Source organism: Neomonachus schauinslandi, chromosome 16 (assembly GCF_002201575.2).
Source record: "Neomonachus schauinslandi chromosome 16, ASM220157v2, whole genome shotgun sequence".
Classification (NCBI taxonomy): Eukaryota; Metazoa; Chordata; class Mammalia; order Carnivora; family Phocidae; genus Neomonachus; species Neomonachus schauinslandi.
In genome coordinates this window covers 6,402,928-6,473,306 of record NC_058418.1, presented here as the reverse complement: position 1 = coordinate 6,473,306, position 70,379 = coordinate 6,402,928, and the positions used below count along the sequence as shown (strand labels likewise).

Sequence of the window (70,379 nt, the reverse complement as noted above, 5' to 3'; positions counted from 1 at the left end):
GACCACGGGAAGGGGCAGAATACAGGCCACCGAGGCTGGACTCTGGCTGGGTGGCTCTAAGGTCCCAGTCACGGGCAAGACCAAGGGTTCCTGATGGTGAGGGGATCAGCCTGGCTCAAAGCCGGGGAGAAGGAAGCCACAGCATCCCCAGAACATGACACAGAGAGAAAAAATGGGACCAGCGAGGTGGCTGGCAAGTGAAGCGACTCACCTGTACTTGTCCTGGTGAATACCAAAACCGACACAGGTGGGGACGGCCAGTAGGGGGACTGCGTTCAGCTTCTTCCACTTGTTCACTGCGGGAGGCAGGGGAGCGAGAGATCAGAGCACCCTGGTCCCAGGGCCCACGGCCCGTTCTCAGGGCAGAATCAGAGAGTGCCTGAGCCCAGGCCAGACTGTCAGGCTCCTGGTCAGAGATGCCACCTCTGTGGGTGGGTGACAGTGGGGTGGTGACAGGGGGTGCATCACTGACCTCTGACTGTAACCCACATCTGCAAGGGACAGGGGGTGAGCCCAGCCGAAAGCATATACAAATCTGGCATGCAAGGGACAAGGACAACAGAGTGACCTCTGAATTCACGTGTATCATTAGTAAGGTCAGGAAATGTCTCAACGGGTCATGGCATTAATCAGAGGTCTGCCCGTCTCCCAGGATCTCAGTTGGATGGTAGAGAGCCAGTGGTGTGCTGATAAAAGTTTAATGACTGGCTGTCCAGGGAAAAACAGCGCTGACTGCTCGTGTTTGCCGATTTTTGTGGTGTGAACACTTCCCACCATGGCCCATTTCAGGCCATGGATCTGAGATCACAGATTGTGGAGCTGGGAGAGACACCAGCACGCCATCATATGGTATTTTCGCCAAGCAGATACAATGGATGTGAGCAATGGATGAGGTCTGTGTTCCAGATGGCCTGCTGGCTGCTACGTACCTGGACAAACAATTAGGAAGTGAAGAGTTTTGAGGATCTGAATATTTACTATTGATCTTAACATAATGTATTTGATTGTAAGTTGATGTAGTTAATTTTAAATAATGAGTCTGTTTAGCGACTGCCTTGTGGTCCTGAAAATCGAACGCTTGGCTCTCCAGAGCTGGTACAGTTGGCCTCAGCCCGTGCTGTCTGTCTTCTGAGGCCTAAGGCCTGACGGGTGACGGGGCACATCTGGGCCTGTAATGTCATCCCCACCTTTCCCACCCCTTCAGGGGGAAGCTAGCTGTTCTGACCAAGCTAGTAGCCCCAACTCTCTCCCCCTTTTCCCATTTCCCTGCAGAATACCTTGCAAAGGCTTGGCGGCCCGCTGGAAGAAGTTCTGCTCGTTGAACAAGCGCCCATCCTTGGCATCCTAGTTGGGAATGGCAGGGGGAGAAGGCTGTCACAGCGGAAGTTCTTAGACAAGGTCGTCACTAGCCACGCATCATCCCAGGTTAATGCCAGCAACCGCCACCATGACCCCCACATCAGAACCAAATTCCCTAGGGTGCTGCATGTGAACACATGATCTCCCACTGCCCAGATTCCTCTTCTTTTATGCTAGGATCCGCAAGTTTTCCTAGGCATGTGGCCTTCAGCTAGAAACTACATTTCCCAGCCTCCCTTGCAGTGAAGAATGACCCTATGACCAACTTCTGCTCTATAGAGATGTAAGCAGATGAGATGTGGGCGGCTTTCGGATTATGCCCTCAAAGGGCTGGGCATGCTCTCCCTTTCCTCTTCTGTTCCAGTTGGCTGGAATGCAGAGGAGATGGCAGGAGCTGGGGCAGCCACCTCAGCCCGTGAAATGGAGGTTATACACGAGTGGTACAGCTGGCTTCTTAAGAGGACAGGGTTAAAGAGAGCTAGGTTCAAATCTCAGCTCTGCCATTCACTCCTTCTTTGTACAAAGCACCTATTATGTGCTGAGTATTCTACTGGCATTGGAGATACAGCAGTGAACAAAGCAACTTGCATGCTGCGTGCCCCTGGGCACATGATCAGGTCCCCATTTCCTCATCTGTTAAATGGGGGGAGCTAAAAGTAACTACCTCCCAGGCTTGCTTGTAGACTCAGCCCAGGGCTGGGCACAGAACAGGCTCTCTCTCTCTTTTTTAATTTTTTAAAATTTTATTATTCTTATGATTATTTTTTCAGAACAGGCTCTCAACAAGCAGGTGCCATTACTCATCTGCGAGCCTGGCTCCAGAGCCCACTCACGCAGCCCCGTCTAGGGCCATGGCGGTGGGGCACCAGGACTGGCTGCCCCGGTGTTTGGGAGGGGGGGAGTGAGAAAATCTGAATAAATGAAGGGAAGAAAATAAAAGTTACCCGTAAGTCCAGCTCTCAGGGATAATGATGAGGCTACTAACCAGGACGATACAGTCTTATTAGACTATGATGAGGGATGCGACTCGCCCGCCTGGCTGCTCTCTTTCTTGGTTGGTTGGTTTTCCCTTTGGGCCCCCCTCGAGTGCATGTTTCCTGTGTGCTAAGGTTGTGCATGATTTCACAGACTCCTCAAGTGCGGGGACCCCATCTGATTGCTTGTCTGATGGGCCCCATCACCCAGCACAGTGATATATAGTAGATGATCAAGAAATACACACTATGAGACAGATAGGCAAGTGGGGCACACAATGTGGATATTGGGGCTCCCTCGCCCAGATGAGGAAACTCGGCCCCAGGAGGGGAGAAGGCACTTGCCCAGACTGCACAGCCAGACAGCACCAGAACCAGGGCGCGGGGTGGACCTCGTGGCAGCTTCCGAGGCCCTCAGTGATAAAGAACCTGAGGCTGGAGGGAGATGTGCCGGGCCCAAGGTCCCACTGCCCCCCCGCAGGCCAAGGCAGGGCTCTGCAGCCTGTGCCAGCCCTCAGAGAGGCCCGGAGGTTGAAGGTGCCCAAGCCCCAGGCCCTCCCCCTTGGCACCGCCCCGGGGGATACTCACGAGTTTAAGCGAGAATGTCTGTTTCTGACTTGACTTGCAGGCGAAGGTGGAGATAGCCTCAGCTGTGGGTGGACAAAACGAGCCAAGTTATTATCTACAGGGAAGACAAGAGTCATGGTCCTCAAACTTCCTGGTAATGAGTGGCACTTCTGTTTCTCTGGTTCCCTTGGGGTCAAGTGTATTCTTGGCTTTCAAGACCCCTTCCTTCCTATTTTCTTTTTCTTTTTTTTTTTTTTAAAGATTTTATTTATTTATTTGACAGAGATAGAGGGAGAGCACAAGTAGGCAGAGCGGCAGGCAGAGGGAGAAGCAGGCTCCCCGCCGAGCAGGGAGCCCGATGCGGGACTCGATCCCGGGACTCCAGGATCATGACCTGAGCCGAAGGCAGCCGCTTAACCGACTGAGCCACCCGGGCGCCCCCCTTCCTATTTTCAAACAGGTTCTTGTTTTTTTTCTTTGTTGATATTCAGCTACATAAAAAAGGTTATTGACGAGAAGGCCCGACTGCTCTCCTTGGAAAGACTTGCTTACAAGGGTGGCCCTTGGCTGGTGTCTGGGACCCTGGGTCTGAGGAGGGATCCAGCATTCTCTAACAATAAGAGGGGCCCCCTGTGCCCAAACTATCATGCTGAACAGCTGCTTTCCTTCTGGGAGTCTAGAATTTTGGTACGTTCCAGGCATGGTGCGCCTATGTGGCCAGCTCTCAGTAAAAACCCTGGGTGCTGAGTCTCTCAGGAGTATCTCTGGTAGACATACTACACGTGCTGTCACACCTCCTTGCGCAGCCTGTGTGACTCCATGGGGAGAGGACTCCTGGAAGCTGGTGCTGGTCTCCCCCAGACTTCATGTGTCTTTCCCCCCATTGCCTGTGCTCTGTGTCCTTTTGCTGCAATGAATCGTGGCATGAGAACAGCTACGTGCTGAGGCTTGTGGATGGGTCCTCTCTGTGAATAACTGAGCCTGGGGGGTGGTCCTGGGGACCCCCAACACACCAGCTTTTTGCATTTGTCTACACATATGGAGAAGTACAGATGCAGATCCCCTGCGAGGAAGGGCTTGTTGCCCCAGCCCCGCCCACCCAGGGAGCGCCATCACAAGTAGCCTTCAGTCCCTCAGTGGTCCACTCAGCTGCAATCCCGGGGTGGCCCATATCCAACAGGTTTTCAAGGGGGATATAAAGGCCCAGCTGTGTTGGCCAGACACAGAACCATGCTGAAGGACCACTCCCACTCCAGAGTCCTGTGGGGCCGGCTGAGGCTATAGGGCTGGGCTGCACCCACCATCCACCTCCTTCTTCCCCTCTGCCTCATAAACACTCTGCACGTTCGTCCCATTCTGTTCAGTTACCAACCCCATGCTAAGTGTGGGCTTTACACAGATGGTTTCCGTTTAAGGTCTACTACGATGTTATTATTACTGCGCTCACTGTCGTCAACGCCACCTGCTGGAGTAGATGAGAGAGGCGGGTCAGAGAAGCCAAGGGACACACTGGGCCACCAACTCTCTGTGTGACTTCGCACGAGGTGCTAGACCTCTCTGGGCCTCTACTGCCACGTCTGTGAAATAGGAGTGATGAAGCCTGCCCCCGGGGTTGGACGCAAGGGTGCAGACGGGCCAGCAGGAACGATCACGGTAGGGGCTGAGTGCGCATCATAGCTAGCTTCTTCCTTCAAACGCACCACTCGATGAACCCACCAGCCAGAGCCGAGCACCAAGCCTGGCTCACAGGGAGTGCTCAATGTGTGGCAGCTCTCAAAATATCGTAAGTAGCACAAGGGCCCACCGCCACTGAGTGGCAGAGCTGGCTCCGCCTCGCTCATCCAAAGCCCATGAGCTGAAACACTATAGTCCATCCCCGCGGCTGAGTCCTCACTCCTTTCTCTCGTCTTTCCTACTCCTTAATCATCCAGGTTGGTGTTGTCTAGGATGCTGAGCTGACAGACAGGGAGGTGACAGTTACCCATCCTCACTCTCAAGAAGCACTGGTTGGAGCAGGGTTGGAGCCCAGGGTTTACAAATTCAGGGCCAAGGGTGACCTGAGTCCAGTCTATAAGAGGGAAATGTGTCAAGGGCTCAGATCTCAGGGTACAGAGGGGTGCTTTCCAGCTACGAGAAGCGGGCTTGGGGAGATCGTCAGCAGGTGTCTGGAGCTCACTGTGGCACCTCTCACGAATACTAACCCTGCTCAGAGTTCCCGCACGGGCGGGTGACAGGTACACGCCTGACGCTCAGAAGCAAGCAGGAAGAGCTGGTAACTTAAATACGATCCCCTGCACTACTCTGCAGATCATGAAGGGCTTTTCTCTTCCGCTCCTCTAACTGGCCCTCCTGCCAATAGCCCGGGGTGCTAGCTAGGCCATTCCCGTTATAGAGGGGAGCCAACGGAGGCCCAGGAGGGGCAGTGCGCTTGGCCAATGGCTCCTGCAGGGCCTGGCTTTCAACCCAGAGCTCCAGACTCTGTGACCTAGGGAGACCCCTGTCTCATGCACATCTGATACATGGAAAGTCCCTACGTGCTCCCAATGCTGCAAGGGCGTAGCAGGCGAGCAGGTGGAAGCCCCTGACTGCCAGAAGATGAGCGATTTTGAACCTGGAGCGAGAAAGCTGCTCTGGGATCCATCATGACCAGAACAGCGACAGGAAGCACTTTACTGTGCTTGCTGCTTTCCTGTGCATTGGTCCACCCATGTAGCTTTCCCAACAACGACCCTGCGAGGTCAGTACTATTTTTTTTTTAAGATTTTATTTATTTATTCATGAGAGACAGAGAGAGAGAGAGAGAGAGAGAGAAGCAGGAGAAGCAGGCTCCCAAGGAGCAGGGAGCCCGACGCGGGACTCGATCCCAGGACCCCGGGATCACGACCTGAGCTGAAGGCAGCCGCTTAACCGACTGAGCCACCCAGGCGCCCAACACGTTTTTTTTTTTTTTTAAAGATTTTATTTATTTATTTGAGAGAGAATGAGATAGAGAGAGAGCATGAGAGGGGGAGGGTCAGAGGGAGAAGAAGACTCCCCGCTGAGCAGGGAGCCCGACGCGGGACTCGATCCCGGGACTCCAGGATCGTGACCTGAGCCGAAGGCAGTCGCTTAACCGACTGAGCCACCCAGGCGCCCTCAAATAAATAAATCTTTAAAAAAATAAAATAAAATCACAGCGCTTCCACCTGACGGTTAGCAACTGATGGAGTCTCCCCATAGCTGGAGGCATGTTTGGGATGGCCTGACTCAGTGGGTCTCAGTCACTCTCAGTGGGCATCCGACAGTGCCTGGAGATAGTTTCGGTTGTCACAATAGGGGGAGGGGAGGGGTGTTACTGGTGTCCAGTGGTTTTTCTAGTGGTGTCTAGCGGTTCTCCCAAACTGTTCTGGGGAGATAGGGAGGATGACATCATAACTCAGGAGCTGACAAGGAAAAGAGTGCCAACTCACAGGGCTGCACGAGTAAGGGAGTAAGATGAGCTGATTGGTGGGATGAACTGAGGACGGGGCACAGAGTGGGTCAACAGTGTCAGCGGCTGTGAAAAAAAAAAATCCCAATTCTGGCTGCTGTTGTTGTTTAACTGTTACTGTTTTTTGTGTTGTTTTTTTTTTTTTTAAAGATTTTATTTATTTGACAGAGAGAGAGATAGCGAGAGCAGGAACACAAGCAGGGGGAGTGGGAGAGGGAGAAGCAGGCCACCCGCAGAGCAGGGAGCCCGATGTGGGACTTGATCCTGGGACCCCAGGATCGTGACCTGAGCCGAAGGCAGACGCCCAGCGACTGAGCCACCCAGGCGCCCTAACTGTTACTGGTTTTAACTACAGAACATAAAACTGCACCACTTCTTGACTGGTGCAAGCTGGCAGAGGAGAAAGGCGATGTGCCCGGGGGTGACTCGGCCCTGGGACACATGCAAACGCGCTCCGCAGCCCTTACGAGCCCTGCTCCCCACCCCAACAGTGGCCCATGCCCATCTGGCACTTCCAAATCAAAGATTTCTGAGCAAAATCCAGATTTCTGGCCTTTCCTGCAAACTCGGAAGATCTCGGAGCCAGATCTCCGGCTGGTTATTGACATCTCCGGGACTCCTGTCCCTCCTCTAGGCCACGGGGACAGTGACAGTGCTGGTGTCCACCATGAGTTAGGAAGTACAAAGACAACACTCACGGCAGCACTAGTCTTCACGGCCCAAAGCGGGAACAATCCACACGTCCGCCAACCAACCGGTAAATGGGGAAACCGAACACGATACACATACACCAAGTATCGTTCAGCCACAAGGCGGAATGAAGTTCCGAAAGACGCTATGATGTGGACGGGCCTTGAAAACATCATGCTGGGGGAAAGAAGACAGATGCAAGATCTGAAACGTCCACAACAGAGAAACCCAGAGAGATAGAGGACAGTTAGCGGATGCCCGAGGCTGGGACGAGAGGGACGGGGAGCGAGTGCTTTGGTACAGGGCTTCCTTTCGGGGTGATGGGAATGTTCTGGAACGAGATACGAGTGATGGCTGCACAGCATCATGAATGGACTATATCCCACTGAACTGCAGACTTTAAAATCGTCAATTTCATGTTATGTGGCTTTTATCTCAATTAAAAAAACGACAAAACCTCCCACAAAGCACTTAGAGCACAGTGTGGCCTTGAATAAGCACTTGATAAACATTGGGTTGGTTAATACTAATACTTCCAGCACAGCTCTTTTTTTCTTCATTGTAACAAGGTGTCTGACTCGTTTTTTAATGTTTGAGGACACCAGCCTCTAAACCAGGTCCTGCCTCTTCCTCTCGGACCCCACATCTGGGCAGGCTGATAAGCAAGCCTGGGGGGTGGGGGTGGGGCTCCCTCCTTGGCTGCTGGTGGGAGATGCAAATCATGGGAGGCCCTGGCCCCAGAGCAGGAACCCTCACTCTGGCCCCACCCCTTAAACAAATAAAAACCCAAACCAGGCGCCTTTCCTTCCTCTCCTCAGTGGGGTGAAGAACTGCTTTCCCCCAGAAACCTCAATTATGCAAGCAATTAGTCACGCATATCCTCCATCACCACTCTCAACATTCAAACCAAATTTTAGGGGGAGGGGGTTCCACGCCGCCTCTGCAGGACAGACAGAACACTCATCATCATCCTTTTCAGCCACCCTGGGCCTGCACTCCCCCACGACGAAGGTGGAGGTGGGGAGTGCCTCTTTACACAGGGCACAGGCTTTCCAGTTGGCCACAGTCCCCACCATTCCCAATTGTTCGTTCTCGGACTCCTGCACACATTTACCCTACCTGCCCAGCCCCCGTGGGTGGGTAGCTCTGCAGTCCCAAGTCTACAAGAAAGCTGTCCAGAGGCAGGTCTGCAGCTGGGAGATGGCTTCCATTTCCATTCTCAAAAAGGTGTTCCCCTCCCCTTGCCCTGGCTCAAAGACACCCCGGCCGAGCCCAGTGTCTGCCGGCCTGCGGACAGTGTACCTTTATAGAGAATGCCCTGGTCGTCCCTGGTCTGGAGGGGTCCCAGCTTCCAGTGCCGCCCACTCTTGTCTGTCACCACCGTCCCTGTGGGCAGAGCCTCAAGTGAGGTAGTCACCCGGCTCCGCTTCAGTGTCTGCGGGCTTTGCTTGGTCGCCTGTGGGCTTCGCTTGGTTGCCTGTGGGCTTCTCTTGGTCGCCTGCGGGCTTCGCTTGGTTGCCTGTGGGCTTCGCTTGGTCGCCTGCGGGCTTCGCTTGGTCGCCTGCGGGCTTCGCTTGGTCGTCTGCGGGCTTCGCTTGGTCGCCTGTGGGCTGCTTTTGGGGGTTGGGGGTCTGCTCCAGGACCCTGCAGGAGGATGGTCAGAATAAAGAAAAAGCAGCATCCAGGAGAGAAAAGTTGGATGGGTAATAGGACAATGCTTGTCATACAGTTCATTTATTCATTTGCTCATTCAACACATGCTTCCTGGGACCTTTCATGAGTCAGGTCCTTGTGTGATAAAGCTGGAGATCCAGACATGACTCAGACCTGGGCCCTTCCCTTGGGAGCCCCTAATTTGGTCGGGGAGTCTGACCTGGACACAGCTGGTCAGAACTGAGTCTGAAACAGGGCAGTAAAGAGGAATATGAGAGACTGATAATGCCTTGAGAAGTCAAGAGAGGCTTCTAGGAGGAGGGGACATTTGAGTTGGATCTTGTTGGATGAGCAGAAGTTTACCAAGGGGAAAAAAGACATTCCAGACATTCAACCAAAGACATCCTGAAACAGGACCTGGCCTTGTGCTGAGTATAAAGAAGGTTCGGAAATTTGTTAGACAGAGACCCTGCCCTTGAGGGGCTCCCAGGCTGGCAAGAGAATGGGATGGCATGGTGAGGAGAGAGGTGTGGACACAAGAAACGATATTATCTACTCCATTCCTCCCCCCACCATCCACCCAAGGCACAGAACAGCAAGAGGCAGAGGGGTCTGGAGCATAACAAGGGATGGAGGGGAGGCACCGAGGGCTGTGACTTTAGATCCAAGGGCCCCCTACAAAGGAGATGGGCACATGGTCCTCAAGACTCCCATGCTTGCTGGCTGGCACCAAGCCTATGCAGATGAGTCTACCTGGTCTCCGCCCATGCAGGACTTTCAGTCCATCAAGTGAGGCAGAAAGGATGAGGGTCCAGGCGGGGTAGGGGATCCCTGAGCAGGGGAACAAAGCCCCAAACTGTCCAACAACCCACCTTTTCCCCATTGAGTCAGGCCAGATTGACCCCAACTCTCACCTTTGGATCTCACAGTACCTTTAGACCCAGAACTGTCACCAACCAAGCAGCAGGATGATGAGGGGGAGGTGACAGAGCTGGACCATTTCACTTTCTTGGAAGGGATTTCAGGACTGGCACTGCTCTGTCTCCTTGAGCCTAGAGGAAGGGAGATCGGATGTAGACTGGGATTACAAAGGCCTTTTCCAGGAACCTCTAAACCAAGAACCCTGAGGGCACATTTGACCACTCTCTTCCCTCTGACCCTAGAGTCAAGCCTTGCTTCTCCTGTCACCTAAATATCTAAGCAAACTGTCCCTTCATTTTAGTTATGTTTTTTTCCTCCTTGGGTCTTGGTGTCTCTTGTGTGTCTTTTATTGCTTTGTCATTCTGCTCTCTACTAGGCAATTTCTTCGAACCTATCTTCCACTTCACTAATTCTCCCTTCAGCTGTGTCTGGTTGGCAGTTAAACCATCCAGTGAGTTTCTGGTTGCCACAATGATGTTTGTTTTTATCATTGGAGGTTTGATTTGGTTCTTTTTCAAATTGATTTGGTTCCTTTTCAATTCTAACTTCTGCTTCTTCACTGTATTTTGAATTTCTTCTTTTATTTCTTTAAACATGTTAAATGTGTTTTGGACGTATTCTCATCTGTTAATTCTGAGGTCTCTGGTCATTGTGGGTGTGATTCTATAGTTTGTTGTTTGTCCTGACTGGCCTTCTCCTGGTGTCTTTTTTTTTTTTTTTAAGATTTTATTTATTCATTTGAGAGAGACAGTGAGCAAGCAAGAGAGCACAAGTGGCAGAGGGAGAGGGAGGGGCAGACTCCCTGCTGAGCAGAGAGCCTGATGTGGGGCTCAATCGCAGGACCCTGGGATCATGACCTGAGCTGAAGGCAGACGCCCAACCGACTGAGCCATCCAGGTGTCCTTCCTGGTGCCTTTTGATTGACTGGGAGCTCCTGCTCCTAAGAGAATTCTCTAAGGCAGAGGCAGAGGGAGAGAATCTCAAGCAGACTCTTTGCTGAGCATGGAGCCTGACTCGGGACTCCATCTCACGACCCTGAGATCATGACCTGAGCTGAAATCAAGAGTCGGATGCTTAACTGACTGAGCCACCCAGGCACCCCCTAAGGCCTGTCGTTAAAGGGTATTCCCCAAGAGAAGGTTTGCCTCTGTTGGAGAGGGGCACCCATACCTCATTGCTTTTACACTAACTTTCCCGCTTGGGTTTTTCTGGGGGCTACACATATTAGTACAAATTCTGGCCCCAAACTGGTGAGGATGTGAGTTCTTGGTTAGGAATTCTCAGAAAGGACATTCTTCCATCTTTCACTCACAACCAAGGCTGAGACAGACAAATGTCTTCACCAACTTTCTCTGTGGAACTTTTGTTGTTGTTGTTGTTCCAGTTTACCCACTGAGGAGTCCCGGATTTTAAGTTTTCCAATCTCACCTCTTGCACTGTTCAGGCCATAAGTTTTGTCTCTTATACTCCATTAAAACCCAGGCTCGAAACCACCAGTGCCTGGAGAACAGTCCAGGACCACCACCATCCATGGCACACACTCAGCCCCGTGGGTCTGTGTTTTCTTACTGTTTCTCGTTTCTGCGGAATTCACTCACTGAGTGATAGGACCCACTCAGCCCTGCTTTTCAAAACAGATACTTTATATTTTATCCAGCATTTTGTGGTGTGCTGAACTTTAAGGGGCTTTTGACGATCATTTAGTCTGCCATATTACTAAAAACAGAAGTCGTCTTTCAGTTGCTGCTAACTTAACTAGCATGGCTGGTTCCTGGACTGCTGGAATGAATGGCTTCCGAACTGGTTTCTCCTCTTTCTTTCTTCCTTTTTTTTTTTTTAGAGAGAGCGAGCATGCGAGTGCAAGTGTGGGGAGGGGCAGAGGGAGAGAGAGAATCTTAAGCAGGCTCTGCACCGAGTACGGAGCCCAACACGGGGCTCCATCTCACAACCCTGCCATCATGACCTGAGCCAAAATCAAGAGTGACACTTAACTGACTGAAGCACCCAGGCGCCCCCACTTCCCACGTTCCAGAGAGGTCTTTTCAAAATACAATCATATTGTATCTCTCACTTGGTAGAAACCCTCCACCGACTACATCAGTGATTATTAACCTTACCCACGGTCTACATAGCCCTGCCTGTCTACCCCCAGTCAAGATGTCTGTCTGTATTTTTCCAACATGCATGACTCCTCCCACCACATGGCCTTTGCCTTTACCATGCCCCAATGCCTGGAACTCTTGTGACTCCTTCCCCTCGACCCCATTCTTCACTTACCTAACTTTTATCATCCCTTGGTCTTGGCTTAAATGTTACCCACTGAGGGAGGCCTTCCTTGATCCCCCCAGAAACAAAGCTCCCTTATGTGGGTTCCACGGTCCATCCATTTCCCTTCTGTTATCATATGCTCTCCTGGTAGGTGCCTATTCAACGTCTGTTTGCCCTACTGGCTTCCAAAAGCTCTGAGAAACCAGACACCGGGTACGTGTCATGTGTGTTACTACCTCCCTGGGACAGACAGCACCTAAGTACACAGTAGGCGGTCCATGTATATTTGTTGCCTGATGACTGGGTGAATGAATAATGAACTGAGTCCTAGGTTGGCATTAAAGAAGGCTGTGGTTAAAACTCAGGCTCTGGGGGCACCACTGGTTAAGTGTCCAACTCTTGGCTTCGGGTCAGGTCATGATCTCAGGGTCGTGAAATCGAGTCCTGAGTCAGGCTTTGTGCTCAGCAAAGAGTCTGCTTGAGATTCTCTCCCCCTGCTCATGCTTGTGCGAGCTCTCTCTCTCCCTCTCTGAAATAAATAAATAAATCTTTAAAAAAAAGCCCTCAGGCTCTGAACTCAGTGAAGGTAAATACTGTTGGCAGCTGTCTGGAATGCAGATAAAATATTGGAGATGAAGAGCCATCTTGAAAACTCAAGGCAATAAGCATGGGGGGGGGAACCCATCTCCTCAGGATGGCTGAGTAGAAAGACAGGAGGACCCTGGGTCCCTTGTGGCATCACAGGGACACCATTCCTCCACTGGACTGGTCCCTGCAGACTTTTTTAGTATGAAAAAAATAAACCCATTCTTTTTTTTTTAAACTCTTGAGGAAGCATTTTTCTGTTACTTGCAGCCAAATGCAATCTCAAATGATAAAATGTCATGTATGCCGACTTCCTTCTGTGGCCTTCAGACAAGTAAACTCACTTTGATTTTACAATGCAGGACCTGTGGTTGGGCTTCCCATTGGCCAGGACCTACAGCTGATATTTCATTCATTCAGTCCATCAATCAGTGAGATTTCTCAGCACCCAACTCTGCCAGGTCTTGGGTGCCAAGCAAGACAGCAGTGAGAGGTGAAGGACGGACGGACCAGGAGGTGGCAGAAGTGGGCTGACTGGGCATCGATTTTGAAGGGAGAGTGGACAAGATTTGCCAGAGGGCTGAAGTTGTGGGGTGGAAGAGAAAGAGGACTGAAGGATAATGACTGCAGGGTCTGGTCTAAGAAACTGGATTACCACTCCACGACTCAAAGTCTACAGAAGAGACAGACAGGCAGGCGGCACTCACATCAGGAGCTCAGCTCTGGGCATGTGTGGAGATGCGTATGGGACACACAACAGGTGTTGCAGGCAATCTGATATGCACATATGAACCTGGATTTCAGGGGAGGAGTCCAGGCTGGAGACAGAAACGTGTGAGTTGTCAACTTGAAAACCACGAGGCCAATCAGATGCCAAGAAACTGAGTGTAGAACAGAGCCTGAGTCCTGGGCAGCTCCGGGATCAATGCAGGGTCAGACAGCCTGCAAAGGCGACTGTCCTCCCTCCCCAAATGCACGCGCGCACACACACACACGCACTCATCATCCCTCAGAGGCCTGGTTCTTACCTTGGCAGGATGATGTAATCGGTCTGACAAGGGTCTGGGGCCTTTCATGCTCAAAACATGGCTCAGACAAAGGTTTTCCGCAGTAGGGGCAGAATCTGAATGCTGCTTCCATACTTTTGCCACAGTCTGGACAGAAGGTGATCATGCTAGGAAACAATGGGTGGAGGGAGGGAACAGGAAGCTGAAAGCGAAACTGAATGCACCACCAGTGAGTCATCTGAGCTCCCCGAAGTGACGAGATTGCAAGAGGGAGGTAAGTTATCCCGTTGAAACAGACTCTCTTAGGAAGTGGCCACTTCGGAAATGAGTTCCTGCCCACCGCATCCGGCCTCTAGCCACGCATCTCTCCCTCGTGGCCCAGGGCGGGTAAAAAGCAGAAAAATGCAACGTGAAATTGCAGGTTTCACAGGAGACACGGGAATGCCTCGGAGTCCACGGAAGTCATGCAGGAGATTTGCTCCAGTCACGGGAGCACGGAGGGTCTCCCGCCATTATCCGTGATGTTCATTTTTTGAAACACACGATAGGGATCAGAGAGACAGCGAACGTTCGCCAATCAGCCACATGCTCCCCTACACTTCCCGGGCTCCCCCTGCCCCCACCCTGCAGTTAGATTGGGGCCACGTGACTAGTTCTGGCCAATGGCGTGTGAATGGAAGTCACTTCCAGCTGAGGCAGTTAAGAGCTGGACGGCCTCCTCCGTCCGCCTGTCCACAGCATGGAGGCCTCTGGGAGCCACATGCTCCGGGTGGCATAGCTGCAAGATGGAAGAGGGTGGCCTGGTCCACACTGGAATCTCATGATCAGCAAATGAACTTATGTTGCATGAAGCCACCAGGACTTTACAATCTGTTAAAGCTATACAGCCCGTCTTATCCTGACATACTTAGACACATTATCCTCTAGGCCTTGCGTGTCTCTGGAATATTTCCTAATACTTGTAAAAATCAAAACCAAAGTCACACACAGAGCCCATTACAAATGAGGACAGGGCAGGAGTATTCATTTGCTTGGACTGCCGTCCCTAAACACCACCCACTGGGTGGTTTCAATGACAGGAATTTATTTTCTCAGAGTTGTTTTTTCTTTTTTTTTAAAGATTTTATTTATTTGACAGAGAGAGACACAGCGAGAGAGGGAACACAAGCAGGGGGAGTGGGAGAGGGAGAAGCAGGCTTCCCACCGAGCAGGGAGCCCGATGCGGGGCTCGATCCCAGGACCCTGGGATCATGACCTGAGCCGCAGGCAGACGCTTAACTGAATGAGCCACCCAGGCGCCCCTATTTTCTGAGTTTTGGAGGCTAGAAGTCTGAGATCAAGGTGTGAGAATGGGGCGCCTGGGGGCTCGGTTGGCTAAACATCTGCCTTCAGCTCAGACATGATCCTGGGGTGCCGGGATTGAGCCCCGCATCCAGCTCCCTGCTCAGCGGGGAGTCTGCTTCACCCTCTCCCTCTGCCCCTCACCCCTGCTCATGCTCTCTCTCTCAAATAAATAAATAAATAAATAAAATCCATGGCAGTTTTAAGTGGCTTTGCTTTGTGTGGAATTTTCCCAAGTGCCAAGTGCCTTGGCTAAAGACGGCCTCTAGGATGGGGCAAGAGCCTAACTCAGTGACCCTGCCACGCCCATGATAACCTTCCTCCTGGGAGTGAAGTCTGAGAGCAGGAACATCGAGTAGATGGAACAGGAGCAAGCTGTGGGTGGTGAAAAGGCCTTAAGGGGCATGTCCCTGAGGGGATGGTACCTTTTATGGGGTCACAGTCTGGCCCTCAGATTCACTGGGCTGGCAAGTCCATCTTAACAGTATCCTGTAAGTGAATAAAAGTGGAGAGGTTGACTCAGGCCCACTTCACATATGAGTGGAAGATAATGGTTACTGTTTATTGATCATTGGCGACATAGCCAGCATGTGCTAAGTTCATTCATTCATTCATTCAGTAATCATTCACTGAACTCCTGATATGTGCTAACCACTGAGGATACAGCAGCGAAGGCAACAAACAGACTCTTGACCTGAGAAAGTTCACATTCTAGTGGCAGAAAAGGAAATTAATAAACAAATGAGCAACTGTTTAATAGGTCAGATGAAGGTAGTGCTATAGTCAACACTCAAGAAATATGGATGCAAGAAGGGAGTCTCAAAGTGAAGTCACCTGTCCAAGGTCACATGGCTAGGACTTAAACCCAAGGCTCCAACACTCAGGGGTCTTTATCATCCATTCACCCATTTATTTTATTTATTCAACAAATATTTACTGAACATCTGCTATGTGTTAAGAATTGCATCCCTCTGGGGCGCCTGGGTGGCTCAGTCGTTAAGCGTCTGCTTTCGGCTCAGGTCATGATCCCAGGGTCCTGGGTTCGAGCCCCACATCGGGCTCCCTGCTCAGCGGGAAGCCTGCTTCTCCCTCTCCCACTCCCCCTGCTTGTGTTCCCTCTCTCGCTGTGCCTCTCTCTGTCAAATAAATAAATAAAAATCTTTTTAAAAAATTAAAAAAAACAACTTTAAAAAAAAAATTGCGTCCCTCCTAGAATACCCTCAGCCACAGCACAGCAAAAGAGCTAAGGGCTGGACTCCACCTCCCCGCAGGAGGGACAGGTGTCCAGATGACCAGGATTCGCCTAGGCCCCGCCCTCCAAAGCAACCAGGGATGACATAGTGCCAAGGAGGGGCATCTGTCAAGCTCCCCACTAGCTCCGCCCACCTCCGTCGTAGTCACGACTACCAAGAGCCCACAGTGGCTTGCAGGGGTCGCAAGGGTAGGTCGCTTATCCCGGCGACCAGAAGTTTCTTTCATCGAGACCCCAGTCCCCGGGGACTCTGTCTCCCAGAAAGGATCGTGCTGGCGTCACAGGCACCGCAACTGGACTGTGGTTAGTGGATCGGGAGACCTCCTCCTGCTCCGCCTCACTTTCCCCTCACCTCTGAACTCTGTTAGCGGGATGGGGAGCCAGACGTCCGCGGCCAAATTCTCCGACCCTTCCCGGAGAGTAGGACTCACCTTCTTAGTTGTCCCGCGCAAACTTCCGGATGGCGGAACGCGCTGCGCGCGCATCCTCCACCCGAAGGGAGGACAGCGCCCGCGCAGGCGCTGCTGACCGCCAGGCCGCCCTCGGGTCGTGCCGGGGAGGGATTATTTCCTCATCGTTCATCCCAATTCCACCCTATTTTGGAAGACTCCTGGTTCTACTGCGCATGTGCCAATTTGGAGCCAATCGTAAGGAGGGATGAACTACGAGGCATCTCTCCGCCTATCAGAGAGAGGTCATATTATCATTTTCCCCCCTCAACTCCGCCCCTTACTTCCAAGCGTCTTTTCAGGAACTGCCTTCTCAACGCGTTTCCATGGCAACCCTCTGTCGCCTTCAGGCCGGAGTGCGCTGATTAGATTGTCGTTCAACAGGGTAAAAACTGGACTACAATACCCACACGCCACCTGGTCCCGATTTTGTTTCTGCTCTATTTCCCAGAGTGCTCAGCGGAACCTGTAAGGCCGAGGAAGCGGGTGGAGATAGGAAGACAAGGGGCGGAGCCCGCACAGTCTTCTGGGAAACGGAGTCCTCGAGCTGGCGCGGAGTCTCCTGGGTGGAGTAGTTTGAGGAGATTCACGCGACGCCGGAAGTGGTTACGAGGCGCGAGTGAGAGGAGTTGGGTCAGCGTCTCCTTCCCGGCGGGAGTTGCGTCTGTTAATCCGGCGGACTGCAGTCTTCAGGTGAGGAGACGCCGAGGCTGGCGTCGCTGAGTACTCCGGGGGCTTGGGGGCCTCGTCCTTCCTGAGGGGTGACGGAATGCTCACGGGGCGATTTCGGCAAAGGGCGCGCCGTCTTGGGCGGTAGGTGTCTAGGTGAGGTCTTGAAGGCTGTCTTGTTTAGAGCCTGTTCTGGGCCGGGCTTTCGCTGAAACGGTTTCCAGTCCTCACCGGAGCCCTTGAGAGGAGCGGTTAGATTTTATTTTGAGTGAGGACTCTGAGGCCGAAGGAGGGGTTGAGTTGCTCGAAGTTGAAGCGAGGCAAATCTCGAGGGATGAATGAATGGGAGGACTTCTTCAGGAGGTCGAAGTATTTCACCTTCGAGCGCCTCCTGTGTGCCAGCTGCCGCGCTGTTCTCGGATTTCCTTCTGTCATCTCCGCAGCAGCGCTAAGTGCAGCTCCTCGCTTTTATCGGCTCCCTTGGCAGCATCTCGGGAATCACATTATTTTCAGAGTTTAGAAAGTTAAAAGGGTGCGTATTTCATAGTTAGTCAACACCCCAGAGGGATCTGGGGCAATTCTTGGAAATTGATGATTTCTGCCGGGAAAGGCGTGAATCTTCACACTATACGCATCCTGTGGCGATTCGGGTTCAGTTTTGCTGTCAGTTTATGAATAAAGTTCTGGTTTTCAGAGCTTTTTTGGTTTTTAGAATGAACAGATGCGGGACTGTGGATCTGTTTCATTTGTCCCATTTTGTACATGTGGAAACCAGGCACAGAGAGCGTGAATGATCTAGATCTAGCCATGGCCCCACACTAAGAAGCAGCAAGACTTCCCAACTCCAGGGCCCACGATTTTTCAGTCCTGTAATTGTTTGGCTCAAGTTATTCTGACAGGCTGGGTGACCTTGAGCTTCACAGTCGGGCTCCAGTTTTTTCTGTCCCATGGCTCAGAGTGTGTGAGATATGGACAGAACGTGATGTGAAAACTGTAGACGGAGGTCTCAAGCTCAGATGTCTCTGAGAGTCAGGCAGATAAGTTAAAGGAGAGAACCTGTCTGGAGGAGGGCTGTGGGGCATCAGGGAGCACTTGCCCCATCTAAGGGGGGTCGCTTTAAGTAGAAACCAACTGACAGATCAGCGGGCCAAATCTAGGATTTTTTGGACACTGGAAATATAATTTCTAAGCGAAATAAGTTTGAGGCTACTTAAAATAATTTTCTTTCAAAACCTCCTGTCTGCCAACACTGTGGGAAAAACAAAAACAAAAACAAGAAAACACCACATCTGTGGACCAAATTATACTCAAGTTGAGGCTTAACCTCCGTCATGTGAGGAAAATCACTGATGAGTAAATGTTAGCACTTACAAGTCTGCCACATTGCCTAATCTGCCATCAAAATCTGGAAAGCCCCGAAGATCATATTTTTCCATAAATTTGGTGTCCAGACCTAACTGGATAACCTTTAATTATCCCACCTAGAGTGAATATTTATACCCGTCACTCTAGAAATATCGACGTGTTCAATTACAAAATGCTGCTTGTCCCACACTACACTGTGATTTTATTTTTTATATTTATTTATTTATTTATTTTTTAGATTTTATTTATTTGACAGAGAGAGCGAGAGAAGGAACACAAGCAGGGGGAGTGGGAGAGGGAGAAGCAGACTTCCCGCTGAGCAGGGAGCCCGATGCGGGGCTCGATCCCAGGACCCTGGGATCATGACCTGAGCCGAAGGCAGATGCTTAACCGACTGAGCCACTCAGGTGCCCCTACACTGTGATTTTAAAGAAATATATTGTATATATGGTATATCACCTTCCAAAAAATCTGAAAATTTCTGAACTTCAAAGCACATCTGGCTCCAGAGGCTTAAGACTTGTGGACCCATCATTATGACAATCCTGCTGCTTTGTGATAGGGGTATTTTCATCACTCCATAGATATGTGCCGATTAGGAAGTTCACAGGGCTACCGATGTGTAAATAGCCCTATGGTACAGTGTTTTGTATATTATGGGTCATGAAAATAGCTCAGTGGGCAGTGGCCATAATCTTTTTTTTCTTTTTTTTTTTAAATGAAGTAAAATAGAAGAGACCAGAATAGAAAAGATCCTGGTACATTCTATTTTTTAAGATTCAGTATTATTTCATGAAGCTTTTGTTTAGTTATGTGTGTGAACGAGTAGTAACAGTATATATTGTGGGTCATGGTTTAAAAAAAAAAATGTTGGAGAAATCTTGCTGTTGTAGAAATAGCAGGTTTTGGAGGCCAACTCACCTGGGTGAGATCCTAGAGATGACAGATCAGAAATCCCAGAAAGGTCATCCCAGGGTTTCAATTAGACATTGTGTTCTGCCAAAAAAACGTGTAAAAGGTATCTACTGTGCTGGGCCTGAGACACAGCAGTGAGCAAGAGGGAAGGTCCCACCACCTTAATGGGCACCTCTCCCAAACATGTTATCTACTGACTGTAACAAGTGCCAGGAGCAGTTATGAAGTTGCTTTGTAGGTTCTGATGCACAGTGGAAAGGAGGGGCTGGGGTAGTTTCAGTAAATACAAAGTTGTTGTGATTCCTGCAGGGAGCCTCAGGTTCAGCCTGATCCTCCTTCCCCCCCCCCAAAGGCAGACGCCCAACTGACTGAGCCACCCAGACGCCCCCAGCCTGATCCTCCTACTTCGGGACATTTTGGGGGTTCATCCAGCATGGCCAGGGAGTCAACCCTTGGAGGAAGGGAGACTTTGCCCCAGCTCCCTTGTCCCCCCTGCAGCCCTGCCAGTGGGGAACATGGAGGGGAAGGAGAGGGAGCTTAAACGAGACCTCCAGCTGCTGGGCCGTAGTTGGCTGTGACTGAGGTGAGTTGAGGGCCCCTCTGTCCTAATCAGTCATCCCCAAAGCCTGCACAGCTGGCCTGCCTTTATTCTGGGCTCATTGTCCTCTGGTGGCCCCCAAGTGATCCTCTCTTTATACTGTCACTCCCCTGTGCAGTACCCTTCCAGGAATCCTTGCTGCTTATAGGATAAAATCCACATTTCTCAGCACAATCCTGCATGATCTGAGTCCCACCACCTTCCACGGCATCTTCTCTGTCTCCCTAAGTAACCAAAACTCCTTTCTTGGCCTGATGGTAAAATGTTACACTGTACTTTCCAGATTCCCAGCCTTTGCTCAGGCTCCATCCTCTGCCAGAATACCCTACCCGCCATCTCTGGCTGGTAAGTCTTACACAGGCTTCAGGACACAGCTCAGTACCCCCCACATTCTCTGAGCAGTCAGCTCTTCCTGGCTCTGCTGTCCCATAGCGCCCCCTGCTGCCTCCACCATAGCACAGATCCACCTGGATGTGGTTGTTCCTGCCCCTGTCTGTCAGCCCCACCAGACAAGGTGCTCCTTGGGGATGGGTACTGATTGGGACTCACCTCTGGGCCCCCAGGGAACAGCACAGGCCTGGTACACAGGAGTTCTTGAGGTGTTGCTTGAATGATGAAAGAAAACCTTCCTCTACCTGGTAATACCTGCTTATCCTTAATGATCCAACTTGAATATCTCACCCGACCAGGCAGCTTTCCCTGACTCCAAGGCAATGTTTTCACGCCCTTTCCTGGCCACAGCCCTGGATACCGCCCTCTGTCACAGCCCTATCTCCTTATGCTATCAGCATCCCTGAATGTCCCCTCTAGGCCAAGGACAGGGTCTGACACCTCTGTGCCTCCAGCATCCTCAGAGGGGTCTGGCACACAGGAGAAATGACTGTTGAATGAATGAATGCATGGTCTGACCTTGTCACTGGCCAGTATAAAACTCTCTGTGGCTCCCCAGTGCCCCACGAATCAAGTCCAGGGTCTTCCCACACCCTCCACCACTATTTCCAGGGGTGCTGCTGTCCAGCAAAGTCGAGGAGTCCAGGAAAGGAAGCTTCTTGGGACTCTCTAATCTGGCTCCTGGTGAGAAAACCTCTTTGGCTAATCCCTTCCGACAGGGTATAGACAGCAACAGTTTCAACTACAAATAACAGAACACTCAACTCAACCCAGTTTAAACTGTCAGTAGATTCTGTAGGGCACATAACCGAAAAGGCCAGCGGGGGTGCTGGCTTGATCTGCCAGCTCACCCAGTGTGACCAAGACCCAGTTTATTGTCCCCATCTCTCAGCCCCACTACCTCTTGGCTCCAGCCTTGTCCCGAAACAGCTGTCAGAACTGCACGCCCCCACGTGCCTCCTACAGGTAGGCTTTGTTCTAGGCGCTGTATCAACACACTAGGGAACCAGCTGATGTGGTCCCTGCTGTCATGTAGCTCCCATGTTACCGGGGGGGTAAGAGCGTGTCTGCTTGGGAGGGCTGCTGTAACAAAGTGCCTTGAATGACAGAAATGTATTGTCTTAGTTCTGGAGGCTAGAAATCTGAAGTCAGGGTGTCCGCAGGGCCCCTTCCTTTTGGAGGCTGTGGGGGAGAATCCCTTCCAGGCCTCTTGCAGCTTCTAGAGGGGCCTGTGTTCCTTGACTCATGGTCACATCCCTCTCACCTCTGCTTCCTTCATCACCTTGCCTTCTCCCTCCTTTGACTTCCTCTGCCTCTTATAAGGATATTGGTCATGACAATTAGGGCTCACCTTGATCATCCGGGAGAACCTCCCCATCTCAGGATCCTTAACGTGTCACACCTGTGAAGTCCCCTTTGCCGTACAAGGTAACAGTTGTGGGTTCTGGTGATTAGAACATGGATGTCTCTGGGGGACCATTATGTCTAAGGTCTAAAAGGGTATCTCAAACTTACCTTGCACCAGACCAAACTCAGACTCTGCCCGGAAACCTGCTTCTCCCACGTCTCCGGAAGCTACAGCTCTATCCTTCTGGTTGCTCAGGCTAAATTTTTTTTTTTTTTAAAGATTTTATTTATTTATTTGAGAGAGAGAGAGAATGAGAGACAGAGAGCTCGAGACGGAAGAGGGTCAGAGGGAGAAGCAGACCCCCCGCTGAGCAGGGAGCCCGATGCGGGACTCAATCCCGGGACTCCAGGATCATGACCTGAGCTGAAGGCAGTCGCTTAACCAACTGAGCCACCCAGGTGCCCCACTCAGGCTAAAATTTTAGAGACGTCTGGGCTCCTCTCTGTCTTTCACCACTACATTTGATCTCTTAGGAAATGTTGTCAGCACCATCATCAAAATGTCTACATCTCGGGCGCCTGGGTGGCTCAGTTGGTTAAGCGACTGCCTTTGGCTCAGGTCATGATCCTGGAGTCCCTGGATCGAGTCCCGCATCGGGCTCCCTGTTCGGCAGGGAGTCTGCTTCTCCCTCTGACCCTCCCCCCTCTCATGTGCTCTCTCTCTCTCATTCTCTCTGGCTCAAATAAATAAATAAAATCTTTAAAAAAAAAATGTCTACATCTTGTCCTGTCACCCCACTCTCCATCCCTGTCTCATTTCTCGTCTGGATCATGGAATTCATCTTTTTGCTCATCTCCCTGCCTCTGCCCTTCCACCTTTTATCTTTTTCCAGGAGGAGGATCCTGTTTAGAATATGCTTAATTGATACGCTTAATTTTTGAGAAATCTTTCTGTTGTATTTTTTTTTTTTTAAGTAGGCTCCATGTCCAGTGCGGAGCCCAGCACGGGGCCTGAACTCATGACCCTGAAATCAAGATCTGAGTTGAGATCAGGAGTCGGACGCTCAACCAACTGAGCCACCGAGGTGCCCCGAAATCTTCGTTGTAAAATAAAGCACAAATGCAGAAACCCATGCACGTCAAATGAATGACTTAATGAAGGCAAACACCAGCCAGGTCAAGAGTGAGACCTTGGCCATCCTGGAGGCCCTTTGTGGGCTGCATTCCAGCCCTCTCACGTACCCATAAATAACCTGATTTTTGTAGTCATCACTTCTTTTTTTAGAGAAGTGAGGGGGGAGAGGCAGAGGGAGAGACAGTCTCAAGCAGACTCCATGCCCAGCATGAAGCCTGATGCTGGACTCCATGCCACAACCCTGAGATCATGACCTGAGCAGAAATCAAGAGCTGGACACCCAACCGACTGAGCCACCCAGGTGCCCCTTCCTTCTGGTTTTTTGAACAATAGTTTTATCACCCAAGTGCATGTCCCTGTTGCCCCGTCTCTTTTTTTAATGCCTTTTTTTAGGGGTTTCTTAACATACAGGTTCCTCCTCTATCCCGTTCTGTCTTAATAGCTTGTCCATTGAAGAACCAGGGCTGTTTGACCTGTAGAATTTTTCCCAGTCTGTTTTGTTTTTTTTTTTGCTGGTTACTTACTTTTGGTGCTATTCAGCACGCTCCCAGTTGGTGGCTGGATTCAGAGGCTTGATCAGCCTCAGCCAGTCCTTTTGTCAGAACTTGGAGGGGTGCCTGAGTGGCTCAGTTGGTTAAGTGTCTGCCTTCGGCTTGGGTCATGATCCCGGGGTCCTGGGATTGGGCCCCACGTTGGGCTCCCTGCTCAGCGGGGAGACTGCTTCTCCCTCTCCCGCTCCCCCTGCTTGTGCTCTCCCCCTCTGTCAAAAAATAAATAAAATCGTTAAAAAAAATGATTGAATAACTTAAAAAAAAAAGAACTCGGGGAGGCCCAGAGTGTCCGGTTCTCTCTTTTTGTGATCCTGGCAGGAATTGATACTTACTGCCTTCTCATCTCAGCATTCCTCAGGGCTTGCAAGATGGTGGTGCTCTAATTCGTTCCTTTTCATTAGTTGGAATACTCTTATAAAAAGATATCTCCTTGGGGTTCCTGGGTGGCTCAGTTGGTTAAGTGTCTGACTCTTGGTTTCGGCTCAGGTCATGATCTCAGGGTTTTGAGATTGAGCCCTGCGTTGGGCTCTGCACTGAGCGTGGAGCCTGTTGAGATTCTATCGCCCTCTCCCTCGGCCCCTCCCCTGCTGCATGCACTCTCTCACTCTCTAAAAAAAAAAAAAGATACCTCCTTTCATCTTCTATTTGGTAACCCACTGGTACAGTTCATATAGCAGAGGTGGGATAAATGCTTGATTCTTTCCTCTTATTTACCAATTTTCAGTATAAGATCAGTTCCTTCCTATCATCCTTTGAAGATGAGCATTTTTTTTAACATACCCACGTGTGTGTGTTGACTGTTATTAAGAGTTTTACAAAGCATTTTCCACAAATATCAATATGACACACCCAGACTAACTTCCATAAGAACTAGACTCTTCTCTTCTCTGCCATGTGCCTGGCATGAGGCAGGCTCAGAGCAGGTGCTCGGTGGTCCCTGGACGATGGGTTGTGCTGTGGAGACGGTCCTCGGCTCACTGCGTCCCCACAGCAGCAGTATTTTAGAGATGAGGAAACAGGGCCTTAGAGACAGGGAATAACAAGGTCCTGTGGTTAATAAATAGCAGAACCAGAATTTGATTTGGGGGTCTGACAGACTACAGAGTCATGCCTCTAACTAGTTGGCTTCCTAGGGTCACACAGACAGGGGGCTCTCGCTCCTTTGCCCCCACTTAGCGAGTGTGTGACTCGGGGCAGGTGAATTTGATTCTCTGGGCTTCAGTCTTACCTTCTGTAAATTGTGGACAATCCTGCTTTCAAGGAGTTGGTGAGTGAGGACTCCTGGCTGAGACTTGTGATGGGGATGGAGAGGTGTGGAACTGTCCTTTGGTCCCTTTGGTTGGGTCCTTTCTACGTGGTAGGAGGACTCAGTCGCTTCTTGGAGCAGCGACTCATGCCATGGGTTTCATTAGTCCCATCTTACTAATGGGGTGGGAATCAGGGTTCAGAAGGGGCATGTGACTTACTTGCCAGTGGTCATCCACAGGGAAGGTAGCGGGGCCAAGTGCCAAGCCCAACTAGAGACTCAGGTTCCGTTCTTAGGTAAAACATGCCTGTAGGGGCACCTGGGTGGTGCATTCGGTTACATGTCTGACTCTTGGTTTTGGCTCAGGTCATGATCTCACGGTCATGGGATCGAGCCCTGCATCAGGCTCTGCTCTCAGCATGGAGTTTGCTTGAGAGTCTTACCCCCTCTCCCTCTCTCTCTCTCAAATGAATGAATAAATCTTTAAAAAAAAACCCATGCCTGTGTGTGCATTGATAGCAGTCTGGAGAGAGCACACCAGAGAGCCATGGGTCCTCCTGGAGACGGGGTGCTTGGGGTAAGGCTGGCACTTTTTTTTTTTTAAAGATTTTATTTATTTGAGAGAGTGAGAGAGGGGTGAGAGACAGAGGGAGAAGCAGACTCCCTGCTGAGCAGCGAGCCCGATGTGGGGCTCAATCCCAGGACCCCGGGATCATGACCTGAGCCAAAGGCAGATGCTTAACCAACTGAGCCACCCAGGTGCCTCCCCGACCCTTTTTTAAGTAAGTTCCACACCCAGCGTGGAGCCCAACACAGAGCTTGAAATCATGACCTTGAGATCAAGACCTGAGCTGAGATTAAGAGTAAGATGCTTAACCAGCTGAGCCACCCAGGCGCCCCAAGGCTGGCCCTTTATTATCAATACTTTTCGAGTATTTGAGGGTTTATTCTAAGTACGTATTCACTAGGAAGTTTTCAAATTAAGAAAGATGATGTCACTTACAGTTGGACATTTGGGTGCCTCAGGCCGTCATGCAGCCCAAAATGGACCCAGCACCACCTATGAGGGCTCTTGCTTCCCCTCAGAAGTCGTACTGAATCTAATCAGGCCGCTTACCAAGCAGTTTCTGGGAGATGCGGTGAGCCGAGGAGCAGCCAGATGACAGCGAGAGGAATCGCCACGTCTACAATGTGGGACCTTCAGTCGGGATGGTGGAGAATGAAGAGGGCAGAGGGTACAGCTGTAGATTAAAAACCTTCAGAGCCATGTCAGCCCAATGCAGGGCATGGGCCACTTTGGCTTCTGATACAAACAAGCCAGCCAGAAAAACATACCATTGAACCCACAGTGGTCAAATCATAGACAGAAAGCAGATTGGTGATGCCAGGGGCTGGGCTGGGGCTGGGGGTGGGGAGATGGTGGTCAAAGGGGACAGAGTTTCAGTTCTGCAAGGTGAAGAGAGTTCTGGTGATGGCTGCATAATGTGAATGCGTTTAATGCCACTGGATGAAGTGGCATTTTTTTTTTACAATTAAAAAGGAAAAAACCACCATTGAGATGTCAGACAAATCTGCATTCAGACTTTGAATATGGTCTAGGTATTCAGTGATTAAGGAGTTCTGTTGTAAATATTGAAGTATTCACAGGGGAAATCAGATGCTGCCTGGGATTCATTTTGAAATATTTTGTCCCCCCTGCAAAAAAACTAATGAACAAAATAGACCAATGTTAACGGGTTGAGGTCAGGCAATGGGTACATGGCGGTCTGTTACATGCAAATCTCTACTTCTGTATATGTCTGAAAATGTCCATAGTAACTTAAAATCTTGAATGAACACTCAAAAGCAAGAGCCACAGTAAATAGATTTTAGCAACAGGCAGACGTGGATTTAAGTCCTGCCTGTGTGACCTTGAGGGGACCTCACGTCCACTCTCCAAGATTCCATATCTCGCCTATAAAATATGGGGATGCCCAGTCTCTTATGTCTCAGGGCTCCCAGGAGATGATTTTTGTCAAAGGCCTGGTATGTTGAGAGCACGGAGGTGCTCAGAGTAAGCCATTGGGTCCTTCCCTGACCCCAGTCCCGATGTCACTGACAGCATGTCACATTTCAGGAATTTGTGCCCCTCGGGGATGCAGCCATGGACTTCACATTGGAGGACTGGGAGCATCTGGAGCTGGACCAGGGGGACCTGTTCTGGGACACAGCGCTGGACAACTACCAGAACCTATTCCTGCTGAGTGAGTGTCCACTCTAGCCCCGGGGTCCTGGTCACTGCCCTGCTCAGTGGCTCCTGTCCCCCAGGATAAACTCGGCTCCTGAGCGCCAGAGAACCAGCATGACGTGGCCCAACAGTGCTCAGCTGGCCAGTTCTGGCCACAAACCCCCCTCCAGGGACATTGGCAATGCCCTTGCTGATTATCAGCACTTGGGAGTGGGGGGTATGCGCCTGGCATCTCGTGGGTAGAGCCCAGGCTTGCTGCCACATGTCCTGGAATGCAAGGACAGCCCCTACAGCCGAGGATTATCCAACCCCAAATGTCAGAAGGGCCAAGGCTGAGAAACCCTGATCACCCCCACCTGCTGCTCTGGCCTCGTCAGCACTTTCCTCTTCGTCGTTGTAGAGCTGACAGGCAGAGTCCTTGCATCTGCCTTCCCCTCTGCTAGAAGACTCGTCCCCTCCCTGCCCCCAGGACGGCCTGTGAGCAAGTCCTCCTCTGTCTCCTGCTCTGCTCACCCACCACCCCCGCACTTGCTAACTGCTCATTTGATGCTCTGTCTCCTGCAGCTGGGACGGGTGCCCCCTGAGGGCGGGGACTGTCCACCCATGCTGCTCACGGGTATATCCCCAGTGTCTGGAACAGTCTGTACCTGCCGTGGGGACTCACTGAGCGGCGGCTCAGTAAATGCAGGAGCAGTTGAGTCAGGAGCCGGGTCTCAGGCTGGGTCAGTGCTGAGAACTGCCCTTTAATCCTACCGTCCCCCACGAGGAAGTCTGACTCCCTGTTTTGTGGGCCCTTCTGAAATCGAGGTCTACAGAGGGGAAGTCACCATCTCAGCTATGCTGAGGTCCCCACAAGCACCCTGTGTTTGGTGGTGCATGAGGAGGACTCGCAGGACTCAGCATGTAGTACTCCCGGCCACGACATATTACAGAGAAAAGACCCAGCATGGGCAGCAAAGGGGAAACGAGAGCCAGCTTCCAGAGCCCTCTGCCTGTGGAGTCCCACAGGATGCATACCGAGTGACAACACATGTGAAATGTCTACCAGGGATGCTCGTTAAAGAGACTCAGTGCCCATAATTTTTATTGGGGGCTGGTCACAGAGGCGCGCTCTGCCTGGAATGTACCAGAATTCTAGACTCCCAGCAGGAAAGCAGGTGTTCAGCATGACCCTTGGGGCACAGCTCATCTTGGTTCGGGAAGTCTGCCATCCTCCTCAAATCCAGGTGCCCAGACACCAGCCAAGGGCCAGCCTTACAGATTTTCTCTCAACTCTGCCCAGTGTGTGCTACAGAAGCAGCTTGGCTCAGACCTCCGTGTCTTTTCTATTTTTAAACTATAGCCCACAATAAATGCATGTTTCCCTTGACTCCCCTGCACACGTGTATGTACACCCAAGCAGAGTATTAGCTTCCTATGGCTGCTCTTACTCATGCCACGAACACAGCAGCTTAAAACAATTCTTATAGTTCTGGAGGTCGGAAGTATGAAACGGGTCTGACGGGGCTAAAATCAGTGTGTTGGCAGGGCTCGATCCTTTTGGAGGCTCCAGGGAAGAGTGTTTCTTTGCCCCTTTTCGGCTTCTAGAGGCACCTGCTTTGCTTGGCTTACGGCCCTTTCATTTTCAAGCCAGAAGGGGCTTTTCCTCCACTGTAGCTCGGACCCCCGGTATTATGACTCTGCTCCCTTCCTCGAGCAGTTAGTTTGCAGAGGGCAGAGCGCGGGCCCGACTGGGCTGTGGGAACCCGGCATGCTCCATCCCAGGCCCGGCCTGTGGAGGCCTCAGGTGATGCGCGCTCCCTGGGTGAATGCGTGAGCCGTGGATGGCTGAGTAAGTACGAGCCTCTCCACCTGGCAAACCGCTCATTCCTCAAGAGCTGCTGCAAGTCCTTTGTATCCCCAGCCCCGGATGTCACAGCTCTGATCACCCTAGATTGTGACTGTCTGGGTCCCTCTCCTCCACTGGACTGGGAACCCAGCAGGGCAGGTGTCCCTGGAGTCGCCCAGTGCAGCGTCTGGCCCTGAGGAGCAGTACGCTGGATAAAGCATTGGCTAGGCAGGAGAGCCAGGAGGTTCCTGCTACGCAGCTGGCTGGTCCTCCATGTCCTAGTTGATGACAGTGCTCTTCTCTGCCTGCAGACCCCTCCAAACCCAAACTGACCTCCCATCCAGATGGCACTGAGGAGCTGAAGGTCCTGGTGAGAGAAAGCCCAGAATCGGCAGGCCCTGGTGAGTGGGCAGGGAGGGGAGGGCCGTGGGCCCGTGCCACGTGGCCCCTTGTGTGCCGTCCGTCTTTGGAACTTCGTCCAGATCCAGAATGTCTATCCAGACATCTTGACCCCGGACTGATGAGTGTCGCTCTGCCATGTGCTGGCTTCTGTCCGCTCATCCTGGCAGGTTGGGACACTCCCTCTGCCGGCCTGTCTCATCTCCATCTACATCAGTGTTCAGCATGCGGCTGTTCTGGTGCCTTTCCTCTGTCCCCTCTTCCATCTTTTCAGGCTGAGCAGGAGGTGGCCTTCCAGGCCCTGATTCAGTCTGTCCACCTTCCTGCCTTGTGCCTGTTGAGCCCTGCGAACCCCCGGTCTGTTTCACCCCTCTTTGCACAGGTCCGTCCCACAGGGCATAGCGGGGGGCTGCATCTGTGAATAACGCAAGCCCAGGCCTTAATGCAGCCAAGAGCATTTGTTCGGGTCTCTCCTAGGCCATGGTTCCTCCGGGCGGAGCAGGTTAGGCAGTGAGGGTATTAACCTGGTTGAGATGTCCCCAGTGGGAAAAGGCAGAGACAGGGGCCTTGCCTGGGGCACAGGAGGCTGTTCTCATGGTCAGATCATTAACATGAGAAGGGCCCCCGAATCAGAGATCACAGGGGGGTGGCCGCATGGCTCGGTCTCAGCCTCCACCACCCAGTCAGGGTGCAGCTCTGTTCTTGGCTCACTGCTTGTGAGCTCATGCATGTGGACCCTCTGTAGCCTCCTGTCGAGCACATCAGTGTTTGTGCATAGGTGACCAGCCCAGCACAGAATCCGGCCACCTCAACAACGTATGCTGTTTCCACGCACATGTAGCTGTGCCTTTACCAACCCAGTCTGTCCTCCGCTGGTAATAACGGTAGTGCGTTACTGTCATTTATCTCTCTTTCCCCATTGAACAGTGCCCTTCTCCCGGAAGCAGGCCATAGCTGATGGGGGTAATGGCAGAGAGCATCCGCTGAGAGGCTCCCCTTCCCAGTGGAGCCCCTGTGGCTGCCCAGTTCCCCGCTTAACTGTCCTGGAAATGGGCTCTCTGTTTCCTGTGATGCTAGTTCCAGCCAGGTCATGACTTCGGCCCCTGCTCCTTCATCACCTTGAGGACAGGCTGACTGAGGAGCCATCACCCGTTCTCCCTCTTGTCTGTGTTCTCACCCTGCAGCTCCAGACTTTTTTACCCTTGGGAACAGGAGACATCTGCACTTTCTCTCTCTTTCAGACACAGCTGAGGTCAAGAACTGTCTTCTGGCCCACGACTTCTTGGAAGAAGGACTCTCCCAGGAGATCGTGGAGACGTTTTCCAAGGATGGCCTCTGGAACTCCAGTTGGGGGAAAGCCTGTGTAGGTGAGAGTTGGTTAGATAGTATCCTAGGGGATCCAGAAAGTTTTCAGAGGTCTGACTTTGTTACCAACGAGGAAAGTCCCATAGAATGCAGGAGTCACGAACTCAAGAGAGACCTTGGTCCTGAGTCTCTCCTTTCCACAGGAGAGGATTCTGTGATTCACAGTCTTCCTGAAAAGAGCCTGGCACCAGCTACGTCTCCAGAACATGGGAGTGACTTTGGCTGTGACTTAGACCAGAGCCGGCAGGAGACTCTCCAGGAAGGGGAGAAACTGTATAAATGTAGTGAATGTGGGAAGAGCTTCAGCCAGAGTTACCACCTTATCCAGCACTGGATTATTCATACTAGAGAGAAACCCACTGTACATCAAGAGTACGAGGAATGTTTCAGCCAGAGTTCTTGCCTCTTTGTGCCTCCAATGACTCACACAGGCTACAAATCCTGTGTGTGTACCAAGTACGGGAAAACTTCCAGTCAGAATACACACCTTCTGTGGCATCAGAAAGTTCACATTGGAGAAAACCCATCTAAGAATCAAGATGGTGACCAGCCCTCAGGTCTCGTCTTACAGCCTGCTGAGCATCAGAAAACCCATACGGGGGGTCAGTCCTACAGATGTAGCGAGTGCGGCAAGAGTTTCAGCCTAACCTTTCATCTTACTCAGCATCAGAAGACCCATACCCGGAAATGCTATGAATGTTCCAAATGCAAGGCGACCTTCAACTTCCATAAATACCTCCTCCAACACCAGAAAATCCATGCTGCGAACACGCCCTCTGAGTGTCAGGAATGCGGGAAGACCTTCAGGCGGAGTTTGCTGCTTGTCGAACACCAGTCTGTTCACACTGGAGAAAAGCCTTACAAGTGTGATCAGTGTGGGAAACCCTTCAGGAATATCTCAACCCTAAAGATCCACCAGAGGGTTCACAGTGGAGAGAAGCCTTACAAATGCAGTGAGTGTGGGAAAGCCTTCTACCGGAACACTCACCTTAATGAACATCAGAGGATTCACACTGGCTACCGGCCCTATAAATGTCACAAATGCATCAAGAGTTTCAGCAGGCCCTCCCACCTGATTCGACACCAGTCCATCCATGCCACAGAAAAACCCTACAGCTGTGCCAAATGCAAGGAAACTTTCAGCCACAATGAACACCTTGTCCAACACCAGAAAATGCACAATGTGGAGACCCCGTATGAGTGTCAGGAGTGTGGTGAGCGCTTCATCTGCAGCTCCACCCTAACTTGCCACCAGACTGTTCACACCAGAGAAAAACAAGGACTTGGTGAGAGCAGGAGGATCCTGAATCAGGACTCAGAGCAGAGAGAGCAACCAGGAATCGGCGAGAAGCACTTTAAGTGTGATAAATGCGAGAAAACCTTTAGCCGCAGCAAATACCTGACTCAGCACGAGAGGGTTCACACCAGGGTGAAGCCCTTTGAGTGTAACCAGTGTGGAAAAGCCTTTGCCCAAAGTACACAGCTCATTCGCCACCAGAGCATCCACTCCGGGGCGCGGCGGTATGAATGTGGGGACTGTGGGAAGGCCTTCATCCACAGCACTTCCCTCACCAAACATCAGTCTGTCCACAAGAGCAAGCACCCCTTTAAATGTAATGAATGTGGAAAGACTTTCAGTGAAAGTGCACATCTCTCAGAACACTGGTTAATTCACACTGCAGAGAAACTCTTTCAGTGTAACAAATGTGACAAAGCTGTTGCCCACGGTAACTACCTTATTCAGCATCCGAGAGCTCATGCTAGAAAGAAGTCCTTTGAGTGTAATGAATGTGGAAAATCATTCCATCAGAGCTCGTGCCTTTCTAAGCATCAGAGAGATCACACAGGTGAGAAACCCCACAAATGCAGTGACTGTGGGAAAACCTTCAGCATGGGTGCTCAACTCATTCAACACCAGAGAGTTCACACCAGAGAAAAGCCTTATGTTTGTCAGGAATGTGGGAAAGCCTTCAGCCAGAGCTCATGCCTTTCTGCTCACCAGCGAGTTCATACCGGAGAAAAGCCTTATGTTTGTCAGGAATGCGGGAAAGCCTTCAGCCAGAGCTCGTGCCTTTCTGTTCACCAGAGAATTCACACTGGAGAAAAGCCTTATGTTTGTCAGGAATGCGGGAAAGCCTTCAGCCAGAGCTCGTGCCTTTCTGTTCACCAGAGAATTCATACTGGGGAGAAGCCTTACGTGTGTGCTGAATGTGGGAAAGCCTTTGCTCAGAAAGCAAATCTGATGCAGCATGAGAGAGTTCACACTGGGGAGAAGCCTTATGCCTGTAGGGTGTGTGGGAAAGCCTTTGGCCTCAGTGCCCATCTCAGTCAGCACCAGAGAGTTCACACCCAAGAGAAACTAGCAATGTCAACCTTGTCAGCCCTTTGCTGCAGGTCTCAGCAGACATCAGCAAGTTCACACTTACAGGTAACAAGGAGTTAAGTAGAAAGTAACAAGTAGCAATACTTCCTACTACTGGGTTGCAGCAAAGTCCCAGACATCTGAACATGGTTCACCTGAGTCCTAAAGTTGAAATCACATTGTAAGCTCCCTCTCCCCAAATAAATACATCTCTTTATCCATAAAGAGTGATTAGAAAATTTGTACCCGAGTTTCATGAAAACACAGTAGTTGAGAACATGGGAATTCAGAGGTAGACCCGAGCCAGTTGGCTGAGTTAAATCCCAGCTCTGACACGTGCTACCTGAGTGTTCTGGGGAGAGTCATGGGACCTCCTAGGGCCTCAGCATCCTCATCTGTAAAATGGGCACAAGACAATTACCTATCTCAGAGGGCTGTTGTGAGGATAAATAAATAGATGTAAAGAAGCACTTTGAACTGAGTGCCCAGCACATAGTAAGTACTCACCAAATGTGAGCTACAAATACTTAATGATATACAACAAATATATTAAAAAGAAGGGAAGAATTAGCAATCCTCTATTTACTGCAGTTAATGTTCTTGCTAATACTGTGTGGTGGCTTTCATTTTTTAAAAATATTTGAGAGAGGGAGCAGGAGCAGGGGTGAGGTGCAGAGGGAGAGAGAGAAGCAGGCTCCCCGTTGAGCAGGGAGCCCAACCCAGAACTCGATCCCAGGACCCTGAGATCATGACCTGAGCCAGGCAGATGCCCAACCAACTGAGCCACCCAGGTGCTCCTCATTTTTTTTTTTTTTTTTAAGATTTTAAGTAATATCTATACCCAACGTGGGGCTCAGACTGACCACTGAGACCAAGAGTCATATGCTCTTCTGACTGAGCCAGTTAGGCACCCTTGCATCACTTTTATTTATTTACTTTTTAGATAGTTTTTTTTTTTTCAAGATTTTATTTACTTTAGAGTGAGTGGGAGGGAGAGGAAGAGAGAATCTGAAGCAGATTCCACGCTAAGCGCAGAGCCTGATGCAGGGCTTGATCCCACAACCGTGAGATCACAACCCTAGCCAAAACCAAGAGTTGGATGCTCAATTGGCTGAGCCACACAGGTGCCCCACATAGCTTTCATTTTTAAAGGTTTCTCCAAAATGCCCCTGGCTAAATTTGGTTCCCAAAACCCAGCACCTTGCTATTTTCTTTAAAAAAAAAAGTCTAGTCGTTTCCTTCCCTCTGCTCCGTCGTACTTTCTTAATTAACCCACAGAAGCCAAGAAGAGCATGTAAACTAACACCAACTAGTTAGAACTTTCCACTCCTAACCTCCAAAACCTCCCACTCCAAAAGACACCCTCCCACATATACATGTCACCCCTTCCCATAATTTAAAGTTGGTTATACAGCATGAGGCCCAGTTTGCTGTGGGAGTTAATGGTACTGGAAGCAGTGGGATTCATCTGGGAAAGCTGCATTTTATATTTGCTACACAGTTCACAGATGTCCTTGATGGTGGAAATTGTAGTATACAGAAATGACAGCTAACGTATTCCTCATGTACTGTTTGTCCAAGCCAGCCACTCACCAGGCACTTTGTCAGGCTCCAGGGTAGGGAATACCAATGCAGTAAGCCCTGCTCTTGCCTGGAAACTTCTGGAATCAAAGGGAAGTGGATGGCCCTGTTTCCACAGAGAAGTACCATTCATTGACAAGTGACATGTTAAATTTCCTCATGTCACAGCAAGTTCTGGGACTGTGGCGGAGTGCTGGAGAGCCCAGGGAGGACACCATCCTGTTGGAGCCCTCAAGTCAACTGCTTAACCTTGGCCAGGCCTGTTCTACAGCTGAGACACCTTGTGGAACCACACGATCAGCTCCCTCTTGATGATACCTCCTCAGCTCTGGGTTTTTGTGTCTCACCCACTGAATGACCAGTGACATGTTTCCTGAAGCACAAACAGAATCTAATGAAGACACTGACACTTGTGATATCTTTCATGTTTTTGGTGCTACAAAAGCTTAGGAATATGTGCTCTGTGCTCTTGAGCTTTTTAAACCTTGCACCTTGAGTTCTGCTGGTTGGTTTTGTTGTTGTAACTAAGAACTGATTCGCTGACCACTGGGCCCACACCACAGTGGGGAACATACTGGTTTTCAAATGGCCAAAACATCGAACTCCCTGCACATGGTCCCCGCCCTCCGATCGCTGTGTAGTCTGTGCGACGGGCCTGTTCTCTACCAAAGGGGCAGAACAGAGGCAGGAACTTGAACTGATGAGTGTGTTCAACGAGAGTTTTGACACCAAAGAGAGAGGTCAGAGGCCCTGTGGAAAATTGGCAGCCATGGTGGGGGGCAGTCTCTGTAACTACTGACCTGTGTTGCTGTGGGGCAGTGCGGAAATGCCCTTCATGTGTGCGTTTTGGTTCTCTTAGGTTCTCTGATTAAAGTTTTGAGTCTATAAGCGTTGGTTGCTTCTTTCAGCCTGCTGCCATGTACCTGGCTAGATGCTGGGCACACGGAGGCCCCCAGGCCTGCCAAGTGCTCATGTTCTGGAGGAGGAGGGCTTCTCACAGTGAACACTGCCCCATGAGAGGGGATAGTTATGTCTGTTGTCCCAAAGTGTGGGTGGGGCATGGACACCAGGGAACCACACAGTTTTGCTGGTCCTCAGATACATCATCAGACCACACTTCGTTCTAGTGTGATCCTGACTGAGGAGGAAGCATCGACTGCATGTCGTTCACTCCTCTCTGGATACAAAGACACAGCAGGCCTCAGGCTCAGGCAGTCATTGTAGATAGAAATTAATACTATTTTCCTCTCGGTATTTATTTTAGTTCCTTCCCCCCACCCTTCTTCCTTTACTGACAAGAGAAACTAGTTTCCCACTCATGGCAGTAGTAGAAAATCCTCTTGAAAAATAAATCGATTTAGGGGCTCCTGGGTGGCTTAGTTGGTTAAGTGCCTGACTCTCGATTTTGGCTCAGGTCATGATCTCAGGGTCCTGAGATTGAGCCCCAAGTCAGGCTCCACGCTCAGCAGGGAGTCTGAGATGCTTTCTCCCCCTCTCCCTCTGCCCCATCCTCCACTTGTGCTTGCTCTCTCAAATAAATAAATCTTTATAAATTAAATCAGTTAGGGGTGCCTGGGTGGCTCAGTTAAGCATACGACTCTTGATTTCAGCTTAGGTCTTGATCTCAGGTTGTGAGTTTAGCGGGGAACACTGAGTTTGGCTAAGGCTCAAAGGATATCCTCCTGCCAAGGATAACTAAGCGTGTCAGGATGAGCCAGATTAATGCTGTGCCAACACAGTTAAGTGTCACATCTCAGTGGTTGAACACAAGTTTATTTTGCTCACTCATGCTACATGTCCACTGTGGGTTGGTGAGGGTGAGGTGGGGTGGGGAGGAGGTGGGGCTGTATCTCTATCCACCTGAGAAGTCAGGGTTCCCTTTTTGAGTCTGTTGATCCTTCTGGTCACCTCAATAAGGAAGTGGCTTTCGGGGCGCCTGGGTGGCTCAGCCGTTAGGCGTCTGCCTTCGGCTCGGGTCATGATCCCAGGGTCCTGGGATCGAGCCCCGCGTCCGGCTCCCTGCTCCGCAGGAGGCCTGCTTCTCCCTCTCTCTCTGTCAAAAAATAAATAAAATCTTTAAAAAAATAAGGAGGGCGCCTGGGTGGCTCAGTTGTTAAGCGTCCGCCTCCGGCTCAGGTCATGATCCCAGGGTCCTGGGATCGAGTCTCGCATCGGGCTCCCTGCTCGGCGGGAAGCCTGCTTCTCCCTCTCCCACTCCCCCTGCTTGTGTTCCTGCTCTCGCTATCTCTCTCTCTGTCAAATAAATAAATAAAATCTTTAAAAAAAAAAAATAAGGAAGTGGCTTTCACACCTGCATCTATCTCCCTGCCTCCTCTTTCAGGCAGAGCAGGACTCTGCGGCTGTGCACTTGGGGTGGACAATCTGAAGTTCCTTTATTTACTCCTACAGCAAACTTCCATTCATGGCATACGATACTGGTTGTCCACTCACAGTTGTGGGTGAAAGGCTTAAGGGGTGTTGATTGAAATCAATGGGTCAGGAGAATCTTGGTGCAGGTAGCTGGCATCTTAGGCAGAAAGAAGGTGGCTGCTCGGCAAACACCCAAGCAGGGGGCACGCGGACGCCTAATGTTGAGAAGATACTGCTCTAAGGAAACTACCTAGGAGCCTACTGTATAAAACATGAAAGTGGATGCACCCCGGCCAAAGGGGAAGGAGGAGCACCCCTGCCCCCACCATGGCCCCAGCCCCAGGGCACTACTGAACAGCCCACAAACCTCTCTTCTGGAGGCGCTTTCCAAAGCTGCCTGGAAACAAACATGGAGCCCTGTGACAATATCCCAGGTGAGGCAGATCCACTGAGATCTGAGCAAGCAGCGGAGATCTTGCAGTGGTCTCTGCCAAGGGGACTCCCTGGGAGGCTGGGAAGTGCAGCAGTCCCGAAGGAAGTGGTTCCCCACCTTGTGCCATCATGATCCAAATGACCACAACATCCCATGCACCTCATGTGCTGGGGTACGAGATAAAAGCTGTTGGCATTGCTAGTTACAGTGAACGTCTGTCACCTCTGAGATCCACCGTTCACCTCACCTTCTCTTGGGGAGAAGATTCACCTCACCTTCTCTTGGGGAGAAGATTCACCTTCTCTTCTCTTGGGGTCACATGTAGCTCTGTGTCCTCTACATTCCATCCCCCGTTCTAGGCAAAGAATATATGGCCTAGTTTGGCCAATCAGCACTCCCAACCCTGATCACTGTGATTGATTCAGAAATGGGCCTGACCTAAGCTGGGCCAAGCACAGCGAATCTCAGGACCTCTGCTAAGAATGCTGGAGCAAAGATGCTTTCTTGCTGGCCATGAGCAAAAAATGCACGGAGCTGTCGCTGGCACAGCCACCTAGACAGAGCTGCTAGGGACGGCAGTGGGTTAAACAGTGTCCAGAATTCACACTCATCCATACAGAATGTGGCCTTGTTTGGAAATAATTAAAGGCTTGAGGTGACCTTATACTGGGAATGCAACCACAGGCATCCTTACAAGAGGAAAGGCCACAGAGAGACACAGACACAGAGAAGAAGGTCATGTGAGGACGGAGACCGAGGTGGGGGTGATGTGGCCACAAGCCAAAGAACACCAGAAGCCACCAGAAGCTGGAAGAGGCAAGGAAGGATCCTCCCCTCAAGCCTTTGGAAGGAACACTGCCCTACGTACACCTTGATTTTGGACTTCTAGTTTCCAGAATTGACAGAATAAATCTCTGTTGTTTTAAGCCACCAAGTTTGTGGTACTTTGTTACCACAGCCCTAGGAAACTAAAACAGGGACTCGCTCTTAGATGAATCAACATTTCAGGAACTGAAGTAAGCAGACAGGACAAATCTGGTGAAACTGCTGAGCTCCTGGATCAAACCTTACCTGAGCACATTCACTTTGGACTTTGAAGTTGGCCAAAGCCCATGACTCCCCTATTTGTTTAAGCCAGGTGGAGGTGGGTTTTCTATTCACCCCAGCCAAAGAATTCCTGGCTGATAAACTGGTTTAATTCACCACTTCATCCCTCAGTCAGAAAAGCATGTTAATACATCAAGTGAGGGAGACGTTAATGAATCTATTCTCACTGAGGTTTTTAAACTGATTACTTGCAAGCTTTGGTGCCATTTTAACTATACAGAGAAGACCTCATAACTGAGCAGGACCCCCCAGCGGCTGAAAGGCATCATGGTTGAGATCGCTGGTCTCAGTCTAGACCCAAAAGGTTGCTTGAGTGCCCCCACTGGGTGGAGCCCCCTAAATGAAAACCATCTGAGGTTTGTGACAGTCACACTCTGAATGCACATGAAAGTGATCATGCATGACAGATGAATAAACAAAATGTGGCACATCCCTGTAGTCTCAGGGCTACACCGGGAAGTACCAGTGTCAACTGGGGGCAGGAAAAGGAGAGAAAAGCAAGGCCAGTTTTGAGGGCGGGGGTTTCCATAGGAAAGCCAAAGCAAGGAAGAGCACTGCTCAGGTCTGGCCAGTCTGGATGATTCCAGTGGGCTCTGAGGCACCAGGGCTGTCCCCACTTGCCTGGTACCTGGCCCTGGGATGACTTAGGGCAGGGGAAGTTGTGGCTTGGTGGTTGGGCGGTATTGGCTCCAGATGGGTTGGTTTGCAGCGGAGAGGCATGCCCTTCACTATCTCTGGGAATTGGCTGGCTCTGGGAGAGGCAGCCTCTGCTTAGACACATTAAAATATATACAAATAAGTATATTTACATACATAAATAAAATATACATACATAATACATATATACATAAAATATATACAAATAAAAATATATATAAAATATAAATATAGTATATCAATACATAATATATATTTATTACATATAATTGTATATAATATAATAATAAATATAATATAGCCCCAGTATATTATATATAAATATAATAATATAAAATAATATAAAATACGTATATTTTAAATATTTATTTGAGAGCGAGAACACGGGGGAGGAGCAGAGGGAGAGGGACAAGGAGACTCCACGCTGAGTGCAGAGCCTGACGTGCAGCTCAATGCCACGACCCTGAGATCATGACTGGAGCCGAAATCAAGAGTCAGATGCCTAACCGACTGAGCCACCCAGGTGCCTGGCCACTTATATATTTTTAAAACATCAGAGTATCATGTTACACAAAATTTAAAACAGGGTTAATACAGGGGGATCTTTCCCCACCTCTTCCAGCTTCTGACAGTCCCAGGTGTTCCCGGGCTTGTGGCTGTGTCACTGAGTGTCTGCCTCCCGCTTCTCACTTTCTCCCTGGATGGCTTCATATGGTCTCCCCCTGTGGGTGTTGAATCTGAATTTCCCTCTCCCTATGAGACTCCAGTTATACTGGATTGCCCCCCCCCCCCCACCTCCAATACGACCTCATCTTAACTAATTACATCCGCAACAACCCTATTCCCAAATACAGTCCCATGCTGAGATCCTGGAGGTTAGGACCTCAACACATATTTTTGGGGCGACACAATTCAACCCAGAGCACTGGTGATCATAATGAGTGAGAGCGAGAGGCCCATTATCTCCCACCTGAGAGACCAGTGTCTTTTCTGCCTGTTAGGAACGGAGGAACTGGACTGGTTTTTCTTTTTTTCTTTTCAATTGAGGTAAAGTGCACATAAAGATCAAAGTAACCAGCAACCCTTTAAAAGTAACAATTCAGGGCGCCTGGGTGGCTCAGATGGTTAAGCGTCTGCCTTCGGCTCAGGTCATGATCCCAGGGTCCTGGGATCGAGTCCCACATCGGGCTCCCTGCTCAGCAGGGAGCCTGCTTCTCCCTCTGCCTCTGCCTCTCTCTCTCTCTCATGAATAAATAAATAAAATCGTTAAAAAAAAATAAAAGTAACAACTCAGTGGCATCTAGTACACTCAGTGTTGTGTGACTATCACCACTATCTAGATCTGAGACATTTACATCACCCAAACAGTAGACCCCCTCCCCATTCAGCATTTACTACCCCCCATTCTCCACAGCCCTGCCCCCGGCAGCGACCAATCTGCTTTCTGTCTCTGAATTTACCTATTGTGGACTTTTCATATAAGTGGAATCATATGATAGGTGACTTTTTAATGTGGTTGCTGCTGAACACCTGCTTTCCTTCTGGGAGTCTCTAATTTTGGTGCATCCCGGGTTGAGGGCGTCTGCGGCACTAGCCCCCAGTACAAACTCTGGGCGATGACTGGGTCTCTGATGAATGTCCCTGGTAGAGAACATTCCACATGCGTTGTCACACCTTACTGCTGGCGGAATTGATGTGGCTTGTGTGGCTCCGTGGAGAGAGGACTCTGAAAGCTGGTGCTGGTCTCCCCTGGACTGCACCCCATACGCCTTATCCTTTTGCTGATTTTGATCTGCGTCATTTTACTGTAATGAGTCACGGCCCCTACATGGCCCCATGTAGTGAGTATGACTATAAACCGAGTCCTCTTCATGAATCATCAAACCGGGGATGGTCCCTAGGGACCCGCAGGCTTTACAAACACTTGTGGCATGAACACAATGTCCTTTCCACAGGACAGCGGACTTGCCAGGGTCACACTCTGAACAGGGCTTCAGAGCAGTTTCAGAAGACAAATCCCAGGTGAGCCACGCAGACAAGAAATGCTCTGAATGCTCCAAAGGTGAGCCAGCCTTCAGCCACCATTCGAATTTCACAAGACCTCAGAACACACACAGATGGACCCCATGGGTGTGACAACTATGGGAAACCCCTGGATCAAAGCTCACCCCAGCTGAACGTGGGCCCTCCCACCCGAGAGACAGATACTCATGCACTGATGTGGCAAGGCCCTCCCCGAGGGGAAAGCCTTTCTGACCAGCCTGGGGCAGGGACCATGGCAACAGACACACCCTCACCCCAGCCATCCTGCCATGTTTAATCTGTCACCTCAGGCAGTGCTGTCCTGATGCAGATGTCCCATCCATGCTGTCCAATTTGGTGGCCACCAGCACGTGTGGCTCGTGAACTCTGGGAACGTGGCTCCTCAGAAGGGTTGTCCCTTGGAGGTGACCCTATGGCCTCTGTCTCGGCAGGCCCAGTGGCCCAGGACTCTGCATTTCTAACAAGCTCCCAGAAGCTGCTGAGGCTGCCAGTCCTCTGGGGCATTCGGGTGACTTGCAGGAGCCCTTCCCGCTGTCATGGTGACTAGCGCACGAGTGGGTGGGAGCTGGAAATGCCAGGCCCTTCCAGGGGGGCAGGATGGCCCCAAGTAACAGAGAAACTTCCTGGGTCCCTCTCGACTTCCTGATGTCCTCGGAACATTCATGTGGAGGAAAAACTTACCCGAGCCGAGAATCCCATTCTGCCAACCATACAGACTCCCAAGTGTTTTTAATACAGTTTTAGTATCACTGAATGTCCCAGGGATCCAACTAGCGGGTAAATCAGAAGACAGTGTTTTGTTCGTCAGAATGTTTGCGATAACCTTTGCCCACTTAGTAAGGACGATGACATCCCCAATGGCTCTGCCAGGCCACCAACAGAGCAACATGGTAGCCCTGCGTCGGCTGATCTGTAATTACTGGCTCACTACCGATGCAATCACCCAGGCTGCGTGTCTTCTGTGTGCTCACTCCTGAGCTCTACGGAAATTACAAATTACAGCGATCAGTGCTTTTCCTCTTGTTTCTTCTCTGCTGTATTATAGTCCGCTATGGAATGGCACCGATTTTATTTTTATTTTTTTGAGATGAATTGTGGAGTTAGCTGATATTATTATAAATTTCATGTTGGGAAAGCAGAGGGGACATTTAAAAAAAAATGTGTTGGGACGCCTGGGTGGGTAAGTTGGTTAAAAGCGTCTGCCTTCGGCTCAGGCCACGATCTCAGGGTCCTGGGATTGAGTGTAGGGCTCCCTGCTCTGCGGGAGTCTGCTTCTCCCTCTCCACCCCGCTCATGCTCTCTCTCACTATCTCTGTCTCACTCTCCCAAATAAATAAAAAAAATCTTTAAAAAATGTGTTATAAAAAGGGGGTGCAGAGTGGAGAGCCATTGAGTTAGGTTACAAGTTTGGGCTCAGGATTCATAGGGCAGGCTCCCCAAGCCCTGGGCCTCAGTTTCCTCATCTGTTAAAAGGCGAAAGATTTATATGACCTGAAGAGAAACCAGAGTATTCCTCATCTGTTAAATGGGGATAGTATTGGCACTCACCTCACGAGGTTGGTGAGAAGATGAATGAAAATACAACCTGGCAAAATGCTTATTCCCCCCACGGCGGCCCTGCCAAGGATTCAACTCTGCCATCACCATCACCATCACTGTCATCATGTGGCCAGGATGATGATCGTCATAACCCCTTGGTGGCATCACCATTGAGGAGTCTTTGTGCCCTTCAGTGAGGGCTGTGTAGTGAGTGGTTCAGAGCCCAGGTTCTGGGGCCTGACGACTCAGGTTCAAAACCTTCTCTACAGGGCACCTGGGTGGCTCAGTTGGTTAAGCGACTGCCTTCGGCTCAGGTCATGATCCTGGAGTCCCGGGATCGAGTCCCGCATCGGGCTCCCTGCTCGGCGGGGAGTCTGTTTCTCCCTCTGACCCTCCCCCACCTCGTGCTCTCTCTTTCTCATTCTCTCTCTCAGATGGATAAATAAAATCTTTAAAAAAAAAAACAAAAAACCCTTCTCTACCGTCTACCTGAGGCGTATGTCCTCAGGCAAATCGCTGATCCTCTCTGAGACTCTCTCTCTACAGCCCACATGATGACTCGGTCCCCGTCACGCAACCAGTGTTCCCCGAGCGCAGGCTGTATGCCACACAGCAAAGGGGAACAAAAAAACCCTCAGTATAAAAATAATGACAATGCTAAACACCCAGGCCTGACCCCTGCACTCTTGAGGACACAAAAATAAGTGTAAATTTGTTATTCTGTTTGGGCCCCATGGCACTCACTCCTCCCAGGGTTACGTGATGCTTCTGTGACAGGCTGCTTGTGAAGAGTGTGGGGCAGGGCCTGGCCCCCAGACATGGCCCAACATGGGTCCGGCCCGCCCAGCAAGCTGGGAAGAGCTAGAGGTGCCCTGCATGTTTCTTCGAGATGCGTCCCCTGATTGTGTCAGGGAGCCCTCCTATGGTTTTGTCAGAAGAAATCATTAATATTCTCCTGGTCCTGAGATTGGCTACACAGTGGAGACTAAAATCTGCATGTTGTGGGGAGGCTGGGTGGCTCAGTCGGTTAAGCATCTGACTCTTGATTTCAGCTTAGGTTAGGATCTCAGGGTCGTGGGATCAAGCCCTGCGTCTGGCTCCATGCTGGGCGTGGAGCCTACTTGGGATTCTCTCTCTCCCTCTTCCTCTGCCCCTCCCCCACTCGTGCTCTCCCTCTGTAAAAAATTAAAAAAATAAAAACAAAATAAAATGTACATGTTGTGAACTCTAGGATGAAATGGACTCATTTCTGTGTCTCAGTTTTAGTTTCCTTTTCTACCTACTAGCTGTGTGACCACTGGTGAGTCGCTTGGCTCCTCTGTGCCTCAGTTTCCTCATCTGTGGAGTGGGGTGATACTACAGCCCTCCCCCATAGGGGTTGATGTGCAGTCCTTACACTTCAGTGAAGCTGGGCAATATATTCAGAAGGCACCCTGGATTTGGTCTGGACTATAAAAGTGTGAGCCAGGATGGCAGAGTTTTGTCTCAAGCAAAACTTTTGTGTGGTCCATTTGAGGCAGGTGGTTCAAGTGGCCTTTTATTGGGACCAGCTGTCCTTCTGTGCTGTGTGCCCCACAGTGGCTGGGGCTTCTGTCTCCTTCTCCACTGTGTCCCCTGTGCCCAGAACCCCAGGGCCCAACACACACTGGTCCCTGACTGCTGTGTCTCCTGTGGGCACTGGGTGTGGGATGTGCCCAGCTCACCTTGTGTGACTGGGCTGGGTGAACCCAACATTTGAGGGCCTTTCAGGCAAGATACACCTGAGCTCTGGACATCCACAGCCCACCAAGCTGCCCCTTCCTCCACAGGGCTCCCCTTTTAGGGAAGGGTAGAGCCCTGAGCTCACAGAACTGAGGGAAGGAAAGAAGGAAGACCAGCCTGGCCTGCAGTCCCAGGAATGCTCAGTGCCAGGCCCCCTTCCTCCATACCATGCATGCTGGACTCCCTTGGGCTCCAGTGTTCTCAAGGCTGTTGGAAGCTGCCAGGCTCTGCCAGGTGCCAATGAGTGCCTGGCCACGAGCCACCTCGGGTCTGAAGGGATAGGTGTAGGAGTTTACCACAGGACTGGGAGTCAGCCAATCTGCCCTCTGCCTACTTCCTGCCTGCAGACTTTAGGTGGGCAGCTTCACCTCTCCATGCCTCAGTTTTCTGCATCTATATAATGGATATGAAAACAACAAGATAACATGAGGATATCACCAAGCACACAGTATGTCAGGTTGTAAGTGCTCCTGAAATGTGTGGTTTCCATGTAGTTTCACAACATCCCTCTAAGGTAGGGATTGCTCAGCCTGTTTTGAGACAGAAACGAGATCTCAGAGAGTTGGGGGGACTTGTCCAAGGTCTGCCAGGAAGTAGCAAACCCAGCCATGCCCAGCCTTGAAATTCCATGCTCTTACCTGCTTCTTTTTTATTTTATTTTATTGTTTAGAGAGAGTGCAAGCGGCAAGGGTGGGGGAAAGGAAGAGGGAGAGAGAGAATCTCAAGCAGGTTCCATATGCAGCACTGAGCCCGATTTAGGGCTCGATCTCATGGCCCTGAGATCATGTCGAAATCAAGACTCAGACCTTCAGCCGACTGAGCCACTCAGGTGCCGCCTAACTGCTTCTTTAGGGCCAGTCAAGTATAACAAAGAAGGAATTTAAAGCCAGTGGATTTTTGACAAGGGTGCCACAATTCACTGGGAAAAGAACAATCTCTTCAACAAACAGTGCTGGGACAACTGGATAGCCATATGTAAAAGGGTCCTACCTCACACCATACACCAAAATTAACAACAAATCAAAACAATGATGATATATAACATTCACTGAGGACTTACCATGTGCCAGGGGCTTTCCATAAATCAAACTAGCCTCCAGAGCCGCACTATGAGACAGATACTGGTATCACTCCCACCTTATAATTGAGGAAACCTAGGGACAATGAGGTTAAGGAAACTTAACCCTGTTGCCCTGTTGGTCAGTGTGGAAGTGCTAGAGCCAGAATTTGAACCAGGATTTTGAACCTCCACACCTGGACTCCTAACTGCTATATGAAAGGGGAAGATTCTCATCTGTCCTTTAGCAAACAGCTGGTGACCCTGGGCGGGTGCCATCACCCCTGTGAGTCTCTGTTTCCTCATATACAACACGGCAATAACAATGTTGGGACTCCACCAGGAGGTCGTGAGGGGTAAATGCTGGTGAAATGTTTAGAGCTGTGCCTGGCTCCCAGGATGCATACGTATTAGCTGTTTCGGTGTGATTAATGATTTTTAGTAATTATTAGCATTAAAACTAAGCCCCTGTTTTTCAGCACTACCCTTGGCTCATAATAGGCACTCAACCCATTTTATTATCATAAATTTTAATGATTTATTTTGTAAGATGAGGCTTTATAAACTTGGAACCCTATTCTTAAGCTCGACCACAGAACACCACCTGGCGATTAATAAGTCACTGAAAAATGTATTACTCGTAAAACAGTAATGGTAGATTTTATTACTAAACAATTACTAATCACCTTCCTTAGAAAGTGAGTTAGAAACTGAAACTGAGCTAGTTCCACACCATTCAGTTCAGCCAGTGAATTCCTAAACCAAGGGCACGAGAAGATCAGTTAACAACCCTGGCCGAACCCCCACGCTCTCTGAACCTGTTTCTCCACTGGATTCAAGAACGAGCCGGGGCATGAGGATTCTCAGAACAAACGTCAGCATGTTCTGCCCAATCGGTTTCTTTGGTCGGGGTCCCGCCTCTTTTCTGGGCACAGCCACGCCCCCTGTGTTTACTCCAGCCAATCCTCGCGCGAGCCCCGCCCACCGCCCCACCACCGCCACCGCGTGCCCAGGACCCTGCGGCCCCATTGGCAGGAGCAGGCTTCTAGCGCCTCTCCAACCCCGTAAGTGGCCTAAGCCCTCGAGACCGCTTCCAGCTGCTCTTCTGGCCAAAGAGGGGAGGATACGATGAGTGTCGTTAACTCTCGGGGCCCCGAGTACCTGGCAGTTGTGTCCTGCACCTCGGGTCGGCCTCCCACGCGGAGCTCTCTCCACACAGGGAATCCCCACGATGGCGGCGGCGCTGCGTGCGCAGCCCCAGTGCTGTGCCTGCGTCTGCGCCTGCACCGACTCCCTGATGGACTACACTTCCCAGATCCCCGCGGGATTCGGGCTCCTCAGGGCAACCATCCTCCGTTGGTCAAGGAGGAAGGAAACTCGGAGCCTCGGGCGGTTTCGCCTGGGATACACCGATGTCAGAAGCTTCTTCTGGCTTTCGTAGGCGAAGTGGAGAAGCATCGCCAGCGTCCATCTCCAGGGCAACCGCCGGCTGGAATCGACGGGGCTTTCTCCATGGCAACTGCCTAAGCGCTGCCGCTAGGAGAAGACCCCTCATTGCAGGCGCTTTTAAGTAGCAGGGATGCTCAACAAAACAGCGTGCTCTGGTCTTAAGACTTAATGGGAAACGTATGTTATAGCACAAAGAAGGGAGGAAAACTAGGTAGGGTGGGAAAGAGTTGATGTGAGGAAGGTTTCTCAGAGGAGGGGATCTTTGAATAAGGTTTTGACGGATGAATAGGAGGTCACCAGGGAGAGAAGAAACGGAGGAAAAAATACCATCTTTACTTACCTATCTGGTCAAAATTTGAAGCTGTGAAGCTGTATGACATAGTCTTAGCGAGGGTGTGGGGAAACTACCATTCTTGTACCATGCAGGTAGGGAGGGGAATGACTTCAGCCTTGAAGTCAATCAGGCAATTGAGGACTATTTTCTGAGAACCTGCTATGTTCTAGGCAGTGCTCTAGGCGCTGGGGATATCGTGGTGAAGGACACACATGGACCCGGCCTTCAGGGAGTCGGAGCAGGCAGTACATAGGAGACATATAAAGGGAAATTACGATTTGTGCTATGAATTAAACAGGCAAGGGGCTGAGACAAATGAAAGGACACCTCTGTGATCATGAAATACAAATATTTGGGAACATACATGTGCAATAAAAGCCTAATAAATCTCATGGCAGCTAGAGGTTGCCCTACCTGTAGATTTCTTTCTTTTCTTCCTTCCTTCCTTCCTTCCTTTCTTTCTTTTCTTTCACAGAGAGAGACACAGCAAGAGAGGGAACACAAGCAAGGGGAGAGGGAGAAGCAGGCTTCCCGCTGAGCAGGGAGCCTGATGCGGGGCTCAATCCCAGGACCCTGGGATCATGACCTGAGCCGAAGGCAGACGCTTAACGACTGAGCCACCCAGGCGCCCCTGTAGATTTCTTTCTAGTGTTTGTGAGAATCTGAGTTGGGGTTTTCTTTAACTTGCCATTGAAGGCAGCCTGAAGTACCAGTATAAACAGGTTGAATGCCTTGCTTTTGGTCTTTTTGGCTACTTGAGTAAGTAAATCATCTCTCTTGTTTGAGCTATTTTGAGTTTTCTGTGACTTGAAACCCAAAACATCCTTCATAATAAAGTCATATTATTCTCCTTTGAAAAATAAGGAAACTGGATCAGACAGCAAGACAATGGCAAAGGCAAGATTCAAAATTAGCTTCTTTTAGACTAAAAAATCCAAGCATTCTACATTAGTATGTGAGTAGAAGAGTGAGGGTGAGTCTTTGAGAAGGAAGTGGATCAATTGTGCCAAGAAAGGTACAAACATGGTGGAATATATTAGAAGAAGGCATTTAAAGATGCTACCCTGCTGGCTTTGAACATGAAGGAAGGGGCCACAAGCCAAAGAATGCAGGTGGCCTCTACAGACTGAAAATTCATACCATAAGACATTTTTAAAAATGCAGATAGAATAAAAATTTAATTGTTAAAAAGTCATAAAAGTACTAGAATACAATATAGGATAATCTTGGGTGTGAGGAAGGCCTTTCTTAGCATGATAGTAGGTCCAAGAACTACAAAAGAAAATACAGATAGATTTGAATACCTAAAAATTTAAAAATTCTATGTAGCAAAATACATCATAAACAAAATTGAAAGAGCAATAACAAACCTGGAGAAAATATTAGTGGCGTATATACCAAGGGTTACTATGTGTAACACTTGCTCCTATAAATCAATACACAAAGGCAGCCCAATTAAAATTGGACAAAATACATAAATAAGCAGTCCAAAGAAAGCAAAACCTTAACAAACACATAAAAGGTCATTAATCTCACTATTGCTAGGACATTTTTACTTATTAGATGAGAAATATTTTTAAAATTTTTTTAAAGATTTATTTATTTGAGAGAGAGCAGAGTGAGAGAGAACACAGAGGGAGAGGGAGCACGGAGAGAGAAGGAGAAGCAGACTCCTCGCTGAGCAAGGAGTCCAATGCAGGACTCGATCCCAGGACTCTGAGATCACGACCTGAGCTGAAGGCAGACACAACCGACTGAGCCACCGAGGTGCCCCTAGAAATATTTTTAAAAGGCTAATACTGAGTAATTTTTGAAGGAAGTTGGGCAACAGAGAATAGGCATTCATATATACTTCCAGGAGTCATATAAATTGGTTCATCCTTTTTTGGAGGATTATTTAGCAATAAATATCAAAATTTAAACATGGACATCCTATGGTCCCACAAGTTTATTTCTAGAAATTCATCTTATGGAGATATCTTGCACAAGTGTCAAATGGTAAATATCCAGTGATGGAAAAGAAAAGATAAACAATCTCAATGTCCATTAATAGGGATTGGTTAAATAAATTCAAGAAACCCTAGCATGAAGTATTATGCAGTTTATAAATGAGGATACATATATATGTTTATATATAAACATGTTTGCATTATCATGGGAAAATATCCACATTATACCAAGTGAAAAAAGTCACTTCTAAAATCATTATGTGTGGGGGCACCTGGTTGGCTGTGGGTGGAGCATGTGACTCTTGATCTCGGAGTTGTGGGTTTGAGATTACTTAAAAAAATAAACATCTTAAATCATATGTGGGCATATACCATACAAATTGTATACTGTTTTTATGTGGATATATATGTATGTGGATATATACGTGTGTGTGTATATACACACACAACCAGTTTCATAAAAACAAAAAAGGAAGTTCATATTCACAGAAAAAAAGTCTAGGATCTTTGGAATGAAGATTTATAGAGAATAAATATGGCGAATTATTCACCATAAACGAGTATTTCTTCAACCACGAAAGGAGTCATATACTAAAAGAAATACCTGGGAAGACTTTAAACACGGTAATAGTTACCATGGGTGATGTTGGTGAGACACAGTCCCATCCTCTGTGGCCAGATTGCCAACGGACACAGAACTTCTTGGAAGCCATTGGCCCACGTCTCTGGGATCACTGAAACATTCTTCCTTTGACCCCATGACTTCCCTGCCCAGATTTCACTTGGAAACTGGTCGGATGCTCAGCCAAAAACTTCAGCAGAAGGGACGTTTATAAAAGTCAAGAACTGGAAACAACCAAAATGTCCAATAGGGGATTGGTGAATTCACTGGCTGAATTAACTATGCAACCCCCCCCCCAAACATCTGGTTGTTAAAGATGATTTAATGACATGGATAAATCATGATATTTAACGATAGGGGCTCATGATATAAAGTAAACTAGAAGTATGCTAAATTGCATATTCAGTATACCCCAAATTTATTTAAGCATCTATAATATTATGTATTGTTTTTAAAGTAGCAGAAGTGTATCCAAATGTTAACAGTTATCTCTGGGTGGCACTGAACTTCGGGTGAAATCTTCTGGATTTCTTGGGTCTTCTAAATTTTCTATAAGAAGCATGTATTGATTTTTATAATAATAAACATTATTTTAAGAAGGACACATTATACGTGAAATGTGTTCAATCTCCATAGATGTTCAGAGCATAGCTTCTGAGCCTGACTACCTGGGCTTGAATCTATACTCCACGAGCTCATAGCTGTGAGACTTTGGCCACTTCATCTCCCTGTGCTTTGGTGTCCTCACCTGTAAAATGGGACAATATAGCCCTGAAGAGGTGGGATTGTTGAAAGAACAAGAATTGAGACATACCGAGGGCTTGGGACAGAACTTGGCACACAGTTAAGTTACTGAAAATTCTAGTCATTTTATATGTTTGACATAGGAAAACATTATGGTAAATATAGTGCTGGTAAAAATAGTGTGGAACTGTGGTCCTCATGCCCAGCTTGTCCCAGGCAGACTGGGACCAGGCCATTTGGAAAGCAATTTGACAAGATGTTCCAGTAATCAGGAAAAGCATTAGAATCGTGCTCCTGCTATTTCCAACCTGGGAACATGACTTAGAGAAATAATCTCCTCAGAAGGACAGAGGAAGCAAGTATGGAAATGCTCATTCTAACATTTGTAATTGGGAAAATTGGTGAACCACCTGTGAAAATCAGGGGCTTAGAACAAAATCCACGTGGGGGAATGGATTTGCAAACTATTTTACACCCACCAGTGAAATATTATTAGCCTGAATAATGATGAGTATGAAGTGTATGTGATTACAAAAGACAACGCTCAGGGTATAATAGGGACAAATCAGAGAAAGCCAAAATTGTTTCTACGCTCTGATCACAGTGAAATAAAATAACATTTATTTTAAGATGATATTTGAAAGGGAATACAAAAAAATCAAAACAATAGGACTTCTGAGGGTGGCCATATTGCTTTTGTTTTAGGCTTAAAAATATGGATATGGAAGACAGAGTAAAACAAAACCAGAAAGAAATACACACAAAATGACAGGCTCTCCCTGGGCTGTGTGGTTATGGAGAATTGGTATTTTATTCCATACTTCTCGACACTTTCCAAATTATCCTTTATGATAAGTATATGTTATTTTACTTTAAAATATTTCCTGTTATAAAAGTATGTGCATTATTTTTATAATAAAATATAAATACTATTTTTTGTTTGTTTTTTGGTTTTTGGTGGTTTTTTAGAGAGGGAGAGAGAGAGAAACAGAAGGAGAGAGAGAATCTTAAGGGGCTCAATCTCATGACCCTGAGATCAAGACCTGAGCCGAAGTCAAGAGTGAGACACTTAACGGACTGAGCCACCCAGGCACTACCACTTCCCTTTTTTAATACTGTGTTTTTATGATGAAAATATGATGAAAGAAAAACTTCCCTTTGGGCATAAATAAAAACAGAAAATGATGCTTAAGAGGGAAACTCCTTTATAAAGCGTAAATCCTGGACATGGGAAAGACACAAAAAATAGGCTTTAAAAATGGCTGTAAATAGTGGAACATACTATGTTTAAGCCAACTGTGGATTTTGCCATGAAATTTGTAGCTTAGAGTTTTAAAGGATACTAAAATCTAGTGTTGGTGTTCAGCTACATAGACTTGTACTCTGAAGGGTTAATCTTCCCATTTTTTTTTTCCCTCGAATTTTCAAGCTCCAGTTTAATGAATGAGCGATAAATTTAAAAAGTTCACAGAGACCTTATTAAAGATATCAGATGATGTTATGTTCCATTTACACCACCCTCTGGGGATGCCATAAGACTGAAAAATAGGGGGGAAGATGAGATTTTAGCAGGGGAGCTCCTAAACTGATCAGAAGCTGTCCCAGCTGGTGATAAACTGCACCAGGTCCTTGTAGGAAATAGAGAAGCAACTCTCTCAATATATAGTGTTAGGGTTCCTCTCTGGGAGGAAGTTACTGGTGCTGATGAAGGCTACACCGAACCCAGCATCAGAACCGCCCATCTGCTACCTTCTCAGGCTTTCTGGTCAGCAGGAGTTCTCTGAACATCAGCAAGCTGTGTGCTCCATGCAAAGCCTTTCTCAAAATCATCGCAGACGCAGGCGTCGTGCACAGTGTGAAGTCTCCGGTGTTCAGTCAGGTGTGAACTCCAGCTGAAATCCTCCCCACATTCCTTACACACATAGCGTTTGCCACCTGTGTGTACCTTCTGGTGTTGAATAAGGTGCGAAATCTGGGTATAGGTTTTTCCACAGTTGTTACATTTATAGGGCTTCTCTCCCGTATGGATCCTCTGATGCTGAATAAGGTGGATGCTCTGGTTGAAAGCTTTCCCGCATTCCTTGCAGGCGTAGGGTTTCTCGCCAGTGTGAATTCTTTGATGTTGGGTGAGGGAGGAGTTGTGACTGAATGTTTTCCCACACTCTTTGCACTTATAGGGTTTCTCGCCTGTGTGGATTTTCTGATGCTCGATAAGGTGGGTGCTCCGGCTGAAGGCTTTCCCACACTCACGGCACTCATAAGGTTTCTCTCCAGTGTGAATCCTCTGGTGTTGGATGAGGTGGGAAATCTGGGTATAAGCCTTCCCACAAACTTTACACTCATAGGGCTTCTCCCCGGTGTGAATCCTCTGGTGCCGGGTAAGCGAAGAGTTCTGGCTGAAGGTTTTCCCACATTCGTTACATTTGTAGGGCTTCTCACCAGTGTGAATCGTCTGGTGTTGAGTGAAGGACGAGGTGTGACTGAAAGCCTTTCCACACTCATTACATATATAGGGTTTTTCTCCCATGTGAACACTCTGGTGCCTCATAAGGTGGGAAATCTGTGTATAAGCCTTCCCACACTCGTTACACTCATAGGGCTTCTCACCAGTGTGAATTCTCTGATGCTGAGTCAGGGATGAACTGTGGCTGAAGGCTTTGCCACACTCAGAGCACTCATAGGGTTTCTCTCCAGTGTGAACTCGCTGGTGCTGGGACAGGGACGAGCTATGGCTGAAGGTTTTCCCACACTCGTTACATTTGTAGGGTTTCTCTCCGGTGTGGATTGTCTGGTGCTGAGTCAAAGAGGAAGTGTGACAGAAGGCCTTGCCACACTCACCACATTTGTAGGGCTTCTCCCCCGTGTGGATTTTCTGGTGGCGGGTGAGGTGGGACACCTGTGAGTAGAACTTCCCACACTGGTTGCATTTATAGGGTTTCTCCCCAGTATGGCACCGCTGGTGTTTAATGAGGGAGGAGCTCTGGGTGAAGGCCTTCCCACATTCCTTGCATTTGTATGGCTTCTCTCCAGTGTGGATCCTCTGATGCTCAGTAAGCGATGAGCTCTGAGTAAAGGTCTTGCCGCACTCGCTGCACACGTAGGGCTTCTCTCCCGTGTGAATGATGTGGTGCTGAATGAAATACGAGCTGTTGCTGAACGCCTTCCCGCAATCATTACACTTGTAGGGTTTCTCTCCAGTGTGAATCCTCTGGTGTAGAATATAGTCTGAATGGTAAATGAAGGCTTTCCCGCATTCTGCACAGTTAAGTGGCTTCTTTTCTACAAATGTTCTTTGGCGTTTCAGGCTCTTTCTTGGCCCATTCCTCTTCCGAGTTCTCTCTCCCACAGGCCCTCTTTGCTTCCTGATGAAGGCGGAGGTCTGCCTGAGGCTCCGCCCATGCTCGTGACAGCCCAGGCCTCTCCCCCCACAGACAGTTTCCTTGAGAGGAGCAAACATACACCTCAAACGCCTCTCCTGCTCTCCCTGGTCCTCCACCTGACGGCTCCAGGTCCAGGATGCCCCCAGCCTGGCATCTCCAAGCACTTCCCTTAAAACTCCCTCCCTCTCTCCCACTGGGGAAGTGGCCTCTTCAGAAACCCTCTTTTTCAGAAATGACTCCCAAGGAGCTGCAGAGCTGGTGTGCAAGGCTGAAAGACATGGAAAATGTGAATATCGTCTGCGTTGGAACCAAGGAAACTGATCAAGTTGAACTGGCACTGGAAAACTTTAAAAGGCAAGTTTCAAAGTGTAGGTTGCTATTTCAAAACACAGGAGAGACTCGTGTTGTGACATGGAAGGATGGCCTCAAAATATCCGAAAAATGAAAATGTTTTTTTACAAATGATTTGACTTATTTATTTGAGAGAGTGAGTGAGTGAGAGAGCACAAACAGGGGTTGCGGCAGAGGGAGAGGAAGAAGCAGACTCCCCCATTGAGCAGGGAGCCCGATGCGGGGCTCAATCCCGCGACTCCAGGACCATGACCTGAGCTGAAGGCAGATGTTTAACCAACTGAGCCACCCAGGTGCCCCAAGTTGTATATGTTTATGTATGTGTTAACATGTGTATGCACGTGCATAGTGGGATGGAGGGTTTTCAATTTATTATTATTTACTTTTTGTTGTGGTAAAATACATACAACATAAAATATGACATTTAGGTCATTTTTAGGTGTGCTGTTCCATTGCATGTATATACTCATGCTGTGGTACAATCGTCACCACCATCCACCTCCAGAATGTTTTCATCTTCCCAAACTGAAACATTACCCATCAAATACTAATGCCATTTACCCTTCCCCAGCCCCTGGCCACCACCATTCCACTTTGGCTCTATGAATTTGCCTACTCTAGGCGCCTCATGTAAGTGGAATCATACAATACTTGTCATTTTGTGTCTGGCTTACTTCACTTAGCATCATGCCCTCAAGGTTTATTCACGTTGTTATTATTTACTTTTGTAATTAAAAAAATACAGTAAAGCTTTTGGGGTAAAATGAGAAAAGTAAATTTTTTTGAGAGATAAGCAAGATTATGGGGAGATTTCCATTTCCTGCTTTATTTTTATTTACATTTTCAAAGTTTCTGCGATGAACACATATAACTTTAATTTGATCAAAAGATATCAATAAATAGGGGTGCCTGGGTGGCTCAATTGGTTAAGCGTCTGCCTTTGGCTCAGGTCATTTTCTCAGGGTCCTGGGATCGAGCCCCACAGCAGGCTCCCCGCTCAGCAGGGAGTCTGTTTGTCCCTGTCCCTTCCCCTGCTCGTTCTAGCTCTCTCTCAAATAAATAAATAAAATCTTTTTTAAAAAAAGATGTCAATAAATATTAAGTGTATGTGAGGCTTTTACAGCACAATCTTGCAATCTGGAGAAAGGGTAGTGTAGAGAAGAGATGATAAGCAGGAAGCACAGCCATGTGGAATTTGTTGAAGGGGATGGATTTTTTGATGCTAGTAGATCTGTTCACGGGACACCTATTAATTGCATATTGTTACATGCCAGCCACAGTGCTAGGGCTTGCTGTCAGGGGTACTGGGGAGCCATGGGAGGGCTATGAGTACGGGAGAAGTGGGATCAGCTCCAGGTGTAGAAAGACCCCTCTTGGGCTGTGTGAGATGAATGGGAGGGCATAAGAGTGGAGGCTGGAAGGTGAGGGAGGAGGCCGGGATGAGAGTCCAGCCAAGGAGCTGAGGCCTGAGCCAGGGCTGTGGTACAGAGGACAGGGGACTGGGAAAAGTTAGGGGGCAGGAGGGACAGGACTGGGGACCAATGGGCTGTGGTGAACGGGAAGGAGGACGAAGTCCCACCCCACAACACGGTGGGCAGTGACGGAAACAAAGATGCTTCAACCCCCTCCCCTCATGGAGTTTGTGGGCCAGTGGGGGGCAAACATCTGGCCTCCTATTCCCCACCATGTTCGGTGGGGTCCCACTTCTGGGTCTTTACATAGATGATTCCCAATAAAGAATCACCAATAATCACTGTAGCCTATTCTGACCAGTGGGTTACTGTGTGCCAGGTGCTGGGCTACACTTTTAGGTGTTAATTCATTGACCTTTCCCAACCCAGGGTATTGAGCCCATTTTGCAGGTGAGGAAATCGAGGCACAGAGGGACTAAATGACCTGCCTGAAGGTCACAGAGCCAGAAGTGCTGGAGCTGGGATTTGAACCAGCGCCCACAACTATGGCGGGTGTTGGGCTGCCTCATTCTTGTCACTGATCAAGACAGACAGGATAGGAAGATGGCTCACACCTGCTGGACAACCTCACCCACCTGGACAGGTAGCTTGCCGGGCTTCCTTCTTCTCCATTCTGGGCTCCTCCCCTCGCTCCAGACGGGAGATCACATCGGGTTTACACCCAAGAGGGCCCACCCCTGAAAAAGACACAAGATTTGGCCATGGTTGCCAGTCATCGGGAGGCCTCGGGGCTGGGCCCCAGGCTCTGGGTCTGCAGGGGAGCTGCATACATTGGGTGCCTAATGATTAGAAGGTCTAATGGTCCAGATGCCTGGGTGGCTCAGTCGGTTAAGGGTCCAACTCTGGGTTTTGGCTCAGGTCATGATCTCAGGGTCCTGGGATTGAGCCCCACATTGGGCTCCCTGCTCAATGGGGAGTCTGCTTGAGATTCTCTCTCTTTCTCTCTCTCTCTCCTTCTGCCCTTCCCCTACTCTCACTCTCTCTCTAAAATAAATCAATAGGGTGCCTGGGTGGCTCAGTCATTAAGCATCTGCCTTCGGCTCAGGTCATGATCCCAGGGTCCTGGGATCAAGCCCCACAATTGGGCTCCCTGCTCCGCGGGAAGCCTGCTTCTCCCTCTCCCACTCCCCTTGCTTGTGTTCCTGCTCTCGCTATCTCTTTCTCTGTCAAATAAATAAATAAAATATTTAAAAATAAATCAATAAATAAATCTTAAAAAAAAAAAAAAAGCAGCAGCTCTAATGGTCCATGCGAGATTCATTTGTTGAGTGCCTACTACGTTCCAGAAAGAGCCTGAGTCCTGACATCACTGCTTACTTGGAAACAGGGGCTTTGCAGATGTAATTAGTGAAGATGAGGTCCTATAGGAGCAGGCTGGGCCCTGAGTCCAAAGACCGGTGTCTTTGTTTGAAGAGGAGAGACATACAGACACAATGGAAGGGAAAGGTCATGTGAAGATGGAGGCCAAGATTGGGGTGACAGGGGTACAGGGCAAGGAATGGCAAGGGCCGCCAGGAGCCTCTGGAAGCTGCATCCAGGAAGGACTCTCAGAGGGAGCAGGGCCCTGCCCACAGCTGGATTTTACACTTCTGGCCTCTGAACTGTGAGGGAATACATTTCTGCAGGGGACAGGTGGAAGGGACCGCGTTCTTTACACCCAAGTTGCGCAGAAAAGGGGTCACACAGCAGGCTGCCGGCTCTCTTTGGAAAGACCTCCTCCCATGGCTGCCCGTGGCTGGCTGGCATCTGGGAAGCTGGATTTCGGGAGGGTTCCCAGCACTCCCTGACCGCCAGGAGGGGCGCCCTGTGCCTAAGCTGTTGGTGCAAACAACGTGGTTTCTGCTGAACACCTGCTTTCCTTCGGGGAGTCTGGAATTTTGACACGTGCCAGGCCGAGGGCGCTGACGTGACTGGCCCCCACGAAAAACCTGGGGCACTGATGGAGACTCTAACAAGCATTCCTGATGGACAACTTCTCACACGTGTTGTCACGTCTCGTTGCCCGTCCTGTGTGACTCCACGGGGAGGGGACTCTGGCCTGGTCTCCCCCAGATCTCGTCCCATGTGCCTCATCCCTTTGCTGACTGTGCTTGGTGTCCTTGCGCTGCAGTGAATTGGGGCGGTGAGTACAACTGCATGCTGAGGCCTGCGGGTCCTCCTTGAGCCCCCCAACCTGGGGGCTTTCCTCGGGCCCCTGACGTAGAAGTTTAAGCGGGTTTTTGGTGAGTTTGTCCAGTGAAAGTGTGTGAGTGAGCATGGCTGAGGAAGGAACCTTCAAACCACCAGAGTTCACAGGGCAAAGGCAAGACAGAAGAATCAGAAAAAGAAATTGAGGAGAGATGGAGGTGGACAGAAAGACAGACACTGAGGAGGCTGGAGTAGGGTCAGGGGGTGAGGACAAGGCCAGATCAGGGCTGGGCTGCAGGGACAGAGGAGGGGATGGGCAGAAATTGTTGGGAGTCGGAGAGGATGTGGTGGGCTGTTGGGGAGGGGGTAGGATGGTGCTGGGGGGTGACTGGTCTGGGGACAGGGGACCCAGAGGAGGAGGGGCAGTTCAGTGTGGAGACGCTGAGCTCAGGGTGAGTGTGACAAATGTGAAGGGCCTTGAGGGGGCGCAGGAGGTGGGTGGGTGGACAATGTAGGACTAGGGAGACACATTTGGGAACAGCATTTCTGTGTCTTGGAAAGATTCTAAGATGGAGCTAGATGACTGGAGGACATCCAAGGAACACTTGGAGTCTGAGATGCTAGAACAGGCATTCCAGGGAGTAATCTGAGGTCACCACACGTAGAAAGGGAAGCAAGAAGAGAAGGTGGGGGCACAGGCTGAAGATTTTGCAGGACAGGCAGAGGACTCCGGGCCCTCGGGGACGCAGGGACTCTAGGAGAAGCAGCGGAGAGACAGAGGGACAGAGAGTGGCCAGCCAGGAGGGACCGGTAAAAAGAGCAGAGAGGGTACCCCATGACCTCAGCAAATACCCACTGTTGAGCAGTGGGTGGGCACAAAGGAGATGAGGGCAGAAGGGGGGCATCACGCCTCTTCCTGGGGAGGCAGGGGGCAGGGCCTCACCCAGTGACAGAAGGTTCTGGTAGTTCTCTAGCATCACGTCCCGGTACAACTCCCTCTGGCCAGGCCCCAGCTGGCCCCACTCCTCCAGGGTGAAGTCCACAGCCACATCCTTGAAGGTCACTGATTCCTGCAAGGGACAATTTTACATGGTGGAGGGGCACATCCTTCTAGAACTCTGGGGCCGGGAGAGGTCATGGGTCAACAGCCTACCCCTGCTGGTGGTTGAACCAGCTCTAACACTCTGGGCTGGAACATACTGACTCAGCAGGTTTGAGATAACTGAATAAAAATGGCCCACAGAAATGCAGAAAGTTTTGGCCAGCTCCTAGCCCATAGGCTTCTTGGCAGAAGGTAGGAGAAAGCTCCCTTTTGCGTGACTCTTTACTGCCATCTGTTGGAAAATCGTTATAATATGCCAATTATTTTAGTAAATGACCGTTTACTGCCATCTGCATGAAAACTTCCACAATATACCAGTGTATGAGGTACATGTGAAACCTGCCACTGAGGTAAAGCACTCTTGTGCAGTGCGCAACCTGCACACCTATATATGACAGCCCTAAGAAACACCTTTTTTTTTTAAATCAAGCCATTGTGTGCAAGAGTGATAACTAAGTGGCGCTCCATCCCAGACCCGAACTGGGATCCCAATGCCCATCCCTGACTCCAAGGATAAGGCTCAGGGGTGAAGCAAAACTATCCACTGCCCACTTCTCTCGGCAACTCAAAGGCTGCTGAGAGTTAGTTTGGTTTGTAGACCGGGTCATAACGTCCCAACTCAGAGCATCCTGCCCCTCCCCCTTCCCCTCCTCGTTGCACCTCCCAGCCCCAGAGCCCCTCCCACCATAGCCTCTTCCCCATGCCTGGGAGGAGCAGAAGATCTTCAGGCCACAGGCAGAGATGAGGATGGCCCTCTGGGGTCCACAAGATCATCTTGGGGAAGGGGAAGCCCAGAATCACCTGGTCTTCAGCCATCAGGGTCCTGTGGCCACTGCGTGGTCCTGGGCATGTGCCTCCAGGAGACAGGAGCAGGCCTGAGTCCGCAGAGCTGGAGGAGGAGACTGGAGCACAGAGGAGGGTCAGTTCTCGCCCAGACAGACAGACAGATGCTTTCCCGAAGATGCCTCATGACAGGGGACTCTAGTCTCCCAGGAGCTGGAGCAAAGGCTCCGGACGGGCTGCCCGAGGCCCCCATTCCACACCAACAACCGCTAGCAATCAGGAGGCTCAGCTCACTGCACCTACATAACAGCTCTGAAAGACTAGTTTAACTAGAGTTATCTCCAGAGAAGGAAATAGAGGCACAAGAGGTCAAGACCCTTGCTCAAGGTCACAGAGAGATCAAGTATCAGAGCACGATTCAGGCCCAGAAGTCTGGCTGCAGAGCTAAGCCGCCTTTTTATTTTTTTAATTTTATTTATTTATTTTAAGCTGCCTTTTTAGTCTTACTTTTTTCTTCTTGTGGTAAAATGCATATAACATGCAATATAACATTTTAACCACTTTAAATGATACAGTTCAGTGGCATTTAGGACGTTCACAGTGATGTGCAACCATCACCACGATCTGGCTCCAGAATGTTTTCACCATCTCCCTAAAAGGAAACCTTATACTGTTAATCAGTCACTACCAAATCTCCCTGTTCTGTCCCAGCCCTCCAATGCCAGCCTCTGATAACTACTCATCGTTTTTTCTTTTTAAAAAAGATTTGTTTATTTATTTTACAGAGAGGGGACGGACAGAGGGAGAGGGAGCGAGAGTCCCAAGCTGACTCTGCACTGAGCGCAGAGCCCAACTCTGGGCTCAATCTCACGACCCTGAGATCATTCACCCGAGCTGAAACCAATCAGTCACTTAACTGACTGAGCCACCCAGGTGCCCCTCATCTTTCTGTCTTAATGGATTTGCCTATTCTGGACATTTCATATGAAGGGAATCATATAATATGTGGCCCTTTGTGTCTGGCTTCTTTCATTTAGCATAATGTGTTCCAGAGTCATCCATGTTGCACCACGTATCAAGGCTTCATTCCTTTTTATGGCTGAATAGTATTCTGTGGCATGGATCTACCCCTTTTTTGAAGAGCTCCTTCTTTTTTTTTTTTTTTTAATAGGACGTGGTGCCCCATGCATGACCCTGAGATCAAGACCTGAGCTGAGATCAAGAGTTGGACACTTAACCGACTGAGCCACCCAGGCGCCCCTGCAGAGCTCCTCCTATCTGCCTTACAAATCCTGAATAAGGATCCTGATCTCCCACTTAAGATGTTTAAAGAAAGGTTCCATCTGCTAGAATAAAGTTTAAAAAAATCCCTGCAAAAAAAAAAAAAATCTCTGCCAAAGAAAAATCGGTGTTTGGACTATGGTCACTTCCATCCATTCATCAAATATGCTCTGAGACTCGTGAGAGTGACAGGCTCATCTGAGGGCAGAATAATGAGCGAGATGAGGCTCTGCCCTAAAGGGGCTCCCTGCCTGGTGGGGGAGACAGGCCTGGACATAGGCCAGGTGGTGGGCTGAACAATGGCCCTACTCCTGTATCTTGTGGACGAACAAGGGATGTGATTAAGTTAAGCACCTCTAGGTAGGAAGATTATCCTGGATTATCTGGGTGGGTCCTAAATGCAATCATAAGTGTCCTTAGAAGAGAGAGGCCGGGGGCTATTTGACCTGGAGGAGGCGGCTATGTGAGGGAAATCAAGAGAAGCAGAGTTAGGGAGAGAAGACCCTGCCTCTGGCTTTGAAGCTGGAGGAAGAGGCCTCATCTAAGGAACGCAAGCAGACTCTAGAAGCTGGAAAAAAAGGCAAGGAAATGGATTGTCCCCTAGAGCCTCAGGGCGGAGCACCGCTCTGCTGACACCTTGATTTCAGCACGGTGAAACCCACTGCAGGCTTCTGACCTCCCGAACTGTAAGAGAACACATTTGTGTTGTTTGAAGCCACCAAGATTGTGGTAACTTACAGCAGGAAGGGAAACTAACACAGTCCAGAAACGAAAAGAGGTGGCCTCACACGTGTTTCCAGTTACACAGGAACACAAGCAGCTGAAGCCTGAGACCAGCGGGCAAAATTCTGATGAGGAAATGAGAAGCAGAGTCTTACAGACTCTCCCCTATCTCCTCGCCAGTCACTTAATCATTACAAAAAGAAGGTCACTTTAGCGCGGAGATGCTTGGCGGACACCACTGCAGCCAAGTGATCAAGACTGACATGACCTGTGATGGGCAAACGGGCATCACGGGCTTCTGATCTGATGAGGACACAGCATCACGCCCAAGGTACTCCCACCAAACCTAAATCTAATCATGAGGAAACACTGATCAAATCCAGACCAAGGGACATTCTGGAAGTGCCTGGTCTGTAATCTTCAGAATTGCCAAGACGATCAAGATCAAAGAAAGACTGAAGAACTGCGTCAGGTTCACGGAGACTAACGAGACCTAACTTTAGTTAGGGATTTTCTTTTGCCATTAAGTACATTATTGGGACAGTTAGCAAAATTTGAGGGTCTGCAGATTAGCTAATAGTCTGTATCGATGTTACTGTCCTGATATGATCATGGTGCTGTGGTCTTGGAAGATAATGGCCCTGTTTTTAGAAACACAGACTCGTGGGTAAGGGGGGCGCGCAGACACACAGAGGGGGACTGAACGGGGGTTGGGATGGTGGCGCGGGGGAGAGATCAGAGAGAGATTAGAGACCCAGAGAAAGGGTAGCATGCTCAGGATAAGGACAGAGACAGAGGGTGTGATTGTGCAGAGTACGCGGGGGCTTTCGGGTCAGACACCCCGGATTGTGATCCCAGGCCGACCACCGTGACCTGCGAGAAGCCGTGGAGTGTTTCTTCACCTGCGAAGTGAGGAAACGCATCGTCTCCCTCCTGGGAGATCGCAGCAGTTCCGCGCACGCCTGACTCCTGGCAAACAGCAGGCGCCCAATTCCTGCGCGCTGAGATCGTCCGAAGCCGCGCGGGTGGCAGAGGCGCTCTGGGGATACCTCGCGAGTGATAGGAGGGGGCGGGACACCGCCCACAGCGCCCACCCAGGCGCGACTCGGGCCCGCCTCCCTGAGCGCTCGCGGACCTGCCCCGCTCGGCCAGCACCCACACGCTCCGGCTCCCGGCCGCCAGGTAGGGACTCACCTGTGCGCCCCCGCGGGTTGCGCAGGGCGGCCAGGCCTTCCCTCCCTCTGGCGGGCCGCGGAATGCGCCTGCGCGGTCGCTGTCTCGGAACTATTAAGCCCTGGTTCTTTAAACGCGGTTTCGCAGCTGGACTACATTTCCCAGAAACCATTACGGGCTCACACTCCTCCCGAGCTAAGGTCTCTAAAGGCGGGGGGAATGCTGGGAAATGGAGTCTGCGAGTACGACGTGGGGCCGAAGGGAACGTGGTATTGAGAAATTTTGGCTGTACTGACCTGGCAAATATACCCATTATAGCCAGTCTTTTTGTTGCCCTTCACAGGAGGGGACGTCATAGTCCATTTAACCCATCTAACGAAGTTTCCCCTTTAGCTGAAGTCCACAGGACACGTAGAAGTTGGCCCCATCTAAATTGATGGTGAACAAATTGAGCCTCTGTCACTAATTACTCACTACCCCTGGGCATCCGCTTCCTGTTTGCCTCAGTTTCACCTATCACCTCTGAAAGGGTGGTGTGATAAAGGAAACAGACCCCTAAAGTGGGAGCTGGAAGATGTATATCCAGGAATGCAAGGATGGTTTGATATTGGGCTATCATATAATTTGCTAATTGATATATCAAAGTAATACCATCACATCCATGGATATGAAAAGGGTTTTGAAAACCTTCAGTAATAAGCCACTTCTGCATAAAGTTAATATATTTAAGAATAGGTCCATCTTGAATAGTAATGACAACAATCTTTTTTTAAAAAAAGGATTTTATTTATTTGAGAGAGAGAGAATAGGTGTCAGAGAGAGAGGGAGAATCAGACCCCCCAATGAGCAGGAAGCCCAACCCAGGCCCCATCCTAGGACCCTGAGATCATGACCTGAGCTGAAGGCAGATGCTTAACTGACTGAGCCACCCACACACCCCAGTAATGACAAAAATCTTAAGGAGTTCCTTGCTTCTCCCTTGTTTTTAATTACATACATATCATCAAAACCCCGTATCAGGCTTAATGCTAAAAACCAAAACATCCCCATTAAAGTCAGAACAAACTGTCCAGCATGACCACTTTTGGAAGAACTATCAATGCAGTTAGACAAGAGAAAGAAAAGGTATCATTGGAACAGAGAAGTCTGGGTTGTCATTCTTCTTTAAATATGATATAATTGCTATCTTGGAAATCAGAGAATCAAATGAAACACTAAGATAAGCCATGGATAATTATGTAAAATTACTGGGTACAAGGTTAATAAAATCCCATAGGTTTTCTCTTTTCAACAAAGAATGATGATAAATCTAATGAAAAAGGGGGTTATTTGGATTTTAGTGCCATATTTGCCTGATAGATTGTAATCTCTTTGTGATCTGGAGCAGTTGTCTTCCACTCTGTACCTAGGTTTTCCCCTCTGTAATCCCTCATTGGGATAATGTGTGGCAAATAGCTCTTCTTCAAAGCCTTTCCCCTGCTTTCTGTGCACACAGCTAGACTACATTTCCCAGCCTCCCTTGCAATCCGGGGTGACCATGTGACTAAGTTCTGGCCAATAAAGTGAGAGAAGTGAACATGCATGCCAAGCCCAGACCTGGCCCATTGAAACCTCTCACTTGTCACCTTCCACAGTCTTTTCCTTTCTGTGGATGTAGATGGAGACTATGACCCTGGAAGTCCTATGTTGAAAATGGAAGGAGCCTAGGGGCGCCTAGGTGGCTCGTTGTTAAGCATCTGCCTTCGGCTCAGGTCATGATCCCGGGGTCCTGGGATTGAGCCCCGCATTGGGCTCCCTGCTCGGCGGGAAGCCTGCTTCTCCCTCTCCCACTCCCCCTGCTTGTGCTCTCTCTCTCGCTGTCTCTCTCTCTCTCTGTGTCAAATAAATAAATAAAATCTTAAAAAAAAGAAAAAAGAAAATGAAAGGAGCCTAGATCCCTGAATTGTCACTTGGAGGGGGCCATCTCCAATCAGAAACCAAATAATAAAAAGTTAGTTTTAGTTATATGGACTCAGGGGATTGATTAGATAAATGATGGTATATCCGGCCTATGAAACGTTATCGAGCCTGAAATAATTATGATCAGGACACAATAACATGGGGAAATACTTGTGAATGAAAGTTAAAAGAAGAAAAATTACAAAGTTACGTAACTTTCATGTTTATAAAGATGTCAAATATATGTATACACATGAGTAAAAGCTAGATAAACCATTATCAAAATGAAATAAGATCAGCTGTCACTTAGTGACAACATGTAGTGGGCTTTATTAATTTATTTAACTCATACAACCACCCTGGGAAGATGTGTCCAACAGCCCCAGGGAGACCTTTGCAGCCCCAAGGCTCAAAGATCCAACCAGCGACAGTGGGTCCAGGGAAACCTCTCTTCTCATCGCCAGGCTCCCCGGCTCTGCTGCCTCTCCATGCCCATGAACTTGGCCCCGGCTCAAGCCTTGTCCTTACCCTAGAGCTTCACTGTAATCTCATCTCAAACCTCCTGGCCCCCAGTGTCTCCCCTCCAGTATGTCCCCCACACACATCCAGAAGAGTCTTTCTTTCTTTTCTTTTCTTTCTTTCTCTTTCTTTCTTTCTTTCTTTCTTTCTTTCTTTCTTTCTTTCCTTTCTTTCTTCTTTTTCTTTCTTTCTTTCTCTTTCTTTTCTTTTTCTTTCTTTCTTTCTCTTTCTTTCTTTAAAGATTTATTTATTTATTTTAGCTGGGGAGCATGCATGAGCATGGGGGAGGGGGAAAGAGAGAAGGAGAGAACTGGACTCTGTGCTGAGCACAAAGCCTGACACAGGGCTCGATTTCATGACCCATGAGGTCATGACCTGAGCCAAAATCAAGAGTCAGATGCTTAACCGACTGCACCTCCCAGGTGCACCCCCCTCCCCCCCAGAATGGTCTTTCTGCACGAGAGCAGATCCAGTCCTTCCTCTGGCTGGCACTGCCCTCAGCAAAGTGCCCAGGCCTTAGCCTGGTACCTGAAGCCCTGTGAGCCTGGAGCCTGCCTTGCTTCACTTCATGACACTCTCTCTTAATCAAGGCAGGTGGCCACAATAAAATACCATAGACTGAATGACTTAAACAACAGAAACTTATTTCTCACAGTTCTGGAGCCTGGAAGTCCTAGATCCCGGAGCCAGCATGGTTGATTTCTGGTGAGACCTCTCTTCCTTGCTTGCAGATGGCCACCTTCTCGATATATCCTCACATGGTTTTTCCTTGGTACAGGAGCCTATGGAGAGAGAGCTCTGGTGTCTCTTCCTCTTTTTATAAGGACATTAGTCCTGCTACTATGGGTCTTGTCCTACATTAGTTCTACTAGCTATGGGTCTTGTATGGGTTACTTAAATCCTCCTTCTAGGTGTCCTTGTCTCTAAAATGCGGGAGCAATGCCTTCTTCATTGGGTAGTCATGCAAGTTAAATGAGCTCACTGACATATGAATCTCATTGGCTGAAGCAAGTAGCATGGTCGCAACTGAATTCATATAGCAATCCCAGGGAAGGGTCCTGATTGGTCCTTCTTGGGTCTTAGGCCCACCCCTTGGACCAATCACTATTGCTAGGATTGGGGTACATGATAAAGACATGGTTACAGGCAGTTAGGCCCTAGTGTGATATGTGTGCTTGATGGTGATAGCCCAGGGCATGGTATGAGCACAGATGAGGGCCTCCAACCCACTCTGGGCAATTAGGGAGGACTTTCGGAGGAGGTCTCATCTTGGCTGTAGCTTGAAAGATAAGAACCAATGGACTAAGAGGCATAAACGTGACCAGTGAAGGCAGAGAATGAGGTGGGCTGTTCCAGGCAGAGGGAACAGAGAGTACAGAAGCCTAGAGGAGAGAAAGAGATATAAGGAGCTCTTTGTGGCTGGCATGCAAGTGTGGGATGTGGAAGAGTGCTATGGATTGAATGTTTGTTTCCCCCAAAATTCGTATGTTGAAGCCCTAACTCCCAATGTGACTTTATTTGGATATAGGGCATTTGGGGAAGTAATTAAGCTTAAATGAGGTCAAAAGGGTAGGGCCCTGCTCCAATAGGATTTGATGTTCTATAGAAGACAATTGGCACAGTGCTTTACAGGTAGGATCCTGTAGCAAGGGCCACAGAGCATAATGGTTAATCCCACTTATTCACTGAAAGTCATTAACCTCTCTGTACCTCGGTTTCCTCATTGTATATAAGGAGATAATAAATACCCAAATAAATGACATTTGAATAGGTTGCTATAACTAAAGCTATTACAACAGAATGTTACAGAAAACACCACCTTCTGTTTGCTATCAATATTATTGACATCAAATATTATTTTTATTTTTATTTTTTTTAAAGATTTCATTTACTTACTCGACAGAGAGAGAGCGAGCGAGAGCAGGAACACAAGCAGGGGGAGTGGGAGAGGCAGAAGCAGGCTTCCCGCCGAGCAGGGAGCCCGATGTGGGGCTCGAACCCAGGACCCTGGGATCATGACATGAGCCGAAGGCAGACGCTTAACGACTGAGCCACTCAGGCGCCCCTCAAATATTATTTTTAAAAGTTATTAATACTTTCCACCTCTTGACCTTCGTATGTGCTGTTCCCTCTGTCCGGAACGTTCTTTTTCTCTATTGCTCTTGGAAAACTGCATTTCTTGCTACCAGCTCTTACAGCCATTCCTATGGGAAAGTTTCCCCTATACCCATCCAGCCCAGCTGGAGCTGGTAAGTCAACTCCCTCGCGGGGTTCCACCCGAACCTAGCGCTGATATTATAGTAACTGTATTGTAATTATTGTAACTGTCTCTCCTGCCCCAGATTGCGCTCTCCGAGAGCATTCATCACACTATAATTTCTACACAATTTAATTATCCTTTTATTGTGCACTGCTCCCAGGAAATTCACAGAAAGTTAAGGGCGTAGCTGGACTTGCAGCGTGAAGAAATGTAAGAAACCAAAACAACACTGCTACCTAAGCAAAAAGCATTTTAGGGCCACCAACTTACGACCCCCAGGCCTCACCGGAGTGGGCTTGGGGCAGGACATCAGCTTAAGAAGTGAACGTGAAGTCCGGCATCTTTGACTTGTCTGCAGTAGCCTCGCCTGCCAGGAGCGTGCTCGGTGGGGGTGACGTCATGCGCGCCAGGAGTGACGTCACCGAGGCGACAGCATCCGTTGCCTTCACTGGACGGCGCCTCCGTGGTAGTGGGGGTGGGGGAGCCTGGAAACTACCATTTCCAGACTGCTCTGGGTTGGAGCCTCTGCTCTTCCAAACCGCCCTGATCCAAGGGCTCCTTACTGCGCATGTGCCAAAACCGGTATCTTGGCAACGGAGGACTGGAGTTGGGCTCTTCGAGTGCATACCACACCCCACCTTTAACTAGAGTGGCTCGGTAGTATCTATGGCAACGGGGGAGTTGCAGGGGGAGAGGATTCTGGGAAATGTAGTTAATTAGAGAATCTAGCGAGCTCTAGCTACACTTAACATTTCATTTGCCAAAAATCTCTAGCATAAAAAATATAAGCAACACTCAGCCCCAGATGTTTCTCTGTCACTTCACAGTGATAGCAAAACATGTCTTGGGTTGGTCCTCAGTATTCGAAAAAATTAGTTGCCTGCACTACTTATGGAGAGATTTCACATTTAAAAAAATCTGAATTTCTGGGTTCTCTTGAGAACTCTGAAGATCTGAAAACACTGGGCTGTTATTTCACCGCGACCGCAATAGAATGGAGCTGAGTACTTTCTATCCTCCGTGGATGCGACCTGCAGTTCACTTTATCTTCCTGGACCCATCAATATTTGGGGTTTCCATCCCAGACCCTGGAAAAACCACCAAGCTCCTTTCCCTGGCATTTAAAGGCCCTCAGTATATGGATCAGTATCATTTTTGCAGGCTTCCTCCCCTTTCCGCCAACACTACCATCCTCATTTATTCCACGAATATTTACTGAGAGCCTGCTCTGGGCCAAGCCTTGTGCTGGGCACCGAATCTTCAGCTAAATTTGGTTTTTCTTATCAACGCCCATCCCTTCCACTGATGGGGTTTTGGAATATAGGCGAGGTTCAGTGCGGTGGAGTCCGGAGCTGAGGACCAAGAAAGAATTCTTGAGACATCTTTGGTGCAAAATGGTGGTTCATTAAAGCCCGGGGACAGGACCCGTGGGCAGAAAGAGCTGCTGCCCTGGGGTTGTGAGGGGTGGCTGATTATATACTATAGGGTTGGGGGAGGTAAGGAAAAAGGGAGATTTCTGAAATAACTTTCATATGCTAAAGAAGATTCACAGGATACCGGAGGCCTTGCCATTGTCAAATTAAGGTTGTTTACCCCTCTAGTAAGGCATTAATAGTTGGGAACTTCCTGGAGGAACATTACACTGCCCACTTCAAGTGTCTGACTGTGGGCTGCAGGTTGTAAAGACATTTAATTGTATTTACATTCCCTTCTGGAAGCTATTGCTAAGGTTTTTTGTTTTTTTAAAGATTTTATTTATTTGACAGAGAGAGCACAAGCAGGGGAGCGGCAGGCAGAGGGAGAGGGAGAAGCAGGCTCCCCGCTGAGCAGGGATTCCGATGTGGGACTCGATCCCAAGACCCTGGGATCAAGATCTGAGCCAAAGGCAGACGCTTAACGACTGAGCCGCCCAGGCGTCCCTTGCTAAGGCTTTTAAGCCTTTCCCAATGGAAAGGCTTTTGTAAGTAACCTGAGGGAGACTCATATCTTGTCGTCAGATTGTGATCTCTGTAAGTTAACTATTTGTTTTTCCTTTAGGGCAGCCAGGAGTGCCTGAGGAATGTCACATATACCCCATGGTGGTGGTGGGGGGGGGGTTGTGGGGTGTCAGCTTCTGCTTTGTCCTCTGTTCCCTCATCACACCAAACATCTTCATTATCCAGATCCTGAATGAGATAGCAATAGTTTTGCTAGCAAGTTCAGAAACAGAAGGATACTATGTTATCCAAATTTATTTGCTTTCTTACTTGGGGTTAGCAGGTAGCAAGAGTTCAGATAGCAAAAGATTTACATGAAAATGTATCTGAATCGGGGCGCCTGGGTGGCTCAGTTGGTTAAGCGACTGCCTTCGGCTCAGGTCATGATCCTGGAGTCCCAGGATCGAGTCCCGCATCGGGCTCCCTGCTTGGCAGGGAGTCTGCTTCTCCCTCTGACCCTTCTCCCTCTCATGCTCTCTGTCTCTCATTCTCTCTCTCTCAAATAAATAAATAAAATCTTTAAAAAAAAAAAAAAGAAAATGTATCTGAATCTATTCAGGAACACGGAGGGTGAAAATTTAGTTCAGAGAGGGAGGGGAACGTGTATTCTCTGCGTTGACTACTGCTGTCTCTCTTCCAGACCATCCTTGAGGGACCCACTGGTGTTATCTCCTTTAGGATGCATTCCTCCTTTCAAGCTCTCATTGTAGGTTGTC

The 70,379-nt window shown here is 49.3% G+C and overlaps 3 protein-coding genes across 6 annotated transcripts in view; 1 reads left to right on the top strand and 2 right to left on the bottom strand.

Moving 5' to 3' along the window:
• VRK3 (VRK serine/threonine kinase 3) overlaps positions 1-16,538 on the bottom strand; it is a 34,014-nt gene extending 17,476 nt beyond the window's left edge. The window contains exons 1-8 of one of the 4 annotated variants that reach the window (XM_044922089.1): positions 16,439-16,538; positions 15,260-15,323; positions 13,515-13,660; positions 9,627-9,764; positions 8,362-8,703; positions 2,922-2,983; positions 1,278-1,344; positions 212-296 (exon numbers count right to left, since the gene is read on the bottom strand). In XM_044922089.1, the coding sequence (XP_044778024.1) occupies positions 212-296; positions 1,278-1,344; positions 2,922-2,983; positions 8,362-8,703; positions 9,627-9,764; positions 13,515-13,659 (839 nt within the window). In that variant the 5' untranslated portion in view covers position 13,660; positions 15,260-15,323; positions 16,439-16,538. The remainder of the gene's footprint in view (positions 1-211; positions 297-1,277; positions 1,345-2,921; positions 2,984-8,361; positions 8,704-9,626; positions 9,765-13,514; positions 13,661-15,259; positions 15,324-16,438) is intronic. The other 3 variants (XM_044922090.1, XM_044922091.1, XM_044922092.1) reach the window with 3 other exon arrangements.
• Positions 16,539-31,526: 14,988 nt separating this feature from the next.
• On the top strand, positions 31,527-33,175 carry ZNF473 (zinc finger protein 473). The gene has a single exon (XM_021681307.2). The coding sequence runs from the start codon at positions 31,745-31,747 to the stop codon at positions 33,011-33,013; it is 1,269 nt and encodes a 422-aa protein (XP_021536982.2). The 5' UTR covers positions 31,527-31,744; the 3' UTR covers positions 33,014-33,175.
• Positions 33,176-52,331: 19,156 nt separating this feature from the next.
• On the bottom strand, positions 52,332-61,615 carry LOC110572714 (zinc finger protein 345). Its single transcript, XM_044911355.1, has 5 exons — positions 61,583-61,615; positions 58,852-58,978; positions 56,357-56,458; positions 54,153-54,226; positions 52,332-54,017 (listed from the first exon to the last, which is right to left on the bottom strand). The coding sequence occupies exons 1-5, from the start codon at positions 61,613-61,615 to the stop codon at positions 52,332-52,334; spliced, it is 2,022 nt and encodes a 673-aa protein (XP_044767290.1).
• Positions 61,616-70,379: the final 8,764 nt, after the last annotated feature.

Coding starts and splice junctions, on each gene's coding strand:
- ZNF473 (XM_021681307.2), top strand. CDS start 31,745: ATGCACAATGTGGAGACCCCGTATGAGTGTCAGGAGTGTGGTGAGCGC.
- LOC110572714 (XM_044911355.1), bottom strand. CDS start 61,615: ATGAGGCCTCTTCCTCCAGCTTCAAAGCCAGAG. Junction 56,459..58,851: donor CCAGAACCTTCTGTCACTGG/GTGAGGCCCTGC, acceptor TGTCTTTTTCAG/GGGTGGGCCCTCTTGGGTGT. Junction 54,227..56,356: donor CCGGCAAGCTACCTGTCCAG/GTGGGTGAGGTT, acceptor CATGTCTTTCAG/CCTTGCACACCAGCTCTGCA.